The 71,684-nt window shown below is 45.3% G+C and overlaps 2 protein-coding genes across 5 annotated transcripts in view; both read right to left on the minus strand.

The window, feature by feature from the left end:
* Positions 1 to 6,112: 6,112 nt before the first annotated feature.
* Positions 6,113 to 37,809, minus strand: LHX9 (LIM homeobox 9). 4 transcript variants are annotated; one of them, XM_060232356.1, is made up of 5 exons: positions 37,586 to 37,809; positions 34,406 to 34,608; positions 30,440 to 30,807; positions 16,991 to 17,193; positions 6,113 to 7,652 (listed from the first exon to the last, which is right to left on the minus strand). In XM_060232356.1, the coding sequence occupies exons 1-5, from the start codon at positions 37,757 to 37,759 to the stop codon at positions 7,596 to 7,598; spliced, it is 1,005 nt and encodes a 334-aa protein (XP_060088339.1). In that variant the 5' UTR covers positions 37,760 to 37,809; the 3' UTR covers positions 6,113 to 7,595. The 4 variants fall into 4 exon arrangements, with proteins under 4 accessions (XP_060088339.1, XP_060088338.1, XP_060088337.1 ...); XM_060232355.1 differs by having other exon boundaries at positions 30,440 to 30,810; XM_060232354.1 differs by lacking the exon at positions 6,113 to 7,652 and adding an exon at positions 13,952 to 14,494.
* A 28,892-nt stretch (positions 37,810 to 66,701) lies between these two features.
* Positions 66,702 to 71,684, minus strand: part of C2H1orf53 (chromosome 2 C1orf53 homolog) — a 21,551-nt gene continuing 16,568 nt past the window's right edge. Inside the window, exon 3 of the mRNA XM_060233349.1 lies at positions 66,702 to 66,967. Coding sequence (XP_060089332.1) covers positions 66,896 to 66,967 — 72 coding nt within the window. The 3' untranslated portion in view covers positions 66,702 to 66,895. The remainder of the gene's footprint in view (positions 66,968 to 71,684) is intronic.

Here is a 71,684-nt window from a genome sequence, read left to right on the forward strand (position 1 = left end):
TCACATTAGGGCTAGTAGAACAAGGTTCGATTCCAGTGGCACCTTAAGACCCACAAAGTTTTATTCCAGGTATCAGTTTTTGTGTGCACACACACTTCTTCAGGTACAATGAAATGGAAGTTACCAATCCATACATATAGGTAGAGAGTGAGAAACAAATGGGCATGCATATAATAAAGATGTTTAAGAGATTCAAGGACCAAAAAGAATAACAAGCTTTAGTTTATATTGTTACAACTTGTTTGGGTTTAATTCACAGGGGAAGCATAGTGAGGAAATAAATAGATCAGATTTGATGATTGATGGGCAGATGTACCCTTATTAATTGTGAAATGCCAAGATTAATTAACTGAGATCCTGCCATTACACTCCATCTGTGTCCTCTCAAACATGGAGGTGACCTTAAAGCATAAAGTTAAAATTTAATAACATTGAAAACACTGAACTTTTCAATAGCATATCATTATCATTGTACACATTATTCCATATTAATTGTAGACAAACTTAATCAAATTTGAACAATAAATATGTACTTGACATATTTAAACAATTTGTTCAAACAATAAATATGTACTTTGTAAATGACTACACAGAAATTACCGTTTCCTGATCCTGTGGATTGTCCTATATATAAATCTTTATAATATACATTCTGAGTGACTTAAAACTTCATCTTAAAAAGTTGTTGATTCATTCTGAACAAGAAAACATTTTTAACTGTTTTCACGGTATGGTGCCCATGGAAAGACTTGATAGCTAAATGTTAACTGCAACATGTTAAACATTTTATTGCATTTTGCTAGTATGCTGCACTGTTACACAGAACACAGAGAGTCCCTTCTTTCAGGGTTTGTAATCTCCAAAATGGCACATTGGAAGCATCCAAAGTATGAGGGCAAGCACCACTGGTCTACCTTGCTTTCTCTACCACTTCCAGTACTCAGATAACCTCTCAGATTCTCTTGATCACCCATTCAGCATCATTGCCCTCCATACCAGGGGTGTCAAACATGTAGCTCATGGGCCAGATCAGACCCCGGAGGGCTCCTGTTAGGTCCACAAGCAAGTCTGCTTCCTTCTCTCTCTCTCTCTCTCTCTCTCTCTGGCTTCCTTCTGCATCACATCTTGCTTTGCCAGGATTTCTCAATCCACAGGAGTTACAGAGCAAAGCATCTATTTCTTCCATTGGCTGAGGCTTCTCTCTTGGGAAGGAGGGGGAAGGCAGAATGAAAGCTTGTTTTGATACTGACCACAATATTGCAAGAGTGCTAATACTTTAAGCATGTTTTATTTTAGGGTTTTAAAAAAATCTCTAATTGTGTTTGTCTGTGTGTCCAAGTTTATATCTCTGCTACCTGGCATTACATTTTATGACACACATGGCCCAGCCCAACCAGATTTCATTTATGTCGGATCTGGCCCTCATAGCATAGAAGTTCAACACCCTGCTCTAGTTTGGTGTAGTGGTTAAGTGCATGGACTGTTATCTGGGAGAACCAGGTTTGATTCCTCACTCCTCCACTTGCACCTGCTGAGATGGCCTTTGGTCAGCCATAGCTTTCATAGAAGCTGTCCTTGAAAGCGCAGCTGCTGTAAAAGCACTCTCAGCCCCACCTACCTCACAGGGTGTTTGTTGTGGGGGGGGAAGGTAGAGGAGATTGTGACTGCTCTGAGATTCTGAGATTCAGAATATAGGGCGGGATATAAATCCAAAATCTTCTTCATCTTCTCTATACCATGCACCTCTTATAATTACTACACAATTATTAGGGTTTGTAGAATCTTTCGGGATCAAGTGCCGTGTTCTACTGGAGAAAGTTTTCCTTCCAGACGTTTCGTTCTCAGCTGCAGAGAACATCCTCAGTGGCGTTGCAGCCGGAGCAGGCGCTCAGACCTTCTTGGCTGCCGTGCGCACGGCAGCCAAGAAGGTCTGAGCGCCTGCTCCGGCTGCAACGCCACTGAGGATGTTCTCCGCAGCTGAGAACGAAACGTCTGGAAGGAAAACTTTCTCCAGTAGAACACGGCACTTGATCCTGAAAGATTCTACAAACCCTAATGATGTTACCAGCCGTGAAAACCTGAAATCTTTGATACTACACAATTGTTATATGTGCTGAAGTATCTTGACGTCTTTTGTCAAAACCTCTTGTCTATTCCTGGGATGGTACATTTCTGAGTATCCACATTATAATATTTTTTTTTTGCGGGGGGGAATCCATCTACTTTTCACCCTCTCATGCTCTGCAAATCCATTGTGAGTGTTCTATAGCATCCTGTTGCCAAGGTCCCAAGTTAAATAGCAGTAATAATGGACACAACATTCCTCCTCATCCATCTATCACACATTAACATTTTTTGTGATCTTTTTAAAGTTTTGTCTTATTTTAATTCTTCAGACCAGTCTTTTTCAAAACTTTTATTCCATTTCACATTGACTTGTCTTCCAAGAGATTGTTAATTACTGATTTTTTTTAATCCTCAAAAAGTCCTCTGGTGGTGCAGTGGGCAAGGGTAGTGGTGGTCACTGGGGACTGAGGAAATGATGCCAGTGTGGCCAGGAGCAGCAAAATGCGCAGCTTCCAATTCACGTAGCATGCAGTGGTGGTTTTACTGGGTTCTTTTTTGAAAGATCACACTAAATGAACTGAATAACTTTGACCTGCAGATGGAGAATTGTATATACTCTATTTTAATTAAAAAATAATTCCAACCTTCTCTGTAAACTCAAAACTTGCACAGTAGGGAATAGCTAGAGTACAACCTTTCTTTCTGACATGCTAGGGTTGAGGATGTTTGTGTTTTTTTGTTTGCTTTTCCTTGTAGGGAGGTGTGTGTGGTAATTTCCCCATGAGATTACTTAGATTAGCAACCCCACACTCCAGTCTGACACAGACATATTTTACCCCTCTGTAGTATACTGCCTCATTCTGATGCATGTGTAGGCCAGGCTTGAAAATGTGCCTTTTAAGGTATCCAGCACTTGCCTGCAACTGCTGTTAAAGAGCGGCAAATGCAGGGCTTTTTTTGTAACAGGAACTCCTTTGCATATTAGGCTACACCCTCCTGATGTAGCCAATCCTCCTAGAGTTTACAGTAGGCCCTGTACTAACAGCCCTGTAAGCTCTTGAAGGTTTGACTGCATCAGATGGGTGTGGCCTAATATGCAAAGGAGTTCCTACTACAAATAAAACTCTGGGCAAATGCAAACACAATTGTTTTCAGGGAAGTTTGTTTGCTATGGATCTTGCATTTGCTAACCCCTAATAAGTTCCTGAGCAATTCCAGGATTCCTAGGAATGTTGTTTGAAAATAAAACCATGTAAGTATTCATGTATCCGTTTGAGAAGGAAAAAAATGAGGTGAACCAAAAACAAGGCTATCTACCTTCTTTGTAGCAATAGTCTTCTATTTTACTGCCTCTTGTAAATTTTAATTTAAATTTTTATTTAAAATAAGTTTTTATTTTATTTAAAATAATTTTTAAGCAGAAAGCGAAAGTTGGATCCCCCTTCAATTAGGCATGTATCTTTAGGAGTTTATTAATCAGGATCTGATAAACTAGTGTCCATTCATAAGTACTGAAAATGGTCCAAATCCAAGATATGTTTCTGGCATTTGGGAATGAATAGAAACCTTGGATTCTAGTGGTTCTTCTGGTTCTGCAATATCTGGTTTCTAGGCAACCGAAAATGCTGGGGCAACAAGATGGGATGACAGCAGGAGAGTTCCTGCTGAACAGGGCCATTCCAGTTTGTGTTTTGGTGATTACTGTTTCTCCTTCCTAATTCTTTAGACCCAGGGGTCTTGGTTATATTCCATTGTCTGGAGCTGTATGCATGTTAGTAGGGTTGCCAACTCCAGGTTGGGAAATTCCTGGATTTGGGGGGTTGGAGCCTGAGGAGGCTGGTGCTTGGGGAGGGGAGGAACGTCAATGGGGCATAATGCCATAGAGTCTGCCTTCCAAAGTGGCCATTTTCTCCAGGTGAACTGATCTCTGTTGCCTGGGGATCATTTGTGATTCCAGGAGTTCTCTGGGCCCTACCTGGAAATTAGCAACCTTACATTCTAAGCAGACAGGAGAGAGATTTTGCTGATATGCACAAGGGAGGACGTGGGGCAGATGAAAAAGATTGATGCACAGAAGCCTATAGCTAGCCCATATTCCTGACAGAGAGCAGATTAAATGCTCTGTTTGAACTGGTTGCAGTCTTCAGAGACAGACAAATGTTCCCCAGGGAATAGGCAGCACGCTTGCCCTTCCGACCAATAAGGAATGGGATAGTTTGTTTATTTGATATTAGTTATATACAATATTCTCCAAAAAGGTCTCAAGCCAATCAACATTTACACTAGGCCAAATGATCTCATTTCTACTGATCAGGAGGCCTCTGAATGTAAGAGAAACTGTTAATTCAGGATCTGAGAGTACTCAGTGTCTGTAATTTCATATAAACTAATACAAGTTCTGTTAGTCCTGGTAAGTGTAAAAGAGAGGCAATTATTCTAGTTTCTAGAAAGGAGTTGCATGGTGTTGAACAAAACCAGAATGCAGGGGTTAGGAGAGCTAAATCCTGTTCTGTTTCTAGTGCTTGAAGCAGTTTTCTCTGGGCTGGGAGAAAAATGCTGAAAGAAACAAAGCACAGTAAGGTAAGGAGCCTTAGCTGTGCTTAATATTTGTGCTTTTCAAAAGGATCTCCTCCATTTGCCCTTGCGGGCTCCAAAGAAGAAAGGAACAAATTATTCATATGCCAGCCCATGTCTCCTTGTGCCTGTTCTACTTGTTATAATTTTAGTTGCTTGCCTGTAGAATGCAACACCTTCTCCCATCTGAGTGAAATATGAGAAGGAAGCTATGCCTGAGAATTTTAACCCAAGGGTAGGAAGTGTCATCAATATCAAGAAATATGTTCTCCCTTAAAACTAATTGACAAAGTAAAAATTATTAGATTGATTTCTTAATACAATTAGCTTGATTTCCAATAGGAATCTGACTCAAGTTTCTAAACAACATATTAAAAAGGTAAAGGTAGTCCCCCTGTGCAAGCACCAGTCATTTCCAACTCTGGGGTGATGTCACATCACAGTATTTTCACAGCAGACTTTTAACAGGGTGGCCGGCCATTGCCTTCCCCAGTCATCTACACTTTACTCCCAAGCAAGCTGGGTGCTCATTTTGCCGACCTCAGAAGGATGGAAGGCTGAATCAACCTTGACCCGGCTAGCTGAATCCAGCTTCCACCGGGATCGAACTCAGGTCGTGAGCAGAGCTTGGACCACAATACTGCAGCTTACCACTCTGCGCCACAACATTTTACTGAATCACATATCCTACTTTAAGCACCTATCCATTATGCTGGCGGCTATGTATCCATTACATGTGGACTCAATAAATGAAAGTGCACTGCTGATGTGGGATTGTTGTTATTAGTTTAGGTTGGTATCTAAACTGAAGTGACTGCCTGCCCTGCTTGTGGTTTTCAGTTTTCCTTTCAAGTAGCAGCCCATTCCACATGCCTCTCAGAAAGCCTCCTCTCAAGGCTGGGGAGGCTTTGAAGTGGCACACACACAAGAAGTGGAAGGAAATGTTGACACCACCACTTCCTTCCCCCCCATTCATGAGTGACAGCATTTTCTTCTCACATGGGATGGTTCATATCCATCAATAGACATGTCACTTCTAAGATACAGAGAACAACATACAGAAAACGTGCAAAAATAAAGACCCATCTCAAGAACTTGCAATTCAATGGACCCATCTAGTACAAGTATAATATAAAGATAACATCAATTTTAAAAAAATCGGATTCAAAGAATTGAACAATATACTTACTTTGTAAATTCCTCCTATTTGCATTAAGCTCTCTATAGTAACTTTTTAACAGAAGATTTATAACACATTGTAAAATCATTCTTTAAACAATTTGGCCCATAATGAACACCAGTGAGTGAGAACTTTTATTGCAAACAGATACAACCTTGTCCCCAGGGTCCAAAACATTACTCAAGTAACTTCTGTGTTAATTTGGTGCTATGTTGTTAAGAAAGGAATGGTTTTCTTTTTCACCGCTCAGAAAACTGGGAGTTTAAGAAAACATTCAAAATGCTCAGTATATACACATAAGTGAAATATTTTAATGTTAGTCCGTATTCATAGAAGTTACATTGTTTACATAGGGTTCATTTGTATATGATAAAATTTCATTTTAAATGAAAAGGGATTTTTTTTTCTTTTTTGGCAAGCCTAAAACAAATTAACATATGCTTTGGATATACAGCTTAAAGAGGAACAGAATTCTTCAAAATCTTCCACAAATAAGATTTTTAACAATTACAAGGCTTCATGTCTGAAGTGGTAATCACATTTCTCCTTCATAGCTGAAATTCAGCTGTGGATTGGATGATGCACAGATCAGGTCTTCAAAGATTATTTTTTTAAAAAACTGTTAAATGATTTTGCTCATTGCATAGTGAGTATGTAAACGTATTAGGGATCATTAAGCTAAAACCATTAATAGTATTGTGCTGTACAGATTAAGCCTTTCAAAATCATGAATAAGGTGTTTTTGCAAGAATGCAAAACCAAAGTATCCAGCTGCACTGGCACCTAAAACATTGTGTTTGGTCACCAGCTCCAGGGCTACTACAATAGTCACAAAGCAGGTTGTGCTTGTTTGGTTTCTGGACATTTTTCTGGATCCTAAATTTGGATTTTTGCTGCCCAAATTTTAGCTTTAAAAAACTGGGCAGTTGATAATTTTGGTGCCCCATTGATTTCAGTGGAGGGAATTTAAGCTGAAGTTTGGTTGAATCATGCCTTTCATTTTTGATGGGCATTCATTATCTTTATCAAGTGTGCACAAGAAAAGAAATGAAGGAAAAGAGGAGGGAGAGTGCAGGAAAAAAATACCAAGGAATTCACTTTACATTGTGCAACAACCTCTTTCTTTTCATTTGCTATATAAAACATTGATGGGGGATGCATCATTTTGCCAACATAATTAAATTAAGTTGTGTGTGTGTTAACTAGGTTTGCATCAAGTAAAATGTTTATTAATGAAACTACTGTACAAGAAACATCAAAGCGAAATGCATCATACAGAAAAAGTACACTCTAGGTGACAGATGAAAAAGTGCATGCAGATTGCTTTTTTTTTAAGTCAGAAACAAATAATACTAATCTTGATCCCTATTATCTTGAATGAGTGAGAATTCTCTCCTCTGAATTTACAAAAATGTCATTGAACATATATGACTAATACACATTGGCAAGCAAGTGGAATGAATGCAGTTTTTGGATCTTATTTTACAGGTATTTTTGCTTGACAAATGTGAGTTCTTTTAAAAAATGGAAGAATCTTCTCAAATAGGACTGGGTAGTACTGCCAGGTTGCTCTGATGTCATACACAGCCTTCGGATTTTTAGTTAGACATCATCAAATAACATGTGTTAACATTCAGGAAATGACATTGAGTCTATTTTTTAAAATTATTTTTGGCTCAATAAATTTTTAAATGTATGGTTTATCATAACCTAATATTGTCTTTGTCTTCACTGCAGTGGATTTCCGATCAAACTTTCCCCTTCTTTTAATACTTTAGGGAATTTTCAAACGTCGGGATGTTTGGCTGTAATGCCCCAAGATTTGTTCTCCCTGAAAGAAATCATAGTGACAATTTATTAAACTACAGAGCAACCTGGCTTTTAGGGGTCTGTACTTTTAGTTTGTGTTCAGTATACCTAGCAACTAAATCTTGATGCATTTCATCATAATTATTTGTTATAATTTTCATGCAATTACTTGAGCTCCTAACTATCTGGGGGTTTGTTTTTGTTTTTGGAAGAAACATGGTATCCTGATCCAAAACACACATGGGCACAATCCAACAACAGTTAGTTTGGACTAAGTCCAAAAGAAAAGGATGAAATGGGACAGTGTTGAGAATAACTTAAAATCCATTGATTTCAATGGCATTTCACTGGGGCCAACATTCTGGATTGTGTCCCATATGACTTGGAAGTGGGTTCCAAAGATTTTTTTTTTAACTTCCCAAGTAATTGGCCCCAGTCCACCTACAATTAGTTGCACTTAGTCCCACTGAAATCAGTGAAGTTTAAATTAGTCACAGTTAACTTATTCATTTCAATGGAACGTAAGTGTAACTGTTATTCAGAGCCATTGCAGCTAGAATTGTAGCCTAAAACAGGTTATAGTATCAAATCACTAGGGCATTACTTTTCGTTTAAAAAAACACAAATCTAAATTGCATCATGTATATGGACTTTGAAAGGAAATCTAAAAAAATTCTATTTTAAAATACTGATAAAACTCCCTTGACTGTGTCCATCATCACTCATTCACACATACAGTAAAAGCAACACAACACACTGCCACAGATAGACTACTTTAAAAAAATAAAAAGGAAATGGATGGTAAATAAAACTCCTTCAATTCAAAATGGTTTATTCACACAAATTTAATAGGATATATCACAATTGTTTGGTCCATAAATATTTAGGGGAAATAGTTTCTATACAATGCATTTCTCAATAAAACAAAGAAACATGGACAAGTTTGCTAGACCACTTAACTGTACTATAAACACGAAGTTCAATATATAAGATTATTGAATTTATCAACTATATCTGAAAGAGTGCACAACTGCTTTCTATGACATGTTTGTCCCCTCTACCAGGATACACCATAAAAAGAGTTTCAGAAATAAGAGGTAAAACAGTACAAAACTAGTGAGGTGTCAAAAGGGCTTGAAACAGTTAATTTAACAAACAACACATATATATCCTGATTTTTTCCACAAGCTTACTCCCAAGTTATAGCATAAGGCACATTGCAGAACTGAGTTATAATTAGTCTACTTAATAAAGTAGATCTATAGTACCATATAGTTGTTCTGTCAAAGAACAAAATTTATAAGTAACAATTTTTTTGTACCTGTAAAAGTGTATTAATAAAGATCTGAGCCTTTCCAAGGTTGTTTGGTCTGGTTAGTGGTAAATGCCCATAAGGTAATAGAAACAGGAAAAGTTCAAGGTTGGCACCTCAATCCTAAATGTATCAACTTAGAAGTAAATTCCATTCATGTCAATTGAACTTACTTCCATTTAAATGTGCTTTAGGTCAGCAGCCTTAAGCATCCTAGAAGATGATGACCACACTTGCTAAATATATAATGACAAAGACACATTTTCCTCTGTTACAGTGTTAACATCTCTTCCTTTTTTTTAAATAAGCTACTTTTCTGTGCTAATTTTTTAAAACCCTGAGCAAAAGTTACAATAATGCACTTTAGTATGGGCAGTGAACTGTCAGTATCCATCCACACATTAGTAGAGCAAAAAAGAAAAAATCTTTCTTAATCACTTTGTGTACTAAAAATAAAAATATGAAAAGAAAGATATTTGATTGAGGGGGTATGAGGGGAGAGGCTAAAATGAAAAGTATTTGTGCAAAAGTTATTCTTAATGATCCATCCAAACAGAATCTTAACAAATTTCTGTTTGGTTTTAGAGTGTCTCTCACATCTAATTAGTGTTTTTCAGAATAAAGGATACAAATGAACATTCACCACTGCCCAGACCATTCAGACTTTTAGTTTAAATATTTTTTTAAAAAATAAACCAAAGTGTAAACTAGGAAAGGTATTTTAATCAGCAATGCATCCACGAGGCTTCTGAGTTTAGCGGTTTAAAAGTTTTTCAGTTTTAAATGCACAATTCATAAGATTTCCTTTTCTAATGTATTTTCTTTGTACTAAACAAAGAAAAATCTAGGGGACTGTAGTGAAATATGCTTATAATCTCTAATTTCAACGATGCATTCTTATTTCTGTGATATATTTTGGCCAGCATATGTGTATGTGTTTATTTTATTACAAATGTGTAAAAACATACACCCACACATTATGAACTAAAGAACATAATCCAGCAAATGTTTGTCATGAAGGTTGTCCCATTGAAAGCTGTGCATGTGCAGCCCTAAAGAGAGCAAATAAATCTTCTGGGATGATTTTGGATTGGGAAAATGGCACAGTGGGGAGGCAGAAACCCCTCTTCCCACTGCCAGTCACCCAATCCAAACTGGAAAAGGAGGTTTCCCACAGCAGTCGGCTGTAATCTGGTTGAGGAGAATGTAAATCAGGTCAGTAGAACTCTGATCTAACTCATGGCCAAACATCTTGCACAGTTGCCTCCAGTTTCAGTGGCGCTTCCAATCCAATCCTATGCATGTCTACATGGAAGTAAGCCATGATCAGTTTCATTGGATTTGTGCCCAGGTTGGTGCACATAGGATTGCTACCTTAATAATAACTAATTTTGCTGGATTATCCATTTTGAAGTTTATGCCTTAAAATGGTAGGTGCCATCTCATAGAAAATCTAATGCTTAAAAAAACAGCAATGGATAAGAAATACTAGAATTAGATTTTTAACTTCTTAAGAAATCATATTTTGCTTATTTCCATCTACCCTGAAAATAATGTAAAATATCAAGTTTTACCTTAGTGGTAGACATCAATATTAATATTTTAAAGACAGAATTGTGTTCATAATTTTTTAAAATAAACCCAGGGCTTTTTTGAGCAGGAAGGCACAGGAACAGTTCCAGCTGGCTTGGTCAGGAGGTATGGCCTAATATGCAAATGAGTTCCTGCTGGGCTTTTTCTACAGGAAAGCCCTGTGTGAAACAATGGTGATGTCAGGAGATATGGCCTAATACACTGTGCTAGAGGAGGAATGGTCAGCTTCTCTTTTTTCAGGGACTGCTCTGCCAGCCACACAAGGGACACAGACTGACATCTTGACAAGTAGACTAAGTATTTGATTAAACTGATGCCATCTAGCAGTTGGAGCTTCATGATTATTGAGTGCATGCATTGGGGCTGAGCTGGGATACTGCACACAAAGTCTAAAGAGAGATCCAGGTGGGTAGCCATGTTGGTCTGAAGCAACAGAATAAAGTTAGAGTCCAGTAGCACCTTTAAGACCAACAAAGTTTTATTCAAGGTATAAGATTTTGTGTGTACACACAAACTTCTTCAGATACAATGAAATGGGAGGAAAGCATTCAAACTTATATTCAAATTTATATCAAACAAAATGAAAAGCATTCAAAATTATATGCTAATTTGTTTTTTTCTCTACCCGGTATATAAGTTTGAATGCTTTTTTCCCATTTCATTGTATCTGAAGAAGCATGTGCGTACACACGAAAACTTTTACCTTAAATAAAACTGTTTTGGTCTTAAAGGTGCTACGGGACTCTAACTTTATTCTGAAGAGAGATGCAATTGAAACATCCCCTCCCCCCTGACACACACACATTTTTGTAACAAAATGTCTTTCCTTCTGGGGAAAATTTATTTGGTAGTGTCAGTGGGGCTTTGGGGCTCAGTCTTCAGACCACCAGTTAATTAACCCTGTGCAGTTGTTTGGCTACAGAAATATGTAGGATCAAAGACAGGGACTGGTTGGCTCATCTCTTGGATCTGAAGTTTACATACCCAGAGCTCTCATCAGTCTGTTCTCTTCATTCTATCATGCTAGGCTTTATAAAGGTAAATCTCAGTCCAAACAGAATGCAATTGTATATGAATAAAAATGTTGCCACTTTTTAATGTATCTATAGAAATTAAAAATACGGAACAACTCTAAATGCTCTAATAATAAAGTATGAGTAGGAATCTGAAGTAATTCTTGTAGTCTTTCAGTACATACTGGAGTGGATTGGACATGGTAAAGCCTGTTATCCTCAAAGAACTGAGTGTGGAGGATGGTGCATATAGTACATGTGAGTATAGTCACTGTGCATTGGGAGGGAAAAAGATCACCCACTAGCCACATCCCATCCACATGTACAGTCACCTTAAGCTTCTGCAAGAGCCTATGTGTGTAAACTGTACATGCATAGACACTGTATGTGTTTGGTAGTGGACAGTGCTGTCAAGTCACATCTGACTTATGGCAACCCCATAGGGTTTCTAAGCAGAAGACATTCAGAGGTGGTTTGCCATTGCCTGCCTCCACATCATAACCCTGGTATTCCTTGGAGGTCTCCCATCCAAATACTAGCAAGGGTTGACCCTGCTTAGCTTCCGAGATTTGACAAGATTGGGCTAGCCTGATCTATTCAGGTTAGGACTCTACAAAAAGTGCATGTGTTTAAAAAAGGTAAAGGTGGTCCCCTGTGCAAGCACCAGTCGTTTCCAACTCTGGTGTGACGTTGCTTTCACAATGTTTTCACGGCAGACTTTTTACAGGGTGGTTTGCCATTGCCTTCCCCAGTCATCTACACTTTCCCCCCAGCAAGCTGGGCTCTCATTTTACCGACCTCGGAAGGATGGAAGGCTGAGTCAACCTTGAGCCAGCTACCAGAACCAGCTTTCACTGGAATCGAACTCAGGTCATGAGCAGAGGGCTTCGACTGTAGTACTGCAGCTTTACCACTCTGCACCACGGGGCTCTTTTTAGGATCTACAAAAAACTGATTCTCTGTCTCCACCTACAGAACCTACATATATACAGCTTGTTCCCACATAGGCTCTGGCTAAATTATACTGAGTGTGCATAAAGTCAGGTCTGACGTAACATCACCCGTACTAATTGGCAGGATAATACAAAAAGCTTATTAAAGGTTGGATCCAAAGGTGCCATCCTGTTGGTATAACAGTATTTATTCATCTCCCATTGATGGAGGAGGGAGGCATGATTTTTGCTGATTGTCCCTTCTTTCTGCAGTCTCCCACTTTATCCCCCATGCTATTCCTGAGGGTCCCTGGACCCCCAAAGGCAGAATTTGAGGGGTGGGCAGCAGGAAAGAGAAGCTCAGAAAGTCCTGCTCTTCAAGCTTTTCTTCACTCATAGTGATTTAGAAGATCTAACCCTTATCCAAAGTGATTACAAGCACACAGTGGTAAGTTACTATTTAGAGTATCATCTGTCTATATCCATCTTTTTACGGTACACGGTGAAACAGGAGCCTGGCTGTGCAATCCTATGTAGAGTTACTGCAATCCAAATCCATTGGAATCAATGGTGATTTGGAATAACTCTGCAAAGGTGTGCATTGCAGACTACCTTTGAGTGAGAGCATGCACCCACATTGTACGGTTGTATCATGGCTCATAAGTAATTGTCTGCATTCACCCTGTTTTAGACCTTTGCTAAGTCATTTATACTGACCCTGATACACAAGGTATCTAGTTTTATGGTGGTTGCTTCTCTCCTTGGTATGGCTCCGTGTGAGTGGCTCATAGGTAACATTTCTCATTTATCCTAACAAGCAGGTACCAGTTTGGTATGTCAACCAAACCGCAACATGGTGTGGTGGTGATGTGCAAATCTCATTAATTTTGCTTGTTCCAATCAGTCACAAATCCACTTCCTAAAAACAGGAGGCCACTGTGGTGGTCAAAAGGATTGGTCAAAGGGATCGCCATGAATCCAGCAGCCACATTAATGACACTGACTTGCAAGTAGATAGAGAAAGGTGTTTCTGGCAGCACAGTTTTCATCACAGGAGTGACCTGCATGTACTTCTTTAAATGAAAAAGTAGCATTTAAAAGCAGCCTTTAAGGCTGCAAATTTACAAAGAAGTTCCATTGGGCTTAATGACAGAGCCAGCTCTATTATGGGATAGAAAGAGGAAGCTACCTCATATGGCAGATGTTGGAATGCCAAATTGTCAGGGATTCCCCCCCACCTCAACTGCTAGGGATTGGCATTGTTTGCACTTTCCGTTTCAGGCACCAAAATAACCTCCAGCCCCTGCTCAATGGGACTTGCTTACAAGTATATCATTTTTAAGATTAAGGTGCCAACAGTTTGAGGAAACCTGTGGCTTTGTTTGGAAACACAATTCTCTGACTTCCATAGTAACCAATCTTTTTTCAAGATTCTGGAAATAAGGAACATACAATTTTAAGAGGCACTTAATAGAATGATTCAAAACTCCCTTTAATTAGGCAATGAATTTTTCTTTTAAAAAAAAGTCTGAATACAGTTTATAGACAGAGCATGTAACTTTATAATAGAGTTAGGTTACTGCAAACTCATTTGCCAAGTGGCTGCAAATGCTACACACCAAGCTGGTTTTTCCCAAATAATTTGTGGGTTTGTTTAAAAAAAAGTCTTGCAAATAATATTAATAATAATAATATAATAATAATAATGAAGAAAGAAGAAGAAAAGAGTAAGAATTTGCTTTTTAAAAGTCAAATGTTAGAAAAGGTTTGTTAAGGTAGTTTGTGAGGGGCTTCCGGAATCGTGGCTGTCCAAGTTAGAGGTCACTGATGACACTACAGTGATAGTGGGATTGGTCAGGTCTGTTAAAGTGGTCGCAGTGCCGGGTGGAGTGAGAGCGCCGCTGTCTGCTGAGGGCGGTGCCGGAAGTGACGTGCCATCAGCTTTATCAACACCCCCATTCTCCTGTCGCAAAAGGTTCCTTCTGAATTTGGCTCTTGCGTTTTGGAACCAAACCTGCAAACCAATCCCAGTTGATTTCTTTACCAATGTTTGTCTTTGTTTTGACTGATTCTTTTTCTTGTTTTGCTTTAATGCATTTTTTAAATTGTGAGATTTGGTGGAGGGGTCAGGGACAAATCATTTACACCAGTGGTTTTCAGGCCCTCAGAGAACTCTTTCCTTACTAACTTGTCTGCCATAGAATGCTTGCTGCCATGTTTTTGGAAACCCAATACATTGAGATGATTCTGGGGCATGCTGCACTCATACAGAACACTGCCTGGCCTACTTTGTCTCATAGCTGTCCTACAAGAACTAAGAGTGCATTCCCGAGAACACTCTGCTATACCTTCCTGCAGCTGTGCATTATGGAGGGGGAGAACTATAGTGCTAGGCAAATGACCTCTTGGGGAATTTTCTTTACTACTACTAAAGTTCTGATTGAAAAATCTTGTTAAGGCCCCGAGGAACTCCAGGATTCTGTGAACGTAGTATGAAAACCACCATCATTAGAGTGATTTTCTTTTGCTTTTTACTTTCTTCTATTCATATGCTGCACCAGTCTATGGTGAAATAATGCTCGAGACAGATTTGAAAAATTCTGTTTTACCCACTCATTCTAGAAAAGAACTGTTTTGAAAGGATACCCTACTTTTAAAAAATGCCACAGCATTTTAGCAAAAGGTGGGTGGACTGAGTTTTGTTTTTAGGATTGTACATTTACCTCAGCATTTTAAACCATTAAGAGCAAGTGCAGGGGGAAGAACACCATCTCCCATTTTCTTATATACATAGCAGAAAAGGGATTTCAGCACCGTGCCGGTGATCTCTTTGATCCTGGTCACATCCCTTTGTACACAATCCAGGAAATTAATTTCACTTAACCCTCTAGTATTCATTTTTGTTGACTAATATGGATCTGGCATACAATATATTAAAAACTATGGGTAATGTTAAGATGTGGTTTGCTGTAGTATCTGAGGCCAGAATCTTGCATTCATTTGTAATGGGGGAAAGTCACCACAAAGTGACTTTCTATCTATCATCTTTACACAGTGACCAGTACTTTGGAATGTGTCACCCAGTGGTAAAGGATGAGATTTCTCACAGCCCGGAAAATAATCCAAATATGTTCAATGGTATGCACTCCAAAGATATGCTCATTATGTAAATATAGCTTGTTAAAGTGCTTTTTAAAACACATATTAACCTAGTACAGGAATTCAGTCGTAGATGCAGAACACATGACCAGGAATTCCATGTGATGTATCTATTGCTGGATTGCAGGCAGCAGGTGGGGAAATCATATGTTCAAATGCTCCCCATGTAAACAAACAAGTACTCTCCTTCTACAGTCAAAACTAGCACATCAGGGAGAAGCTGGACCCTTTTCCCTCTGCACTCTATAAAACCACTGTTTTTATGTATGTAGACAATTTTTTTCTATGGAGGAGGTTTCAGATATTCTCTCCCTGCCTGCAGCCTGAAACAGTCCAGTCCAGCAACAGATATATTACATGGAGTTACCAACCAAGAAAAGCACCTATATAAATTAAATTACTATAATTTAAAGTGAAGATCCTCAGTATTGCTTTTATCCAAATATGGGAAATTTCAGCAATTAAAAATTATGAAAACTAAAACATGATGTGCTTCACATAACAGGGGAAAGCAAAAGACTATTTACAGCATTCCAAGATTCCAGAACCATTCTCTGTCGTATTTCCATGGCCTGTTGAAGAAATCTAGCAACCGTTAAAGTTACCTCAGAACAAGCGTCATTTAAAAGTTTGTGGACTTTGCCTGAATCAGCACAGCCCAACATATCTGCTAAAATATCTTTCAGGTATATACAACTAATATCATCATAAAGGGGACAGTTCAATAATACATGGGAAATAGTTTCAATACACTTGGGATTACAAAGACAATGTCTATTAGAGTACTCAATCCATTCCAGAGAATGGTTCTGGAATAACCACATTTTATTTGTTTTAATTATTTAATTTGGCTAAACTTGACTCATATATATTTTACTTATTTTATGTATATTAGCTCCCTACGTACTCTATTATCTAGGATTTTATATTATTTATATTGCTGTTTTACTGCTAAATCTGTTTTATGCCAATTAAGGCTTGCTGTTGCAATGTTGCATTCCAAGATGCTCAGTGCTAACAGCTGATTTGCCCTAAATGGGCAATACAAACTTATTATTTAAATCAGGAGAGATACCACATGAAGTTTACAGATCTTCCACCCTGATCAGAGCAGAAGGTTGTTCCTGTCAGGGTGGGGTATTCCTTCAGTCTTTCTTTGCATACCCCATTACAGAATTTATTTGGTGCATTTGGATCATGCAGTCCAAATGCCTTAACTCTTTATATATTTGTTTAAGGACAAAATTTATTAGGCTAGCACTAGGGAGATGCAAAACCTTGAAATAACGGTTGTGCTACTTTTAGGTGGGGAAGAGGGTTTGGGAGAAAATTTGTAATGGAGACCTCTTACCTGCAGAACTCTCTTGGTTAGGCCTGTTTTCTGGGCAAGTTGTTTGAGGTCCTTGGCATCTGGGTTGTGATTAATGGCAAAATAGGACTTCATGGTACGGAGCTGGTGGTGTTTAAAAGAAGTGCGCATACGCTTGGTTTTCTGAGATGGGGGGTAAGGCTGCTGGTCTCTGTCCAGATGATCCGTCTCGTTTTCATTACAACCTGTTCCAAAAAGCCACACAAGACAACAAGGAGTTGGCTGGAGGTGTGATTTATCTGATATTTCCCTGTGCCATTTTTAAAATGATAGAAAAGGGTAGAAACTTTCCCCACATAGTTGGAAGTTTGCCAGGGCTGTGTAATAGCATGGCTGGCATCATGGGATACATATTACCCACTGTGAATATTTTCTAGAAAAGTTAGTAGTACTGAAGATCTAAACTACACATTAGGTGGCAGAATCCTAGATTTTTGATTCTGCAGGTGATTACCTTTCTAAATGTTCATCTTCTTATTCTTTTTGTTAAAGCTCTTTGTATATTAAAAACTAGTACATTGTGGGGGGGGGGGACATAATCCCTACTCAGTTTGCTTTTCACATGCAGGAAGGTGTTTTTCTTTAATATGGGGGAACATTCAGAAATATTGCAAACATATACGTACACGACACCTGTGCCCTGAAGTCGCGCAGTCCAGAATTCTACCACCTCTTTCAGCATTAGAGCTTTGTGGAAAATAAATAAACTGGGGATGGAGGAAGAGAAGTGTTTTTTAAACTGAAATGCAAAAGGGATCATAATGATCTCTTCCGGCTTTAAACATGTATTGTGTCCCATGGTTCCACATCTGTGAAGGGCGCCAGGGCTTTGAGAGTAAGCCTGCCAGGTTTCACTCCTTCAGCATTATTTTTAAGACAAGGCTCTTCCCTGAGGGAAAAGAAGAACTTTGCTGTGTGTTCCCAATAAATTGTTTAAAACCTTGCTCATCATATTTTTAAAACTTCACTAACTAAAAATCAGCCAACTGTGGATAGGCCTTCTGAAACCTGAAAGTCACTTCTCTGCAAAGTACCATTTGGAAGGAGTGGTTTTCAGCAGATCACAGAGAGGGTACTTAACCTTTTCTGCATCCATCACATTTCCCCTTCACTGCCTCACAGCTTGTTTTTATCACATGGATGGGGCAGGAATCCTTGTTTCTATGTTTCAGATCCTTGTTTGTACCTGGAGTGGCCATAAAAACCATAGTCCTAGCCTATAAATAAACAATAAAAGCTATACTTTCCTTTCAAATGTCTTCAGCCAATCCCTGAATTCTAAGATTGAGCTCCATGGCTAAGAGACCTTCACATATTACTAGCACAATACTGTATTAGTTCACATGTAATATGTGGTAGTCATATATGTGTGTGTGTGGGGGGGGTTATTTCATGAGATATTTCCTATTCACTTCCTGTTTGGGACTTCAAGACTAGGGTTGCCAATCCCCAGGTGGGGGCAGGGGATCCCCCAGTTTGGAGGCCCTCCCCCCACTTCAGGGTCATCAGAAAGCGGGGGGAGGGGAGGGAATGTCTGCTGGGCACTCCATGATTCCCTAGGGAGACTTATTCCCATAGGAAATAATGGAGAATTGATCCGCGGGGCTTGTGGGGGGGGGGGTGTTTTGAGGTAAAGGCACCAGATTTTTGGAATAGCATTCAGTGCCTCTCCCCACAATACCCCCCAATTTAAAAAAAAAATCAACCAGGGGGTCCAATTCTATAAGCTCCAAAAGAAGGTGCCCCTATGCGTCATTATTTCCAATGGAGGGCAGGCATTTAAAAGGTGTGCGGTCCCATTAAATGTGATGACCAGAACTCCCTTTGGAGTTCAATCATGCTTGTCACACCCTTGCTCCTGATTCCACCCCCAGTGTCTCCCAGCTCCACCCCCAAAGTCCCCAGATACTTCTTGAATTGGACTTCTTGAATACAGATGGGCTGCATTCAGCTTGAAGTTCTGCAGACCTGCCCTACACCTATCAGGCAAAATGAAAAATGTTTGCTTTGCATAGAAGATTCTAGAATGGAATTAAATTGGTAAACAATTTAGTATCAGCTCACATAGGACCTCAGCATTGATGTTCTAGAGACTATGTTGCAAGGTTGTAAGCCTTCCAGGTGTAAGGTATTGGGCCTGTAGTTCATTTTGCTCCCTCACAACTACCACTCATGAAACCATAATGTGTGATGTGGACAGCATACATATATGTGAAGGCTTCACCCACTGGTGGGTAAGACCAACAAGTACATACATGCCTGGGGGCCTCATGTCACACATTACATATGGGGTGAGGGCAGAAGCCAATCATGAAGTTGCTTCCATACCTCAGGGAGTCCTGCATATCACTTGCTACGTCATAAGCCCCCTTCCAGCGACTTTTTTTTTTTGCTACTAATATTCATGCTCAGGGAGCAAGAGTGCCACAGTTCCTTCGTCCCTTAGCAAGCAAGCTGAAAGGAACAGCAAGAGAACAAGTTGGGTGGTGGAGATTATTTATTTTTATCAAAAGCATGGCTCTTCTTCCTGCCACATGACTGATGTCATGTTACTTCCTGTCACATGCTTTCAATTCAGAGGTTAAAGGCAGCTCCTGGGTCTTGAGAGGGTGAAGACCATGGCTGTGTCCTGTGGAGGAGCTGAACCAGCCCTTAGAGGGATTGAATTGAAATCCACAGCAGCTTTCCATTCTGTGCAAACTTACTGTGTCACTGACATTTGAAAGAATCCATCACAGGACTGTGTCTTTGGGGGGAGAGGAATATATTGCAAACCATTTCCTCATGTGTTTTTTGTGCCACTGACACTGCAGCTGTACTTGCACAGCTGAAGTGAGCCAGGTACCAAGAGAAATAACAAGTCTTCTAACACCTTGATCCTATTATGTGGGAATAAGTGGATACGCTATGGGGATGCTGTGCAATGTGCTTAAGACTGCGGGTGTAAGTAGATTTGTTTTAACTATTAAGCCTGAAAAAATGTGATCACTTTTCAGGATCTGTTTAGCAAAGCCAGCTCAACCCTTTGGGAAACGGGAAGAGACTTCAATAACACTGCTTAGGTCACAAAGCAACTGATACAAATTAAAAGAAATGTAAATGAACAGTTTTAAAGGAATTTAATTAGCCTGCATTTAAAGCATGTGTGTGAGTGTGTAAGCATTATCTGATTTCCACACAGAGAGACACCTTGGACTACTTCCCAACAGTTGGCTAGATTTATTCAGGAAGCTTAGCCAATCCCCACCCCAGAGAAAATGATGGAAAAGCATACATTACACACTGAACATTACATCAGCCCATGGAGACTGAGATTTTACAGTTTATATATTAAAAAAAGAGGTAACGCATCTCACATCTGCATTTACCCTCCCACTCCCATAAAAAAAGAAAATGAAGATCTCTAAACAGTGTTCTTTCTACTGCTCTGTGAAAGGCAAATCAACAAATATAAGTTATCTGATTCTTATAGTCCCTCAAAGCACCAGCAAGTGGTTCATGAGACATTAATTAAAATAAATGAACAAAAAGATGAAGATCCTGAGCTTTCTGAGATGTTGAAGAGGCAAGCTACTTTTCTGTATAAATCGTTAACATTTAACCTATACAACTGCTGCAGAACACTGGCTGGGAAAGCTCATAAGTGAATGATAATAAATGAAAGGAACCCAAATATGCATGACGTTGTTGTTTTTTAAACCATGGGGAGTATCTGCTGAAGGGACTTTTCCTGCATCATCCCACATGATAGCCAGAGGGTGCCTCACCAGATGCAAGCAATTCTGAATTGTGGCCCTTTATAAAACAAATATTAAAGGCCACTGTGCTTGTTCACAGGTGCTCCTTTCAGTATATTAGAGGTTGAGATGAATATGCAGGGAAACACATTAACTCTCTGATGTCATCTATGAGAGGATCCGGTCCTGTCAAGTGAAATGTTACTTGCATTATTTGCAGTGAGGTCCCTTGATCAATTGGGATTACTAAGGTTGAAGTGGGTACTTCCATACTGGCTTTCTTCTCCATTATTGATACCATACACTCATGCATGTATTTCTGAGAGTCCAAAGTATGCCCCCCCTCAACTATTGAATTTCTCCTTGGATGACATCTCTTTTTTATTGCTTGGTTTTAGCTAATTTTGGACCTTCAGTCATAAGTGCAGCGATAATTCTTTTTGTTTTGCTTATTTTATTTGTTTTCAAATTAATGTTTGTCTCAAACACTGTGTATTACATTTATATTAAATATGTTCATTTTTATTGCTATAACCATTCTTTTTTCCACTTATTTCAGTGACAAACATTTATAGCTACAACATATTTCTAACTACAACATCTTTCATCCAATTTGGATCAAATTATCAGGGACAGCACCCCATCCAAAAGATCACTGTCAACTTCACATCTTTACTAAAACATGTACTGTGTGTAGCTCATGAACACTCACATGGACACCTTGCTTTTCAGAGCAATGTCAGCAATGGCATGGAAACTCCTATGGGGGAAAGATGGGGCAGATGGAGTCCCCTCAACAGCAGTAGTATTAGTTAAAGACACAGTGGCTTTTCCCCTCCTGTACAGCAGTGCCAGATTAGAGTGCTCTTTACAGGATGGTGAGTTGAAAAGGGGGTGGGGGGTTGGTGACGTTTCTCCAGTTTAGCTATGCCTTTTTATGGCAATTCATCACATATACAATTAAGACTGTATCAGGCTGGTGTTTTAGCAAAGAAAAAAAATCCCATCATCTAGAAGCAACCACAGTGACTTCCACAAAGGCCACTTAAGAGTGCTGTTTACAGGAACAAGCTTTGGGTTCCAGTTACCAGAGCCCATTTCTCAGATACTGCCACTGGACTGTATCACCCTCTGAAATTCACTTAGGTACCAAAAATGGTACTTCAGGAATGCTCATGTATAGCCTTCTCATCATTTTGGTCTAGTGAGTAAATATATTTGGATTTAGATGCAGAAAACGGATTCAAATCCAGACCCTTGAACAGGGGCTTGGAGAATGCATTTAAAGTTAAAGTTGCTTTCTTTCCTCCTCTCCCACATATTTTCCTTTCTTCCTCCCTCCCTCCCTCAAACATCTCACATTCATGTCTTACAGCTCTCAGACACTTGATGTTTATTCTATGTGGCTCTTATGTTAAGCAAGTTTGGCCACCCCTGCTCTGTTGTATTCAGTACAGATATGCATATTGTGGTAATCTGCTAGAAGCTCAGTAAAGGTCTTGTTTTTATTCTGCTTGGAAATTAGAAAAGGGAAGGGGTTAAGTTCCTAGCAGACCACAATATGTGACTGGTAACCCTTTGGCTTAACGGGCGATATGCTAGGCAGACTCCTTTTAGCTTGTGGATAGGCATAACCACTTTTCAGCCTCAATTCCCCCTTTGTAAAACGTCAGTAAATATTTATTTCTCCAAACTTAAAACATTTCATTTACTTGAAGATCTATATAATTAATAAATAACAGTCCATTGATAGTGAATAAAAATGTCACGGGGCTCTTCAAGGCTTAAGGAAAAGGAAATTACTTCAGCATTCTCTGAAGCTGATGAGAAGAAATATCATTTTGTAGCCTCAAAATGAAAAGAGATCTACAGCTGAAATGCTAACAATACATTGCAGTGTTTAGCTACCATGCCTTTTCTTAGGGTTCAGCTACAAAGTTATATCTAAGCAAATAGTATGCAGTTATTGTCTAGGAAAGGAAATTGCCTTGACTTTGGATCAACACTTGCAGGCATTTACCTCTGTGGTGTTTTCCTAGCCCTGAGCAATATTTTGCCACAAAGATTTTCAAGGTAAATACACATGTAAAATGCATAATAAAATAATATGCCAGAGGACATATTTATGTTTAGGATTTATTTTCCTCCTGCTGATTCTCACTGCATCACAGATGCTGCTAACATTAACTTCCCAAATGTCCAGTAAATCCAACCCAAGTGAAGCAGGCTTTAAGACCTGTATAAACAGACCCTCCCTCTGAACATTTGGGCTCTCTGCCCTTGCAAACACCGCCTTTTCCTTAGGATTGCCAACTTTGGTCTATTCTTTTGCCTTTAACAGTACTTTAATTCAGATGAAGCTTTTCATAGCATGGAGATAAATAATATCACCTATGCATTTATGGGAGCTGATTGAAAAGCTGGCAACCCCATCACCAATTATCTGCACTGAAACAGTCCGCATAAGGGAGGCAGGCGCCCAGGGAGCAATTTAAGATAGCCTCCATTCAGCATGTCTTTAATTCATCTCAGACCTTACTCTGAATCACAGAGTGACTATAAGCTGAAGGTGCTTTCCTAAGTAGGAATCTTGCATGGAACTTTATATAGGCGTTCCATGTTTCCACTTGATTGTTATGCTGTGTTTATTAAAATCAACATTGTATTCCATTTTTGAAAGAAAAAAAATATGGATAATTTCCATAGTTGTCAAAATAACAGTAGATTGAGCTTTTAGAGTGTACATTTCATAATGACCATCATCCTATTTCAGCAGAGTTTTATTGGGCCATTATCTGTATTCTGTCATCATGCATCTGGTTAAACTTGATGTCCTTTTTAACAAAAACTGATTCAGTTGGCCTAAAAAAATTGCTCAAAGGTCTAGGTGCCATTTAAAGAAAACAATGGATCATGAGTAAAAGCATCACACCCAAAGACTTGCCATTCTAGATTGTATCAAGGATTGAAATCGTTTGATGTTCTAACTATGGCCAACTGGATGCCAGTCAGAATTTTTTTCTTATAAGCTTATATACAGAAGAAATAATATAAAACTAAAACTGCAAATAGAGAAATGTCTAATTTAAAAATTACTTTGGAATCTGCAGCCTAACACACATGTTTTCTCAGGATATAGGATCTTCATCCCAAGCCCCCTCAAATAAGCAGAGAAATGGGCCAGGGTCTTGTTTAGTGCTCTATTTCTCAGAGACTATAGCTGGGACATAATATTTGGCTTTTGTCATGGTGTCATCAACTCCAAGAACTCCTTGTCCCACGATATGAATCATCCCATTTCCTTGCTTTCTGCCACTAGATAATAATATTCCTATATATAACAGCCTTTTCTGGTTATTAACAGGGGCTATTTAACACTGCGACTGCAACTTTATTTATCCCTTCTTGAAAATAAATTTCACTGACTTCTCCAATGAATGTGCATGGGATTGTAACCTTAGCAGGTTTTGTTGTTTGAAATAGAATCTAGATTTACATTTTATGTTGCAAAGTGCTTTAAGAATCTATTTTAGTGAGAAAACTAATAAGTGAATCAAACGAATTTGTGAGTCCTAGACTTCACCTGTAAAGCTTGCTGCTACATGTTTACTAGCAGAAAGCCCCTGTGATTCCAATAGAACTTATTCACAAACAGGGCTTTAAAAAAAAAAAAAAAGCAGGAACACAGTTCTGGTTGGCTTTGTGTCAGGGGGTGTGGCCTAATATGCAGATTAATTCCTGCTGGGCTTTTTCTACCAAAAAAGCCCTGTTCACACAAATGCTATTTAGTTTGTTTTTCATGCCCAACTCTTCATACATGAGAAAACTTGAACCTCTCTCATGTTAATTGCATATAGTATACATATACAAGTTGTGAGCTATGAATCAAAAGGAGAAAAAAATCATTTTGAAAAACTGAAGCTATATATTTTCTAATATATGTTTACATTAGGGGAGAGCAAAATGCAGAAATTTCTTTGAATGTGAAAATAAAGGGCCAGATAGAATTTACTGACAAATCAATCAAGAAAACGCAGAAACTTAGGATTCAAGAATATATGCCCTCCTCAAAGACATAAGGAACAGCCCTAACATAAATGGGCCCAGTGTCTTTTCAATTGCTCTGATAAGTGCCTCTGACCCAAACTTAATCTTCTCTTTAAAGAAAAAAAAATTAAGATCCCACATTCGAGCTGTCATTTAGTTGTCATCCTAAGAAATGGATCTACTGACACAGAAGAGCTGGCTTTGCTTATATGGTTTCCAGATACTTCAGAATCCAGATTTACTTCCAATCAAACCAAAGTCTTTGGACTTTGGAAAGGAAGGGTGGACTGGAGTTTATGTAAAGGAAAAGGAGCTGCCTGGGAATTTTTGCAATGGACTTGAGGGGGGCTTACAGTTGGGAGCAGGAGGCTTCAATAGGCAGGACTGCTCCCCACCATACTCAGTTTTATGCTGTGTTCCTATTAGGGGTGCTATGTTTGCAGCCTTTGAGAAGGCTGCATAGAAAGGAAAACTCCACTGTTTTCAGCTTCCCCCACCACTATGCTAACAGGAACATAACACATCAGGCGAATATTTTTTCTAAAATAATCTTTCTTCTAGGCAAGTGTTTGAATGGACAAGAGCCCACAGAGTTTTGACATAAACCCAAATTTTCTACAAGAAGTCAAACATAGTTATTTCTGTGTTTGTTTTGAATTACTAATGCTTCAGAAGGAGGCTTGGCAAATGGGTGGAAACTGGCTTCCTAAAAGCTGCCATCTTTTGTTGTTTCACATATTTAAGGCCAACACATCAGTAACAGCCAGCTCAAAATGTAAAAACTCGCTCCCCCAGTCTTCTCTGCCCTGTCTTCCTTTCTGTCTAAGAAGGATTTCTCCCTTCAGATGCCACCAGAGGTCACTGCTACATTCATTTGACAGTTCCAACATGTTGGGAGTTAGAATTTCAGAGGAAAGGATTTGGAGACACACTACTGGTGGAAAATGTTACAGCTCCTGTTTGAGCCCAGAATGAAATGTAGCTCCCACCCCAAAGAAGGATGGGTGGGGAGCGCAGAGGTCAATTGCCACAGACATTCCATGCAGTGAGGCTTTTTAAAAACCCAGGCTGCTGTGCCTCACAATATTTCAGCTATATTGGGTGCTTTGGATTGACTACCCCTACTGAATGTGACTCAGTCACCATGCAAAAAGCTCAGTGCATCTTCTCTTAAAATAAGCAGATTTGTGCTGTGTTGCCAAACAAAAGAGAAAATGCCACTGTATGCATTCCCCTCCCCACTGCAGGACTATGGGGAGGAAAACAGATCAGTCAAAATTATTTCTTCTACACAAGTCTTTAAAAGCACCAGAGACCATAGTCTTTTGACACAATTCCAAATCTTGTTAAAAAAGTCAAACCTAGTGCCTCAGATCTGAATAAATGAGTTTACACCTCTGATCCTGTGTAGGTTTACTTTGAAGTAAATGGAATTCAACATATTTCCAAGTAAGTGTCTCAGTATTTTTGCCTTAAGGGCATTGTTATATAGTCTCTTTAACAATTATGCTAAAAAAAGTAAATATATCAGAGTTTACTTGATTTTTGTTCTAAATGGATACCTTGGAGCAGTCTACATGCGTGATCCCATGCAAATATACTTTAACTCAGTTGTACTTGCTTCCTCTCTCTCTCTCTCTCTCTCTCTCTCTCTCTCTCTCTCTCTCTCTCTCTCTCTCTCTCTCTCTCTCTCGGCTTGACTTCGCGAACGAGAAGGGTGCACTAAAAGGGCTAGTTAGTAAAAATGCCTCTGTGTTCATAATATGTCTATTCTATGTGTTATTGTTGCATAAGTGGAACATACATTCCAGCCAATGTCAGGGTTTTACTCAAAAATTAGAGTAGAAAATGCAAATACCAATTCGCTTGTTTATTTAAAACATTTATATGCCCACCTTTCTCCCAAGCATCTCAAGATCTAAGGCGGGGAACAACAGTATGAAAACAATTTGCTAAAGCAAACAGTAGCATAGATGTAAAAATATTAAAGACTAATCTAAAAAATGCCTTATGCCCTCAACTGGCAGGGTATTTCCTCTTTGCTCAGGCTGCCCCCAGTTTAAGCCTCACTTGGTGAAACTGATCTGTGGTTACTATGCTCCTTTCTTAAATGTTCCCTTCTGCCTGACATATTCCTCATGCAAGAAGACTTTGACATGGGAAGGCCAAGCCCCCAGAGCATTCTGAAGAGATGCCATCAAGCAGAGAAGTGTACTGCATGTCCCCTGAATGATGCAATCAGCTCCTAGTTCCAAATGCCAGGTCAACCCAATGCGCATTTACTCAGAAATGCCCTACTTTGCTCTACACTATAAGACTTATTTCCAAATAAGCTTTATGGGATGGTTATCTATAGCTGCAATCTTACTAGGAAGGTTGCATTCCTGGGGCATAAATTCTGTTGAATCAGTAGGGACTTACTTCTGAGTAAATGCATATAGGCTTCCCCTGTTTCGGAATAGATCAAAACCCACCACACATTTAAAACAATTGATGGTTTACTGTCACACATGCCATTAATATGATTTGGGAACCTGTTTCACTGTTTGCGTGCATTTGATAATTTGGGTAATGAAGCAAACAGTGTAATGTGCATTTTAGCCAGCATATTTGTGTTAGTGCAGCTGTGGAAAAGTCAGCAGCTGTTTACAGTGGCATTGTGAAGATCACAAAATGATTTCTTGGTTTCTTTGGGTTGAATTTTTTCTAGGCAGCACCTTAACATCAGATGAAGTAGGTTGTTGCCTGGAAAATTCCTGTTACCTAGGCTGTGGTCCTGCTCTTATAGAAAATAACAGCAGAACTGAAAGCAGAATTACACAGTTGAGTTCTGTTATTTGGGGATTTTTGCTTCCCAGTAAACAATGATCAATAATAAATTCTCATCCAGAGAATTTTTAAATTACATGGCTGCCAGATACTAAATATCTTTCCAGACTGCCTAATTTACTTTAGTGTGGTTGGAATATCCACCCATTCTTATACCCTCAAAAATGCAGATACCTCATTTATTCTTGGCACAATTCAGCCTATGGTAAGCCTGTTTAAATTCCCATGGGGAAAGATGTACAGTTTCACAGTACAATCAAAGTATGTGGATTTAGGATTCTACTGCAATTCTGCCATTTAAAGAAAATGTAGTTATAGTTCTACATGCATTTAACTTGGCAATAAAACCAGTTTAAAACCAGTGTAATATTTTTAAAAGATGTCACCCTTTTAATAACAATGAAGCTGCATTGCATTGGAAATCATGGGTCTGCTCCAAAATTAATTGTTCAGTAATTGGATTAATTTGGGAGATTTTGGCTATTCCTGCAACATTAGATTTTGAAGGTTTAAACAGATTTAGTAAAATGAGCATAGGAAGTGCCTTCTTTCACCAGATAAGGCTGATAGGGTTTATAAAAAAATCTTTTAGGGAATTGTGGATACTGGAAAGGTCTCCTGTCCAAGCCCCACTGAACTATAAGGGAGCTAATTTTGCAAAAGAGACTGAAGAACTTTTCTAACCTAGAACAAGCCCTCAAGTTTGAACTTTTCTGCCCCTTTGCTTTCTCCTCTGTTTTCCAGAGCAGCTTGACTTTACAAAACTCACCCCAAGGTTTTTTTTCTTCTCAAAACCTAAGTCCCCTGCTGGGATTTTATAACTGTCTCCATAGTGGAGTGTTTTGTTCCTAAAAACGGAGCCACACTGAAGCAAAAAGGAAAAAAATGATTGTAAGAATTCTAAACCTTTAAATAAGGTGCCAAGAATAAATAAGATAGATCGACACATTTTTCCTCTCTTCTTCTTCTAGAAATAAAGGCCGGGAGGGGCAGCGAATCCCTGGCCCCGCCCATGACAGTGGGACCTTCGCCGCTCAGCCTTCCCCTCTCGGCCCTGCGATCCAGCGCAGCCCCCTTGCCGAGGAGAGGCGCCTCTGCGCTCTCCGCCCGCCCTTGGCTGCTGCTGGCCGGCCTTGGAAGCGGCTCAGCGGCCGGAGATGCCAATGTCATCTCCAATTAACAAGGAACAATTACTGCTGGGCTTGTTCCCTTGGCCCCCCTCCGGTCCCCTAGTCGCATCAGAGGGCAGCAACTTGCCTGGAGGTTTTGTGTGCCCCAGCTGACCAAAGCGCGAGCCGGAGGGAGCCTGGAAGCTGGAGCCGGGCTGCGTTGCCTTTTGGGGGCCGCCCAGCCCAGGCACAGTTTAACGCAATGCGGGGGGGGGGGGCACACCTCTGCTTGTCCTAGAGGAGGAAGGTTTTCCTGCTACTGGGCACTTCACGCCCTTGAAGCCCACATGAGCGCTCTGGGGGAAGGAAGCCCCAGAAGCCCCCGCACTTCCAGCCTGGGTGCAGCAGCGTGACTGCGCGTGGTGATGTGTCGGCTCATCACACCCCTTGGTTCGGGATTGATCCATCGGGGAAAACACCTTATAGCCCCCAAACTCCCATCAGACTTTCTGTAGGCCTTTGGGACATACAGCCCGAATACTTGGAGGGTGCCCTCCTGCTCAAATTCTAATGGGAACATGAAGGAACCGAAGGCGAAAGCGGGCCATTCCTATTCCCAGCCAATGGGTTAGATCCCGCCGGACCCACAAGTCACCCGCCGCAGTTGCCCTTCGCGGACATCAAAAGACACACACACACACACACCCTCTCCAAACTAATTGCGCGGCTAAGTTTGTCAAGCTAAGGAGAGAGGGGGGAAATCGGACCGGCTCTGTTATTGCAAACTGCAAATTTCATGCTCCGGGACCTCTTGTTAGAGGGCAATTTCACGGGTAAATGCAAGTCCGCAAGGGCGGCGGCTGAGGCCTCTGCATAGTCGCCTGGCAGCTCTGTTGGTGTCAGCCACATATTCGCTTCCCATTGAGGGGGGCCGGTTCCGGGGAGGGGGGGGGCGGAAAGCGAAGATAGGTCCGAAAGAGCCCGCGCCACTGGAGTGCCGCTCGGACTAGACAGGCAAGATCATTCTACCCGTGAAGAGGCTTCTGTGGTCTCTTTTCTCACCCTCCTTCTAGTAATAATATATTATTAATGCTTCTTTGGAAGAGAATCGTTATAATTAATTGGCCTCGGCCCAATTAACATCCTCCGCAGTCTTCTAGTGGGAGAAATGAGTAATTTCTCCTATTTGGCTCAGGCTGCGATCCTGCTAAAGCACAGCAATAAGCCTCAGCGAACTCTCTCGGATTGCCACTTCCGAGTAAATGTGGTTCGGATTCTGTTGATCCGAACGTCACAGGTTGGAATGAGGATTCTGCTAGGAGATCTCCAGGAGGCCTTGAGCCTCAACCCGACGGGCAGTCTGGGGAGAATCCCGCGGAGGGGGAGGAGGGGTTTGTAGACTTCTGCACAGGAGCTCGGTGCCTTCACTCTTATGACCGCAAGCACCTTTACCCTCTGCGAGGCGGATCACAAAACTTGCTCGCGTGGAAATCACAGGGAAAGGATGGTTCCACAATCCGCCTACCAGGAAGAGGTGTCTACGGGCCTCCAGTGAATTTCCTTCCCAAGGCCCACGGGCTATTCTGAAGGGACTTATGCGTGAGAGTGCTGGAAAGGTGTTGAAGCCCCCCCCCGCCCCCCCCCGCAGGACAGCCAGCTACTGAGGGCCCCGATGGGGCGCCCTGCCAGCCGGACCACCGCTCGCTCACCTGAGTTGTAAGTGACCAGGTCGACGCCGAGGGCGGGGCTTTTCCTCTTCCTGGGCCGGCCTTTCTGGACGGTGCCGGTGCCGTTGAAGTAAGGCAGCGCCAGGCCGCCGCCCTTGGCCGCCAGCTCGGTGTAGCTCAGCTGCGGGGGCGGGTAGGCGGCGGGATCGGTGCCCTGCAGGAGGCTCTCGAAGTGCGCCCGGCAATAGACCACGTTGTCCTTCATGCCGAAGTGGTCGCCCGTCGTCAGCGTCTTGTTGCACGTGGTGCAGGTGAAGCAGCTGAGATGGTAGACCGAGTCCCGGGCCCGCATCACCATCTCCGAGGCCGAGATGCCCAGGTGGCAGCGGGCACACCTCTGCACGGAGAACCTTCTGGAGGGAAAAGGACACCTCGTTACCGCCGCCGGGGGACCTCCGAAGGCGCAGAACCCTCCCACCACCACCCATCCCGTGACAGGCTGGTCACACTTAGGACTTCTACCACCCGCTAGGTACCGGTGTGTGGGGAAACGGTCGTCTGGATGGACTCTGCGTCAGTTAGGCATCAAGAAAGAAGACTGCAAAGTTATGGGGAAAGTGCACGTGAGGATTGCGGCACAAAGGAGTGGCTTGCATGGATGGTCTCCAAACGCACCTCACGCTAAAGCCATCTTAACTTCATAACGTGGGGGGGAGGGGGAGAGACCCTAGAGAAAACAGGACTGCAGGAGCCCTAGTTCAACTGAAGGAGGGAAAAGAAAGATGGGGTCATTTTCCTCACCTGGCCAAAATGGCCTGCGCTTAAATATCTTGCAAGCTGAATGCAGTGGGCACCATGCAAAGTGTCCCTTTGGGAAAGCACCTGCTCAACACTTCCTTTGAAATCACAGGTCCTGCGTGCCCCAAATAGCCAAAATAGACTGTCCCCTTCACTTCTGTTCCATGCCTCATGCTCATGCCCAATATACAGATGCCCTTTCAGATGTACCAGTCACCTCTCTCCCGATTGAGGAAACCTTAGTAATCTTATGCCCTTAAGTGGTTGAAATCTTCATAAAATTGGAAGTGTATAAACAAGAATTATAGGGAGGGGGGGAGAGCATTCGTCTTTTGTACATGCTGTCTCCTTGTATCACAATAGGCTCTTTTTAAAAAAGTGATCCGGTTAATCGAGGGGGCAACTTAAAAATACGTTAAAACTCGAGTAACTAGTTAATCAACAACGGCTGCAGCGCTGTCCAACCTATTGAACTCAGCAAAAGCTACTTCTGAGTAAATTTGCAGAAGACCGGAGGACAGAGGATACAGACCGGGTGCAGAACCAACCCGTTCTCTGGCTAGAGAGAAAGGGGTTCTCGCAGAATTCTCGCCTCTGGTGTGCTGAATGACTCAGAGAACAGGGAGAGGTTTCCCGGTTTAAGCTGCAAATAAATCCCTGCCTGTCCCCAGCGCCTAGAGCGACTTCGTACATGCTCAGAGGCGCTCTTCTTCGGCTGACCGACTAGGTAGAACTGAAAACCATCGGCAGACAAAGCCCTGAAAAGAGATGGTGGGAGCTCATGGCGAAGGTCTCTAGCCTTCATTGCCAAGCAATCGAATCCGGGATGAACTTTCACTGCCGGCCTAAACCTTCCATGCGACCCGTTTCTTCCTGCTGGACTTTGGGCAGGACTTGGAACCCCGGGCTTTTCGCTTTTCGACGGCAAACCTCGGAACTTCCCAGTCAGTGCACATAATGCAAGGGTGGAAGAAGCAAAGCACCAAGGAGCTTAGCACGTCACTGGCCTGTGAGCCTTTTACCTGGAAGTGACATCCGGTAGTCTTCCCGGCATTCGTGCTGGTCATGCTGCCTCTGGGAGGGGCGGGAGGAGTAGAAAAGAGCAAGAGTCCATCTGCACCTTAGACTAACCAGCTTCGTGGCCGGGGATGAGCTTTCGTGAGTCACTGTATCTGAAGAAGTGAGCAGCTCATGCCCGTCCACGAAGGTGCTGCTGAACTCTTGCTTTTAGTACTTCCAGGCAGACTAACCCTTCTGCATCTGTGGGGGGGGGGGGGAGGGGGAGAGAATGGGAGATAACTCTGTGCCCACAGGATCTAAAGCAATGAGACGCAACCCCACGATCTATGCTGTTCTTGTGAGAAACCTGAGAATCAACTTTGTTTCATTTTTGTTCATTGCGTGAACTCTCCCTCGCTGGCCAAAAGTAAATGTCCAGAAGTGATTAAAAAGAAAAGAGAGAGGGGGATGAAGGAAAGAAACAAAGGAGAAGGGTGGAAAACATTTTTTTTAAAAAAATAGCACAAAACAACCCCCCCTGCCCCCAAACAAGAGTTTTTGGACACCTTATAGGCACCTTAACGAGTGCAGTGGACTAGAGGGAACGCCGACGGCACAACGTCTTGGGATTGCGCCCCGTTGCGCTTGGTGGGGTTTACTTGTGAGTAAAAAAACCCCAACAGGATTGGTTGGGGTGGGGGTCTAAGACTGCGGCTCTGTCCCCTCTTGCTGGGAAGGCCCTTTCCCTGGCAATCAATGGGAAATTGTTCCAAGGAGGCGTGGGACGGTCCGGTTTTTTTTTTTCTTTCTTTTTTAATGGCTCTGAACTGTGTCTGAAAGGCTGGCGAAACCCGAATGCGTCTTTTTAATGAGAAAACAAAAACGAGGCTTGTCTGCTGGCGGCTCAGCGCTAACGAGGGAGCGCAGCGAGGCTGCCCAGCGGGAGGGCCCGATCTGGTTCAAGAGAAAGGCTCCGGCTGCTGGGGGAGGGGGGGGGGCTTTTGTACTACACCAGGCTGCTGCTGCTGCAGGCCTAAGAGAGTTCCTTCAGTCCGGAAGTGGCACCCGCCGTTTCCTCGGAGGAAACGAGTGGCTGGGGCTGCGATCCGAGACACACCGCCTCCTCGGCAGTAGGGAGCTCTCTAGTGAGCCCAGAGGAACGCACGGCCCAGAAAAGATGCAGAGTCCCGAGATCCTTGGAAGGATGTAAGAGCAGCGGCAGGTGATGGTTGCTCAGGAGATCCAGGGTTTTCTACCTGCGGTGGAGTGGCCAAGAGACGCTGGGAGTGACTACACGCCTTTTAGCCAACCCCCTCCCCCTCCCCCGCGGGCTACCGAACCTCAGCCGGCCCTGCGGGAGGCAAGTCATTCCCTTTGCCCCATATACTTTCCAGCCTCTCTAAAAGGAGGGCTTTCGAAGTGCCGCCACCGCCTTCTGCGGCCTGGTTCACAATTCCGAGGCCGATCTGCAGGTGGGAGCCCAGCCCTGCCAGCTGAAGCCTGACTGACAACCCCAACTTTCCTGTAAGCTGCCAAACTTTTCTCTGTGAGCCGTCTCCACCTTCGGCTGCCAGTCCGCACAGGTTCACATGGGCCTGTCTGGCTACAGGATCAAAGGACGAGCCCAGGGGCCTGCTAAAGCCCCAGACGGGGGGGTTCGGTGCTACCTCAACCACAACGAGCAGTTCACACGTGCACAAGGGACGTGCTTTCTCTACCCTTGCTTGATGTGCGCTGGACCGGCAGCTGAATGTAGATGCGTTTTCCATTGCCTTTGAGCCCATCTGCCATGATGCACCCTTGGCTGGTTCATACGTGCAAATCCTACTGGTTTTCCATTCACGGAAGGATTAGCCTGCAAACAGCCCCAGGTTGATGGTGTCTCACATTTACGCGATGCTGTTCTGCTGCGGATCTCAGGGCGGAGCACGAGGGCTTTGCAAGACCAGGCCGTGGCTAGAGCCCCGCTGGTCGCTGCATTTCTGGCCTCTCTACCCGATCCTGGCGGATCATCAGTGCGTAGAGTGATTACCTTGATGTAGGCGCCTGTATGACCTGGTCAAGAGGTCAAGTGATGACAAGCACGTATGAATCAGCCCCTACCCAGAAACTACCCAGGGGATGCTTTCCGCTTGGCAAAGAGGACTTCTTCCCGCCGCCCCCTCCCTCCAAGAGAACCAGGATCCCCTCCCCCCTCCAGGGGTGCTGTACCTGTAATAGTCCTCCTTGCAGTAAATGCTGCCGTCCTTGGCGAAGCACGTGAGTTCTGACTCCAAAGCCAGTTTACATTCACAGCACTTAAGACACCGGAGGTGCCACTGCTTGTCCACAGCCAGCAGGTAATATCTGTCGGAGATCTTGCCTCCACACCCAGCGCACAAGGCAGGCTTCTCCGGGCTCAGGGGGGGCATGTTCTGAAAACCAATGGGGAAGGGGAGATCAGGAAAGGGGGAAAACACACACACACACACACAGCCTCCCACAAATATCAAAACAAGCACATGTGCAAGGCAGACAATGCAGAGCAGGGGGGCTGGAAGGCGTCCAGGCATGGGAGGCTCTCAAAGACAGCCACCCTCTTAGGGGGTCGCAGGGAACTTTCTCCGCGCGGGTCTTTCCTGGCACCGACTCCTGAGCTTCTCCCCCCCCACCACCACCCCTCAAGCTTTGGAGACCTTATTGCAGCGGCCACCGATGGACGAAACGAAGTTGGTGAGAGAGTTTTGTTGTGAAAGACTCAATGAAAGCGACCCACACTTTAGCTTTTCTGTCGACTCTGAAATGTAGGGGAAGGGAAGTTTCCTCTCAAGGCTCGTCTCTTTTTTTTGGACTCATTCGCAAAGAGAGATTCCCAACACGTGTCAGTTTCCTGCTCTGGGCCGAAACATTCTCAAACTCGAGGCGAGCGAAGAGGCTTCTTTTCCAAACGCAAACGTCGGCGAGGGACCCAAAGGGATCGCAGGGCGTCTGCTGCGTGCAAGAGGCCCGTCCGGATCAGCTTCTAAACGTTCAACAGGAACCTCGCGGATTTCCCTCTACTTGGCGGCCAGGAAAAAGGGCTTTCCAGCAGGGAGCCGCCGGCGTCCCCGCAAGCCTGAGAGCATCTTCCTTCCTTCTGCAGAGCAATGGACTTCGGTGACCCAATCGGAGGACCTTTTCAGAACAACATCCTCAGCGGAAACAGGACCGGCCTATCCGGGCTGCAGCACACTGAACTGGGCAGGGAGCTCCTCGGGACTCGCGGAGATTTACTGCCGAGGAAACTCGAAGCACTGAACACAACGCAGCCGATCCGAGGACGCTGACGGTTCATTGTTACCGGAGGGCCCTGCGGCGTCCCTGATTTGGGCCAAACTGCGAATGTGCCCTGTCGGGTTCTTAAAAGGGAGGGAAGTGTTACTTTTGTGGAGTCTGGGTAACTTAAAACGTCCTTTCGCTGCCCTTTAAAAAAAATATCGCGGCCTTTAAAGCTCCCTGTCGCCTGGATTTTGCATCTGAAATTCCATTAACAAGGAAGGAGGGAAAGCTTCCCTCCCCCCTTCCAGGTCCACAACGGCCTCTTAAAAGTCGAACTGACTTTAAAAAAAAAAAAAAAGTTTGTCTTTTGAAAATCTAGAGAGGTGGAAGAGGAGAGAAAACTACCTGTGTTTGAAAGCGCCTGTAAACGCCTTGCTTTGTTTTTGGGGTTTTTTTTTAAAGATACGAAATCATAAACTTCCAGTAGCCAGACACAAACCAGGGGGCTGTTTTTCTTCTTTCTCTGGGGCTTCCGCTCCCGCTCCCGGCCGCCGCAAGTTTGCTGGTCCGGCGAATTCCCTCGCTAATGAATTTGGTCTCCGCTGGGCGGTGAAGGAAGGAGAGACGCCAGTTCAAAAAGGTGAAGCTGAACTTTCTCCAGGCCTTTTCTGGGGACTTGCGTTGGTTGGGGGCGCCCATCGGAAGTTCTGGGAATTAAAGGGAGGGGGGGACTTCTTTCTTTCTTTCGGAATTAACCCATCTGAAAGGGACCGCACGGTTCTCTGTGTCTCTGTACCGAAAGAATACTAAATATGATTCCACTTCAAATCCGGAGGTGTTGGAACCATTCTCCGAGCAGTGCAGAAAAAGATAAAATTGTTGCATTGCATGTTTATTTCCCCTACTCTTGAATTCTGTCCTTTACTGTTTTTCTCAAAAACGATTTTTCCGACCTCGCGTTGTGGTTAGCATTTGCAAATCTAGTGTATAAAGTTCTGGAGAGGGGAATATTTTAAAAGGACAGGGCTGGAATGAATTATCTGCATCCAAACCACCCCCTCCCCTCAATTAATGCTTTGTTCCTTTTTTTTTTTTTAAGGGAGCTTTTTCCTTAGTAGTAGATAGCAATTTGAACTTTTTTTTAAAAAAAAATCCCTCTTTAGGAAAGATGCTTATGCGGAAATAAGCCGGCTGAAGCTATTGCTACCTTTTCCTGGTTCTGGGATGCAGATGCGTTGTAATCAGTAAAGGACGACCAAACGGGTAAAAGAAGGCCAATGCATCTCCGGAGAGGATTCTTTCCCCTAAAGCCAGTCTTGCTCGATTCTTTCCAAGTTCCCGGCCATTCTATTAGATTTCCTTGGAAGTTTGTCAGGTTGACTTCCTAGGATTTATACCCTGGTAATTATTTGGGGATTGCCGCCCTACTGGAGAGTCAGCTAAGCAGACTCTCCTCTCCCTCCCGCCCCCCGCTCCAGTCAGAAATGTTATTCAAGCTAAGTGTCAATAAGCTTACATCCAAGTAGACATGTTTTATTAGAATCGGGCGAGTGTGTTTTGGAGGGAGAATTTTAAAACATCGCAGGGATAATCCGGTCACTCTTAACCAATTTATAGTCCCACTGACTTCAGCTATGTGCTAGGAAACGGGGGTGGGTGAATGGGTTGTAACTCGATATTAAGCATGTTTACTTGGGAGTAGGTTTCACTGAATTCAACGTGACCCTCTTCCAAACAAACAACAACGCTTAATTTAGAAGCGCTTCGAAGTGGCTGGATCCTGCTCTTTGTTTTGGTCAAATCTGAACGACGACAACAACAACAAATAATAATGACAAGCTCGGCTGCATCCTCTAGTCTACACACACTTCGCTGGGAGAAAATCCCGCTGAATTCAGCGAGGCATGTTTTCGAGTGAACGTTCTACCGATCTTGCTGGGAAAGTTTTGTTTTTCTTTTGGTTTGGTTGTTTGTTTTTAAAAGATGGGAATAGTCTTGGAGTGGGACAAGATGGATCCCCCCAAAAAAGGAAACGACTAAATGAAACTCGTGGGGAGTTGCGTGCAGTTTCCCCTTCCCTCCCCCCGCCTCCGCTCGCGGCCAGTCACACCCCCCCCACACACACACACACACTCCAGCCCGGCCCGGGCTTACCGCTTCGCGTCCGTTCATCTGCCCGGCTTTGGCTAGCCGCGACTCGGTCTTGGAGCGCCTCTCCATCTCCTCCATGATCCCTTGGATGTGGCCGCCGGAGATGCCGTGGAAAAGCATGGCTGGGGGACGGAAGGGACACGCGTTTCCTTCGGCTCGGCACCCCACTATTTCCATATACAGGCCCCAGAGTCTTCTTGAGTCACAGCATCCGAAGCGCCCGGCGGACTGGGGGCGGGGGGCGGGTGGGGGCTCCCCCCCGCCTGGAGCTCAGGGATCCGGCGCCTGGCCGAAGAAGGGGAAGCGAGGGCGGGGGCCCCGGAGCAGACCCGGACGGGCCCGGGGGGGGGGGGAGCGCCGCTGCAGCTCAAGGGTCCGCCCGGGCTGGGCTCTGCGGCTTCCTGAACGAGGGGGGAGAGGGAGAGGGGAAAGAGGCAAAGAGGGGGAGAGAGAGAGAAGAAGAGGGAAAGAGCCGCCAAACGGAACGGCAGACTCCGGTCGGGCCAAAGGCAACCCAGTCCTCCGTCGACTTCTTCTTCTTCTTCTTCTTCGGGAGGGATACAAAGAAAAGCCAAGCGGTATTGCAAGAGGGGGGGGGCGGTGAGGAAGGGGCTTTAAAAAAAAACAGCCACCACCACGCCAATAATAGCAATCGCAGCGATCCCCGGTTGCTTGAAAAGTTCCCAGTTGCCTCTAGGTTGGATTTGGGAGTGAAGCTTGTCGGAGCTCCGTCCAATTTGTTGGAAACGAAAGCCAACCCATTTGGGGTAATTCAGGGGGAGGAGTCCGCGCGCCCAGGAGCTGCCACCGGTGCCCCCCCCCTTCCCTTCCCTTCCTTCCCTTCCACAGACAACAAAGAGCTGTCAAACTCCTCTCAGCCCCCACGGCGATGGGCAAGCAGTGACAAATATCCCTGGGAGGGGGGAGAGTTCGAGACACCCCCCTCCACCCACCAGGGAAAGGGAGAGAGCCTCGCCGCTGCCTTGAGGCGACCGGCCTGCGGGCCCAGCCTGGAGTCCTACCCTACCAGCCCCCCCCCCAGCACACACCCCCTCCCTCCTCCCCTTCCGAAAGCCCTGCCCGGCGCTCACTCCTCAAGTTCATCGCTTTTAACAATGGGAAGAGGAGGGAAGAAATCCAAAGGAATTTGTTTGAATGAAATTGGCCGGCGAGGGAAGCTGATGATCAGACCGGGAAGATATTTGTCCCAGTTCGGGGCACCATCCAGTCAGCTGAGGAGGCTGAAATCCCCGCAGGTCCGTGGCCGCAGTGGCGTTTGCGGTCCCTAAACACGGGTGACTTGCAGGGGCTGGACGGAACCCGGCAGAAGGGGCTGTTTGATATCGACCCGCTCTCCAGGGTCACTTTGCCGGATCTTAGGCCACATGTGGCAAGACGGCTCCCCTCGGAAGTTAGCCACGCGTTCTCAGTGTTACTTGCTTTAAGTAAAAAGCACAACGTTCATGGTCAGGGAATGGAAAGTTATGATGGAGACAATGTCAAGTTATCTCGGAAAACGCTGCGCGGTGAGTGTGTTGTGGTTAGTTTACTCAGACAAACCCCCCAAGTACTTGCATTCTTTTGGACAGCGAGGAGCTCTTCATTTCCCCTCACGCAGCGTTTGCCTCGGCTAAGAAAGTCTCGAAAGAATCTTTCTTTCCTGGGCCTTACAGTTCAAGGACTCCGGTGTGGAATTACTGTAGTTCACTTCCAGAGTTTCTAAGATTAATAGGGCAGAAAATATCCTATTGTTACTAGTGAAAGAGAGAGAGAGAAAGAAAGAAAGAAAGAAAGAAAGAAAGAAAGAAAGAAAGAAAGAAAGAAAGAAAGAAAGAAAGAAAGAAAGAAAGAAAGAAAGAAAGAAAGAAAGAAAGAAAGAAAGAAAGAAAGAAAGTTTAATTTCAGCTGTCGAACTTGTTTTGGAGCTTGAGGTTTGGCCAGAGATGGAATTCATCGTGGACCTCATTATTTCTCTCTTTACAAAGCAGGCCTCACGTGATTCAGAGGATCTCTTTCATTGGGCAAAAGCGGCTGAGTAGTGAGCTTTCGAGTTGCACAGCGCTTTTGTGTCCAGGCAAGGACAGAGATTTCCGTGCCATTCGAAAACCTGCGACTCCCACCAGCCGGTTCGCCTCGTTCAGTGACAAATACTGATTCTTTCATTCTTTTGAATTCTATTGGGCTTTATGTCCTCACAATTGAACAGCCCCTCTTTAATGTATTTTTCTTCTCCCTGTTTACCTTTCACATTACAGACCTCCCCGTCCCCACTTCTGTTTCCTGACCCTCGCTAAAAGGCCGGTACTGACACTTCTTTTGTTCCCTTTAGAAATCCCTCCCTACCCCAGAGCTCAGTGGGATTCGTGAAACCGCTCCCTTAACCCTCACTCTACCACCTCCCACCCACCCCCCACCCCCCACCGCTCCACACACACTTTCATGCTAAAGAACTGGCTGGAAGAGGAAAGTCACATTTTGCATAATTAAAAAAAAGCCACTGGGGGCAGGGGAAGGGTTCCAAGTAAGTCCCAGCCAGAACAAGAAATTTAACCCCCCCCCCCCAGCACATAGTTTCACACGGAAGCCAATTAAGTGAAATAAACTTTACAAAACAAAACAAAAACAACCTCTTCTCTTTCTGCTGGCATCCTAGAGCCAAGCACAGCAGGGCTGTCTATTTACTCCAAGTCACCTCGTTACAAGAGCAATCGCGAGTAGAACCGGGAACCCAAACCCGCCACCGGATGGAACCGTGTGGGGGGGGGGGGGTGGACCCAATACCTTTCCTTGACCAAGCAGCTTCGGCAGGGCAGGGCAGGCTAGCTAGTCTCTTCTGCCGGGACTCTGAGCCAGCCAAGGCCCCGCGCGGGAGGCGGCAACAGACCCAGCTTGCGAAGAAGAGGCAGCGGGGATCTCTCTCCTCTTGGTGGGGAACAGAAGGGGTGATGGTCGGCTGCCTGCCTACCGAAGGCGGCCCGTTTGCTTGGGACGGAGGCGGGAGTAGATGGGACTGCAAGTCTCCTGGCCTCTTAACTGGCCGGGTGGAGAAACCGGAGAGAAGTGTGGGAGTTTGGTGCTTTGCAGAAGGGTTCTATTTGTCGGAGATGGGCGGTGAGTTGTTTGGATTTTGCTCGGAAAGAAAGAGGAAAGGTGCCGGTGATGTTGCCACGGGGCAGAAGCAGGAACCATTGGGTCGGGCTCTTGGGCATTTTATTGTTGGCAGACGAAGAGTATTATGTTTTTATACTTTTTACATGTTTTATGTTCTCTGCCTTCAGGAGTCTCAAAGCGGCTTCAGTGGCCTTTCCCTTTCTCTCCCCACGACACCCTAGGAGGTCTGTGGGGCTGAGAGAGTTCTGAGAGAACTGTGACTGGCCCACGGTCACCCAGCTGGCTTCATGTGGAGGAGAAGGGAATCAAACCCGATTCTCCAGTCCACCGCTCTTAACCACTGCGCCACAAAGGTTTGGTGTAGTGGTTAAGTGCATGGTCTGTTACTTGGGAGAACCGGGTTTGATTCCTCACTCCTCCACTTGCACCTGCTGGAATGGCCTTGGGTCAGCCATGACTGTGGCAGAGGTTGTCCTTGAAAGGGCAGCTGCTGTGAGAGCCCTCTCAGCCCCACTCACCTCACAGGGTGTCTGTTATGGGGGGAGAAGATACAGGAGATTGTAGTCCACTCTGAATCTCTGATTCGGAGAGAAGGAGGGGTATAAATCTGCAGTTTTCTTCTTCTTCTAAGTAGCTTTGTGGACTTCATTAGAGCGAAAGGCAGCCGTGTGCGTCCCCCCCCCCCAAAAAATCCTTTGAATGGATTGTAATGGGAGTGGGAAACGCAGGTGATGGGAGAAGGTTGTCTGTCCCCGGGAAAGCCGCGCTCTCCAGAGGCAGGACAGCTTTGCATACATTTGATTAAGAACAAAAAGAAAAGAAATGGCTTCGAGGGAAGCCAGACCGCTTTCAGGTCCTGCTGGCCAGGTTCTAGGGGCATCTGGCTAGGCCTGTGGAAAAGACCAGCAAGGCTAAGCTCCGCCTCGAGGCCCCGCCTATCTCCTTCTCTCTACATATCCAGAGCCAGTCCTCCCTTGCGCTTGAAAGCCAATTCATATGTTCCCTTGCCTTCCCCGCTTTGGCAAAACTTGGCATCAATGGAACTGGATCGAGAAAGCTGGCCAGTTTCTTGAGTTGGAGGGAGAAGAGAGGCCAGGATTCTGTGGGTGAGCCCACTGCAATCCGCTGGTGTGAGCAGGAGAGGGTTTCACTGGGTGGGGAAGAGGGGATGAAGAGAGTGATTAACACATGGAATTCACTGCCACAGGAGATACGTAGATGGCTTCAAGAGGGAATTGGATAAACATATGGAGCAGAGGTCCATCAGTGGCTATTAGCCACAGCATATTGTTGGAACTCTGTCTGGGGCAGTGATGCTCTGTATTCTTGGTGCTTTGGGGGGGGGGCACAGTGGGAGGGCTTCTAGTGACCTGGCCCCACTGTTGGACCTCCTGATGGCACCTGGGGGGGGGGGTTAGCCACTGTGTGACAGAGTGTTGGACTGGATGGGCCATTGGCTTGATCCGACATGGCTTCTCATATGTTCTTATGTTCTTACCAGAGGGAACTAATTTAACAGAACAGGAATCGAAGCCACGTTGCGCAACAGCAGTGTAGTTTATTACTTGAGCCGGTTTCCCTTCCTCTTCCAAACCGACCAAAGTGACACAAGTCGTTTTTTTCCTTCCCTACAGCTCCTCTTCCCGCTGATGCTGAAGTGAGCATTCTGGGAAGGATCTGGGCTTCTCCTTCCCCAAGACAGACAGAGAGAGAGAGAGCTTCCTCTTCTCACCCGGAAATCGGCCAGAACCTAAAGCAGAAGATCCCCGTCCCGCTGGCCTGGCCTGAAGGCCACTCTTTCTTTCCCTTTTTGGCCCGCCAGTCAGGCAGAAACGGAGGGCAGCCTGCTCTTTGGGAGAGACTTTCCCGCAGGAGCTTTCGGGAGGGCAGGCCAGGAGGAGACGAGGTGCTCGGAGGTCCCGGCGGCACGTGCTGTTCAGGCTGGCCTGCTGCAGTCGAGGGAGTTTCGGAACGTTCTGGACTTGACCAGGTCTTTCGATAAAGGGAGAGAAGGGGGAAGAGAAATCATTAGCCTGGCACCCTGGGCCTGCTCTTGAGGGGTACACTGGTCATGAATGAAGTGCTCCCAAGAGTCCAGGGGCTCCTTCAGGTCTAAAAAAGGACTTCTTTTGGACAGGGAGGATGGGACAATCAGAAGTCGGGCAGGCCACATACCCCCCCTGAGCTCTTGCGATGGGTATGATAAGGAATAAGGAACAGCAATGGGCGCACCTTCGCTTTGTATCCTCCATCCATTTCTACTCATCTGACCAACCAGACCTTGCTTGGGCCTTCTTGCCTAAGCGGCTTCTCTCCCACTGGAAACCACCTTTCCTAAGAAGCCCTCCTAGATTTCATTCGAAAAGTTCATAAGCAAGCCCAGGCAAATTCTAGGCCAGTTGACTGAGAAGTAAATGAAACAGAGTCGGAAGTAGAACGGTCAACGCATCATTTGCCCCGTCTTCTCCTACACTGGAAATGGACATTCTGATGTTTTCTGACGAGTTTATTGAGAACATGAAGGTTGATCTTCAGCCTTTCTACCAAACTTCTCCGTTTCTCCTTTGGGCAGCTAGAAGGACTACCCGTGTCTGAAGGCCTAGAGGGGCAGAGGAGCCGGCTCAGAGGAAGGCTTGGTAAAGTACCCCCGGGGTCTGTGAGCGGTGGGTCTGGGCGGAGAAACTGATGCGCTGCGAAAATGCGGCAAGAAATACCAGACGGCTTAATTTTCGTTTCCCTTTCCCGACTGAATGTCTGCGCTTGGGATGGAAAGCCACTCCCCTCCTCCTCCATAATGTGGACCTGAATCAGAAAAAGGGTTTACGGCTACCAAAGATGGTCCAGATACTGGAGGTGATGCTCTCGGGACGCAGCTCCTCAGGCCCAGTTGTCCTAGCGGGGAGAAGCCCGGGAGGGCACTAATATCCGAAGCCAACCAGCTGTTCAGCACCAGCTCCAGGGTGGTGAGCGCCGTCCCCCCGCCTGCATGCTGCTGGCCGCGGAGGGCGAGGGGGGAGGCAGAGGAAGACAGGCCAGGTCCCAAGCGGGCGAGGGAAGGGCGGGCTGCGGCTAATCCCAAGCCGGCTAAACGGCTTCCCGGCGGCTCCGGCGACCCAGCGGGCGAACAACACAAGTGGGCGGCCAGCCGGCCAAGGAGCCGCGCCGCGCCGCGCCTTGGCAGAAGCGCAAGCCCTCGCTGCCGAGACAGATTTCAGGCCGCCGGTTGTCTGGAGGGGCGGAGGGGGGGACCCCCGAGTCCCCTTTCAGCCACAGGCGACGATCTAAAGCCTATTACAGCGTGAAGGGGGCTCGTCTTTGGCTCCAGGACAGAGGATCCACGTGCGGATTAAGAGCTGACAAAAAATAATGAGGGAGAGGAAGGAGGAGGGGAGGGGGGGGGGGTCCGCGGAAGGAAAGCAGAAAGCCGAGCAGGCTAATCGTTTTGCTTTTCTCGCCGGCTCTTCATTGAAAGTGGCCCGGCTCCGCTTTAATAGCCCAGTGGGGACGGGGGGGAAAGGGATGTACCTGGGCCAGTCCGGCATAGATCGTTTGAGGGAGCTTGCAGATGTTTTTTAACGAAGGCACTGGTAGCTCCGTTCCTTCCGGGATATTTTTCTTTCCTTAGAAAGGGAAATAACCGTGGCCCTCCATCCCCTCCTTTCAAGTCTCCAGCTTCCCGATCTTATACCTATGCATTGCGATCGTCCGACAAGGGAACTTACAGTGCTGTACCTGTCTACACGGAAGTAAGCCCCAGTGTCTTCAATGGACTTTGTTTTGCAAGTCAGATGCACGGGACCGCAGCTTCTCTGCCCGTCCCTCTGCGCCCGCACACACCCAGGGTGAAGTCTGAAATGCACAATTCCTTGGGCGGCCCACTCATCAGCTCTCTTGAAACACCTTACATACATACTGAACATTATTCAGCTTTAAAGCTTCATCGAGGTAAATGGGGTGGGGGGCGGGGGGATTAAGCACCAGAATTTGCAGTTTTTTAAAAAGTGCTCTGCTGGATCGAGCCTGTGGTGTCGAGGCGCAAGGGCACGTATGTTTGAAGCAACACATTCAGTTCCAAGGAATAACATTGTTGTGGTAATGTTCTTCTTTGGGTTCATTGTCTCCCTCTCTTGACAATACAGGGGGTGTGTATGGGGGGTGGGGGGGGAGAGAAAGGGGAATAACAGCTACACGCCTGGCAGCAGCAAAAGTCGCCGGGTCAATTTCAGCTCGTCTCAGGCTCTTCGCATCTCCTGCCTTTCTTTCCGCAGCCTCTCTTGTGGCTCTTTTAAAACCCATGAAAAGGGGGCTGGGAGCGACCTCCGAAGCTATCCGGGGTTTATTCGGGATCCACTGGCAGGAGAGAGAGAGAGAGAGAGAGAAAGAAAAATCAACAAACAATCCAGCGGTACCAATCGAAAAGAAAAAAGGGGCGCCAGAACCTCAAAACCCAACGATTTCGCTTAAGAAGCGCCTATTTCGACCGCACCTAAAAGCTGCCCCGCGATCTCAGGCGCAAGTTCGGTTGTCACATAGACAGGGGGAGTGGGGAAGGGGGGGGGGGGAGAGAGAGAAGTCTTTTTAAAAAGAAAGAAAAAGCCAAAAAATAATAATTCTGCGTTGCTAGAAAGGCAGCGGCTCAAGAAAGGCAGCGGCTCAGCCCCGGCTCTCTGTTAACGAGCTAATAGAATCTTCCATTGTGCTGACAGTCCAGGCAAGGAACCCGGCGCTTACCGGCGAGGTGACCCTATTCCGGAAAGAAGAGAGGGGAAGGTGTGTGTGTGTGTGGGGGGGGGGGGACGCACAAGCAGGCACCAGCCCTCGAAGCCGAGAATGAAAAGAGCCCCGATGCTGCCCTGCAGCAGGTGAAAGGCGCACCCAGCCCACCCTTCGCCTTCCTTCTCCTCGCCGCGGCGACTCAGCCTCGTCCAGATAAAAGCGCACCGAAGGAGAACGCACCTGGGGAAGTGGGGGGGAGGCAAGAGGACGCTTCCTCGGGATGGCTGCTGTTAATTGTTCTTTCTGCGACAACCCCGAGATCTACACAACTAGAGCAGAGGTGGAAGAAGGCAGCATCTTACCTTAAGAACTTAGCAAGGGATATGTGTGTGCGCGCGCGTTTGCCCTCCCCACCCCCCAGACGGGTTCCTCCTTAATGAGTAATAAAAGGGGATGGGTTGGGGGGGGGGAGGGGAGGCGGTGATGTAACCGAGAGATGGAGGCTGGTCCTTGTTGTTTCTAGCGAAGGATTCCTTGTGCTAATTAAAATAAACAAGCTGCTGCTGGGGGACCGGTGTGGGTGTGTGTTGCGGGGGGGGGGGGGAGGATTTTCTCTTTCCCCTCCTTTCTCGCCCAGTCTACGCTGCACCTTCCTATAGAACCGACGAGATTCGCTAACCTCTGACCTCTTGGCAGAAACAGCCCTACTCTTTTTATTTATTTCCTGTTTACCTTTCCTATTAGAATACGCCAAGCATCTTTCTTTCTTTCTTTCTTTCTTTCTTTCTTTCTTTCTTTCTTTCTTTCTTTCTTTCTTTCTTTCTTTCTTTCTTTCTTTCTTTCTTTCTTTCTTTCTAGCGCCCTTACACAGAAAGCCCGTCGCCTCCCTGCTAGCCTTAGCAGTCCCCGTGTTTCTTCTTGTTAGAAGGCAGGTGGGAAAGGAAAACGGTGGCGCCAAGAGCAAGATTGGGAGCCAGGGTTTGCCTTCAGCCGTGCCCCCCACCCCGCCCCGCCCCGGCGCCTGATCCCTTTGGTTCGAGACCCACATCGGGGTGGATTTATTTACCGGCGTGCCCCAGTGCCAGTCCCGCTTGCTCCTTCGCTCCTCTAAAAGTGGGCGCTTTTTCAAAAAAATAAAATAAAATAAAAATAAATAAATTTTGCTCGTAGAGAAGGGGGGTTATTCTTGCCTTCCCACTCAGGCGGAATCATTCTCCACCTCCGCCACAGCCTTATACGCACAGCATTGTCAACTTGATCTGATCTGATCGGGGATGCGTGGAGGAGACCGGCCTGGCCACGTACCAGGCAACTTGGAACTGTCAGAGGATCATTCCTCTCAAATGAAAACCAAACATTTTTTAAAAGAGAGCGAGAGAGAAGAAACGCCCACTCAAACCTGATATGATTCCGAAAGCGAATCGCGTAATTCCAGATGAGAAAATAGAGAGCCTCTTATAATTCCGCTGAAATGTGTCCCCGTTGAAACAGAATCAGGAGCTCATACTAACTGGCTCCGTGGCTTCTGCAGGATGAATGGTAACGCCCCCCCCCCCTCCGCCCCGATCGAGTCACTGAAGCAAAACGGGAAAGAACGGCGGCTGAAAGTCACCTTTAAAACAGGCACGGGGACTACAGAGATACCAAACCTCACCAAGGTTATACAAATGGAAACCCAAGAGGCCTTGGCGGGCGATTAACAGGGAAGATCTCCCGCGGGACCCTTCATTTAAACGAATGGGAAAGTGTTCTTGCCTCATTTACAAGGGCCTCCTTCCGCAGGCGAATTTCCCGGTGCGCCTGGTCGGGTTCTCTCCCACCCCAACTGGTCATTTGCATTCTGACCGTACGAACTTCGATTCCCTTGGGTCGCGTCGGCCTAAGGCTGAAGCCGGCGAAACTACGCATGACATTGCGGATCCCTTCTGGGAGCATTCATTTATTTATTTTAAATCCAAACGGAGGAGGTTGGGATCAGGTCCTTCTCCGGAGGCTTCTGAACAAAGGCTGGGGGGGGGGGGGGCAGCAGAACCGTGATCGATATCCCAGATGGAAGGGCGAGGAGAGGGGTCCCCCTCCCCCCCCCCAGCACTTTTGTCCCTCGCAAAACATCCCCGTCCCAGCTACTGCTGTATGATCAGCTCTTATCATATATAGACTGGGGATGTCAGGATCAATTGGTTTCTATTTCTACAAAAAGGTTGTTTTTAAAAAGGAAACCAGAGAGACCAATCTATTGAATAAGGGAAGCGTGGGGACTTGTCTCGAGTGGAAGAGAAATGGAGGAGGCATATTTTTTTCGGGGGGTCTCCTTATATAAATTATACTTATTATATGGGGACAGCGACCGGTGTGTTTTGTCTTTTTGTTAAGCGGCTAATATACTATAGGAAATATACAATTCACTAGTGCTACTATTTTTTTCATTGTTAAAATACTGCTGGTTTAAGGCCCTTCATTTCGGTCGGTGTGTGTGAGAGAGAGAGAGACCTGAGGAGCTGGTCCGGATGGGGTCCCGTACTTATGTTCTGTGGAGTCTTAAGAGGGAGATGAGAGGGGTCGGTTCTCACTGGTGGGTCTCCTGTGGTTCCAACCCAAGAGAAAGAAAGAGTTAACTAGTTAGGAGTTTATGGGAGAGGGAATAAACGCATTTATTTTTGGTAATATTCTCTTCCCCTCCTCCCCCAGGCAACAGCGCCTGAAAATTAGAAAAGATGCTTCAAAATTGCTGTTTTTAGGTGCGGTGCTGATCTCGGTTTTTTAGCCCGAGAGAAATAACAAACCTCAAATCTCATCAAATTAGCCCTGAAGTCTTTCGGGCACCCCGAATACCCTCCGTTAGCTTGGCTAAAATGGAATGTTTTGTTTTTGTTTCTCCTCCCCAAGATCTCTTCACGCCTGATAAATTCGGAGGTGATGGACTGAAGTGGCAAATGTTCAGACTCTACCACTTTCCTCTGGCGGGGATTGCATTCCTGAAGGCTCCAGCGCCTTAAACGAAAAACCTGCCCTCGTGCAAAAACGTAGCTTCCTCCTTCCCCCGACGCGCTCACTTACTGCGGCTTTTATTCCGGGCACAGCATTCAAATATCACACCCACCCACACCCCCTTCGTTCTCCCACCCTGGTCTGTCTATGGCCCCTTCTGCTTAAGCACCGAGCGCCTCACATGATCTTTTAAGTAAACCCTCGGAGCAACCTGGGCGGAGCCTGCCGGAGGTGAAGCGCGCCCTACCTGCCGGCCCTCCATCACCGAGACTGGGGGGGGGGGGCACCCGCCACCGCTGCCCTGGTCTTCGGGCCAGCACCTCCAGGCTTTCCTTAAAGCTTTTTGAAAAGCTGACATTTTTTTTAAAAAGGTATCGCGGGAAAACTAGAAGTGTGACGTCGCCTTCCTATGTGCATCGGTCAAAGAGAGAGAGAGAGCGCGCGCTCTGGAGCAGGCAGGAAATATCCCCAAAGGGCAGCCCTGCTCGGCTGGGTTCCACTCCAGACCCTTGTGAATTTCACCAGTCAGCCAGTTAGCGCTAAGCGAGCAGAAGCTCAAGTGACGGAGGCTGAACCTCGACGGCACCAAGCAGGCGGAAAGGGGCAGCAAGCGCCCAGCCCCAGGGGCCACTCGGTTTGCGTGAAGGCGGCTTGTCTCACGAAGTTCTGCGCGGTTCACCCGAGAGCGCGTTTCCTCTGGGCAGCAGCGGGACTTCGATCAGGCCTTCTAGCCTGATGCGCGCTTGCTTGGGAGAAAGTCCCGTCGAGCTCATTGGTTTTCATCCAGGTAAACGTGCTCAGGAGGGCGCTGTAAAGCTCCACACTGGACGCACATACCAGCGAGTGAGCTCCACTGGGTAACCTTGCCTACGGCCTCTGTCTAAACAATTGCGTGGCACGGATCCACAGCCCTTCTTATAAATGAAAAGGTTCGGGTCTGTTTCCTTTTGTTGCCTTCAGAGGGACTACAGAGAAGGCTTCTATTCGCCTGTAAGCACGATCCAGCCGATCGTAAAATATCACAGTCTTTCAACAGGAGAGTAAAAACCCAGACTGTTGTCAGTGTGCTTGACTTGGTCCGGATTCTGACGCGTGTCCCTAATTTGAGTCGTCCTAATCCACAGAATAATGCCGGGCATTTCCACCACCACCCCGCTACCCCCGTGAACAAGTCATCGGAAGCCGCTTTTTAGTGGCCCAGACGACCCGTGTGTCAAGTGGATGGACCGGTCACTACTTGGTGAGCCGGCAAAGGGCACACGATGCACTCCAGACACGCCAGCCGTCGGATGTCTGCACCGCCAAGCGATGAATGTCAAGAGCGCAACCTCCAAAAGAACTTTCCTGCTTCTCCACAGCTTCGCTCTTGACAGTCATCCTTTGGTGGTGCAGATATCCAATGGACTGGCGTGGCACCAGGTGATGACGGGGGACCTGTCTGTCTGAATCAGACCCCTACATCCACGTTCCTGAAGACAAGGGACATTTGATTCCTTACCACATGCAATAAAATATGTATCGCCAGTTGAATTCACCTAAAGGCTACCGATGGGTCAGCTGCTTTCTGTTACTGCTTGAAACAGCGAGGGCCAAGGGCCACTGAAGACTCCGCCACTGGCTCCCACGTATTCCTGACCCCGAGGTAGTGGGTGGAAGAATCCCCCGGCATTTCCATCAAACTTGTGCCATGGACTTGCCAGACAGCCTTGAGCAACTCGCTTGTCCCCGGGCCTCAGTTATATAAGGGGCCTTATAATGGCCTCATGATGGCGGGGCATTGTGGGGGAGAGAAGTAAGGCGGACAACCGTACATGTTAAGGGGTTGCTCGGCACCGTCTTGGTAAAGCGAAACCGCCACTGGAGACAGAAGGTTTGAGCTCACAGGTCGCTTTCCCTTTTAGATCAATGGGATTTTAAAAGCGTGTCTCTTTGACTTACTATCACTAATGCCAGAATAAAGATTATCTATCCCTCCACCCACCCACCCACCCACCCACCCAAGCCCTTTCGGCTTTGCTTAATTGCCCGGAGGGAGACGGAGAGGAACTCCGGCCTGCCTCCAAATAAGCCACCTGCTGCGATCGTCCTCAAGAACGGCAGGGCTACTGAGGTCCTTATTCCTGGAAGATGCGGAAGATGACATAAGTGGACCAGGAGCTCCACCAGCCAGCTATCATGGGCGGCCAGGAGGCGAAATCCTCCCGGGCTGGAAAGAGAGGAAGGGCCTTGGTAGGAACTGCTGGGATCTGTACCCTTGAATCGATTATATGCAACGTACTTGAGGCAGTTATGTTCACGCACGTCCCCAAAGCCGAGCAGCATCTTTACGCAGAAGTAAGTTCAGCCTGGCTCCTTCGAAATGTGCAAAGCCTGTGTTTACTCGCTCAGGCTGGCGCTTCGACCTCGTCAAAAAAAAGGAAATCCCTGTGCAGTTTCAGGGCCAAGTCAAACGACACCAAGGCCTGTGCATCGGCCACCTTTCCGCTCCCCCGGTGCTAGAGAGAGCTCTGTCCGACCAAGGCGAGCCCTCGAGGTTGGGGCTTCTTCCCAGGCCCCTGCGCGCTTTAAGAGGCTGGGCTGCTCCGCTGAGCCCTCGGCTTGGTGGGCAGAGGCGAGCTCCGCAAGCGCCAAGTCCCCTCCGCGTCATGGGCGCCTTTCGTCTGGGGGGCCCCGGCTGCGGGACTCAGCTGCCGTTCTGGGCGCGACGCATCCCAACTAAGCTCAGAGCGCTTTCCCAAACTGTCCTCTAACCTGGTTCCGAGCCCGCCCCAAATCCCTTCGCATCCCGGGGAAGGTAACCAGGCGGCAGCGCTGCGTGGCCCTTCGCAGAGCCTCTGACCCGCCCGGAGCGCGAAAGAAAGCCCGGACCGACTCCCCTGCGCCCGCCTTTTCCCTGGATACCTGAAGCGGGAGAAACCTGTCCCAATGAGTCCAAGAGCCGAAGCCCCGGCAACACGTTCACTTGGGATTCAGTCCCCTGCTGGGCTTGGGAAGTCGGAGAAGCTGTCTTCCTGTAAACCGGAATGTTCCACAATAATGCCTAGCTTTAGCATCGCAAAGGAACTCTCGTGCCCCCACTGAAATGAGGGGGACTCATTTCTGAATAAATGGAAATGGGATCTGGGCATTAGAAAGGTGTGAACAGCAGTGGAGTAAGGTGCGGGGGGGGGGGCAACGAAGATAATTATACCTCCCCTCTTTGAACAGATTTTAGCCCCTCTTTATCCAATTAAGAACTGACCTTGCTATCTTTTCTGTGGGATCGAAAGCATGTTCATGCAGAGTAAAGGCCCAATGAGCTCGTTTCAGTGGGATTTTCACTACTATTTGCATATCTGGCTGAGTCCTTTGAAAATGGAGACAGCACCATCCCTTGCTGAGTTCTGTCCTCAGTGCGACTAACAATCCCCATTCTGAATGTTGTCCAGTTGAAGTTAATTCCTTATCACCTCAACGGCATTTTAGCAAGGCAGGCATTGCCAGTGAGCAAGAAAGGCTGCAATTCCTATCCTGACTTAAGAAGAGCCCTGCTGGATCAGGCCAGTGGTCCTGTCACACATGGTGGCCAGTCAGTTATCCTGGAAGATAAACAGAGCAGAGGCTGAGGCCTTCCCATTAGATTGTGATGGGAAATACATGTTAAATTCAGAGGCTTGGAGTAGCAATAATTGGAGTTGAGGCTTAAGCTTATCAAAAGAAACAAAGTTCACTAGAAAACATCAGGATAGGGTACTTGGGATAAAACAGAAAAACAATTTAGCAAAGCAGCTAGTCTAACTATGTCTGTCCTACATGGCTACAACCCCTTTGTCTTACAGTTCTTCTTCCCAAAGAGCATTTCGCCAGGAAGAAGAGCAATTCAGCTTGCATACAAGATCAAAGCATTTCACACCTAACATCCTTTCTGACCAATGTTGTGTTCAAATCTTTCGCGGGTAAAGAAAGATTCTGCTTACAATTGGGTTTAGGTTACAATACACCATTTTCTCTTTCAGGTAAACAAACAGTTAACTCTATAATGGCTGGAATGTGCATAGCTTGTATTCCAACAAACCCCTTCTCAAGTTATGCAACATTTCAGTCATTAGCAATTTCAATCAAGTTCATACTTTCACGTAGTCGTTCAAACTTCAGTCTGTCGAGCGGCTTCGTCATGATGTCAGCAATCATTTCTTCAGTAGAGCAGTATTGTAATTCAATCAGTCCTTCTTTAATCATCTCTTGCACAAGTAAACACTTGATGACAATATGTTTGTTGTCTAGTTTTATGTTCTCAGCTTTGCATATGCTTATGCATGCTTGGTTATCTTCATACATGAGTACTGGTTTAGGTTCCTCTATTCCAAATTCTTTAAGAAGAAAAATAATCCATTCCAGTTCATTGCATGCCCTTTGAGTAGACACACATTCAGCTTCAGCAGTAGATTGAGCTACAATCTTTTGTTTCTTAGTGTTCCAGATAACCAGGTGGCCTTCCAGTAACCAGAGCTATCAGAAGACGAGGGGGGCAGAGGACGCTTCAGGGGTGGCTTAGGAGCCTTAGGGGCAGGCTGCTTCCCCTTTGGTTTCCCACTCCCTTTACGCCCTGACATGCTCGCTAAAGGGCACAGCACAAGTTGAAATTAAAGGGAGAATGGACTGCTGTAAAGCAGCTAACCACTCTGAGCCCCAAAACACCTCAGCCTCACTTAAAATGGCCACCAAGGCCACTAAAGAGAGGCTCCACAATTTCCTCACAAAAAAGGGGGGCGGCAGCAGGCGTTGGATCAATATTGCCTACTTAAACTACAGCCGCTCTCTAGGATCTCAGGTTGAGGTTTTTCATACCTATTTGCCTGGATCCTTATTAGCTCTGACAATAATGCCCTTATGAGGAACCAGCAACCTCCAAACACCCCCCTTAAGAACCACCGCAATTCCCCCCTCTGAAAGTTCCCAAGATGGGCTGCAGCTCAAGGCCACCACCCCATATACTTAGGCCAGCAATTAATGGGGAAAAGCCTTAATGTCCAATCCAACTACGCTAAAAGGAATCACGACGACAACGACCGTTCCAGGCCTAATCAGCCCTGGCGTCAAGCAGGAGCATGAAAGCACGCTCCCAGTCCACCGAGCACCAAGAGCGGACTGACGCGATGAGGAGTGGAGGCTTCGAGGCAAGCTCTGAAACCCCGCCCCCACCAGACGCGCCTGAAAGCGCGCCGAAGCATCCGCTCTCCCTCCGGGGGGGGCAAAATCTCTCCTGCAGCCACGCCGCGATGCGGCGGGCCGCAGGAGGCTCCGTTCCAGTCAATCACACTATCTCCATAGAAAAATACATTTCCACTTGTTGATTTTCCATCTCCTTCATTTCTCCCATAATTGGCGTCCATGTAGACTACTAGTCTTGGGTTGTCACATGGTGAAATTAATAATTTGTAGTCAGCAGTTTTAGATAGGTATCTTGCCAATCTCTTTATGGCATTCCAATCATGGTAATACGGTGAACTTGTCTTTCTACTCAAGATTCCAACAACGGTAGAAATATCTGGTCTCGAGATTCTGCTTAAGTACAGTAGTTTTCCAATTACTTCTCTATATTCACGATTGTTTTCAAGCAATTTTCCTTCTTTCAAAGTTAAGTATGCTGGATCAAGTGGTGTACTAATGTTTCCATGTTTCTTTATTCCCATGGATTCAATAAAGTCCATAATTTTGTGTTTTTGGTTCAGCACAAAACTTCCATCTTCAGCTCTTTCAATTTGTATCCCAAGGTAATGTTTTATGTCTCCCAGTTGTTTGACTTCCACATCTTTATTTAGCTCATCAGCAATTTCTTTGATGTCCTCCTTGTTGTAGCAACATAAAATCAGATCGTCAATATAAGTCAATATATACTGGTATTGTCCATTTTTGAGTCTTGTAAACAAACAGGGTTCTGATTTCCCTTGTTGAAATCCTTGCTTCTTTAGTAGTTCTGTCAGTTTATCTGACCAACCTCTTGCAGCTTGTTTTAATCCATAAATTCCTTTTTGAAGTTTACACACAAGTTTTTCCTTTCCAACTTCTTCAAATCCTTCAGGTTGTTCCATGTAGATTTCCTCTGTTAAGTCTCCATTGAGGAAAGCTGTTTTAATGTACACGTGTTCAACATGCATGCCTTTGGAGGCTGCAATTGTCAGAAGTATTCTGAACACAACATGACTTATTACAGGTGCAAAAGTCTCTGTTTAGTCAATTCCTTGTTCTTGCTTGTATCCTTTTGCTACTAAACGTGCTTTGTATCGATCCACACTTTCATCAGGATTGTATTTTACTTTGAGTATCCATTTACAACCAATAGCTGTTCTTTCAGGAGGTAAGTTTGCAAGTGTCCAAGCTTGCTTGTCATTTCATCCATCCATTTCTTTCTTTCCGGATCGGGTAGTTGATTTATTTCTTTCCAAGTTGAGGGTTCTTTGACAGGTTGTACTGTTGCACAAATTCCAAGTCTTGGCAGTGGTATGCCTTTGTTGCTCCTTGCTGACTTTCTCACAGTAACTGTGGATCTTCTTCGTGGTCTCTGTGCAGTCCCACACATGGGTTTTCCCGTCAGGACGAACCCTACCTCGGAGATTTTAAAAGCTAGCCTAGGCGTTATTTTTGGTGCGCACTCCCTTTCGCTCTGGGGAGCAGGCATCCACTGCGCATGCCTGGAGCGAGAGGGAGGCGCCCCACCCACTCAGTTTCTTTCCAACCGCCGCCCGGGATAGTCTTACCTCGCTGCGCTCCTCGTTTACCTCAAACATCTAGCCTCCGTTTTTCTTCACTTTTCCTCTTTATTCTATTTCCCTAGCTATTTTTTCTTATATTCTTATACTCTCTAAAAAAAAAAAAAAACATAAATATCTTCCCCGCTTTTACCTCAGACCTCCCTTCCCCCCCCCCCCCCGGGCGTATGGAAGGAAGAGACAGTAAAATAACCTTTAAAAGGTGTTCGCGTTGTAGGGCGAAAATCCCTACCTCAGACGGACATTCGCTTTGCCTATTCTGCTTGGGAGAAACCCATAAAGTGGACGCCTGTGCGCATTGCCTTCAATTCGGCAAACAGGCGCGCAAAAACAGAGCCGCTAGACTAAGAAGCCATCTTATGGAGTCTGTGCTTCACCCTGAAATGTCTCAATCTTCTTCTGTGAGTAAGTCGCCTCCCCTCCTGACTCCCCAAGGAGACGGCGCACGGTCGGCAGCTTCAGTGGCCATTGTTCCCAGCAAGCATAAGCCCGGCGATGCCGCAAAAGCCGGCGACGGCGCGAGAACGTCAGAACTAACGGCCGCGTCTACTAAAACGAAAAGTGGGAAGCACACTAAGAAACACAAGCACTCCGATCCGAAGGGCCAGAAGGATTCGAGGAAACCTACCGATCCGAAGGACCCGAAGAAATCTACCGACCCGAAGGACTCGAGAAAACCTACCGACTCGAACAACTCTTCGGAACAACAAAAAGCCCACGAGCCTGACAGACAATGTGAGCCCTCCACACCTGGAACCGATACCCAGGAAGTGACCACTCCGATTACGGAATCACCGCATCAGCAGACGGAAGAGGTTATTCCGATTCCGTCCCGATCCCCTTCTCTACAAGGATCCATACCAGACCCTTCGCTGGAGAAGATCCGAGACCCGCTGCAGTGGACTCAACAGCACATCAACCCTAGATCGTTCCGCGATATGTCGAATCCCATCCAATACAGACATGACGCTTATAGGTACTTTGATACCCATCGGTTCCCAGCCAGGTCTCCCAGCATCGAGAGACATCGGTACCATCGTACGCGTTTCCCGGAGAGGTCCCCTAGTAGGGGGAGGGACCGCTATCGCTACAACCCGAGGTCTCGGTCTCCATCTATGTCCCCGAGACGACGCCACTACGCTTCGAGGTCTCCATCAATGGATTCCCATGCATGTTGCGGCTACCACCATTCTCGGTACCGTACCGATTACCACAGGAACCAATCCAAGGAAGCGACTCCTGTCCAACGGAGTAAGCAACTAACAAAACAGCCATCTCCGACTCCTTCCACTTCGACTTCTAAGCTTAAAGGCACGAGTCCAACCAGACCTAAAAGCACGACTCCAACCAGACCGGACCCACCGGCACCCGAACCTGACTCGGATGCCGAATCCGACGCACAATCATCGGACTCGATACAGTCGATGTCCCTTGGATCCCCTGCCTCGGATATCGCCAAGCCCGCGGATTTGTCACCTTCCGAAGGGGCAAAGACATACTTGGACTTGATTGCCAACATGGCCTCTGCACTTAACGTTACCCTCACCTCAGATGCACCCAAGGTAACAGACGTGGTACACGACTTGGTGCACTCAGATTTACCTGCTGGTTCCTTTCTGCCGATGTTACCGGTACACCTAGAGGCCATCAAAGAAGCTTGGGACAACCCAGCATCTATTCCCCCGACTTCAAAACGAATTGAATCTCTTTACAGGATCCAAGCAATGGAGTCGAAATTTCTATTTAGCCATCCAGCCCCGAACTCTCTGATAGTTCATTCTTCTTCTAAATCGAAACAGACTCGGCACCCTGTACCTCCTGAGAAGGAAGGCAGGAAATTAGACACCCTGGGAAGGAAAATGTATTCAATTTCTACGGCAAATGCCAAAATCAACAATTATTTAGCATACTTCGCCGCGTATACCCACAATATCTCCTCCCAACTAAATACGCTCGTCTCTGCCCTACCTGAACCTTCCCAGAAACAAGCCTACAAGCTGCTACAGGAGCTCAACAGGGTTTCAAAGCAACAGATAAATACTATCCGCCACTCTGTGGGGTGCACTTCAAAGGCGATGGCTGCCTCAATTGCCCTAAGACGACACGCTTGGCTTCGGTCCTCTTCGTTGCAACCTGATCTTAAGTTTAAAATCGAAGACCTTCCCTTCGACGGCCAAGGTCTCTTTAATGCAACGACAGACGATATATTGACCACCGTGGACGACAGCCGCAAACGAGCAAAAAGGCTCGGAGTAGCGCAACAACAACAACAGCAGAGCTATAAGCCCAGACCATGGAAACCAACGCCGTTTAAACGTTCCAGATCTCCTCGACAATCTGAATACTGGAAACGTAAGGCTCCTCCTCCGAAGCAATCTTTTAACCAAAGACAGCAGAGACCACAACCACCTAAAAAGGCTGCGTCTTCATCAAAGCAGTCTCTTTGACTTCCTACCTTTACCAATTCAACACATTTCCAGACTTCTTCCATTTCACGAGAATTGGCAACAAATAACCACGGACAAATGGGTTTTAAACATCATTTTGAGAGGCTACTCGATAGAGTTTCAAACACCACCAACAAAACATCATTTTGTCTCAACTCCACCATCCCCTTCCCTTCAGGAAGAAATAGACACCTTAACTGCCAAAGCGGCTATAGAGCCTGTCCCAGACCAGTACCATCGGACCGGATTTTATTCCCGGTACTTTCTAGTTCCCAAAAGGGATGGGGGACAGCGTCCGATTCTGGATCTAAGAGCCCTAAACAAATTCATCCGTCACAGAAAATTCAGAATGATCACCTTACAATCGATTCTGCCCTTAATCCCCCGAAACTCTTGGATGGCACTGGTAGATTTACAGGACGCATACTTCCACCTGACAATACACCAATGCCACAGAAAGTTCCTGCGTTTCGCCGTGGGCAGCAACCACTACCAGTTCCGAGCCCTACCCTTCGGACTCTCCACAGCACCACGGACATTCACGAAATGTATGGCGGTAATTGCGGCATACCTCAGACAACGCGGAATTGCAACCTACCCATACATAGACGATTGGCTCCTCGTGGGAGCTTCAAAGGCACAGTTGATGAAGGACATTTCAATGACACTTGCGCTCTTAGCAGAACTGGGCCTCCAGGTCAATCATCAAAAGTCACACCTGACCCCAACTCAAGACATCCATTTTATAGGGGCTCGCTTGTGCACCACGGACCACAAGGCATACCTTCCTGTAGACAGGATTTCTTCCATTCAGACACTGGCCACACAAATAATACAACAACCCAAACAAACGGCCTTCAACATTCAGCGCATGTTAGGACTTATGGCAGCGACGACTGCAGTTTTAACACACGCAAGACTACGCATGCGAACCCTGCAAATCTGGTTCGTCCGTGCGTTTCGGCCCCAACGCCAGTCTCAAAGAACCATCCTCACTGTTCCAAACCACATCCTCCCCTCACTCGAATGGTGGACAGTACGAGCTCACCTGCTTGCAGGAATGCCATTTTTAAGGCCAAGCCCATCAGCAGTAGTTACAACAGATGCCTCGAGGTGGGGCTGGGGAGCCCATCTCGACATACTCACTGTCCAGGGGCAATGGACACCGTACGAACAGTCGCTCCACATCAATTGTTTAGAGCTTCTAGCTGTTCACAGAGCTTTAAAATCGTTTCTCCCATCTCTTCGAGGCCGACATGTACAAATTGCCTCAGACAATGTGGCGACGGTTTTTTATATAAACCGGCAAGGAGGGACTGCTTCCACCCGTCTTTGCAAAAGAGCAATGCACCTTTGGCACTGGAGTATTGCTCACCAGATCCATCTCACTGCGGTACATCTTCCTGGCGTCCAAAATGCTCAAGCGGACAGGCTGAGCAGATATCTCATCAACGACCACGAGTGGTCCCTCCACAGGTCATATCTTCTGCCAGTATTCCGGAAATTCGGAACCCCCTCAATAGATGCGTTTGCTGCACCAGACAATGCACAGTGTGCTATCTTTTTTATGAGAGGTCCGCCCTCACAACAGTCTGCAGGGGATGCCTTCATACAGACATGGACCGGTCCACTACACTTCCTCTTCCCACCCTTCCCACTGATAACACGATGCATACAGAAAATTCAACTAGACAACACAGATTGCATTTTAGTGACGCCATGGTGGCCACGCCAGCCATGGTTCACAACCCTCCTCTTTCTGTCGAAAAATACTTACCATCACTTTCCTCCAGCACAGAACCTCCTGTCTCAGCAGAACGGCAGGGTTCTCCATCACGACCCGAACAGGCTTCGCCTAACGGCTTGGAGGATATGTTCTCAGACTTTCCTGAAGGAGTAAGACATGTTCTCTTAAATGCGAGGAAACCATCAACGAGAAAGTCATACTCCATGAAATGGAAAAGATTTTCCATCTATGCTAACAAGCATAACTTCAGACCTTTCTCGGCTTCCATACCTCAAATCTTGGCATATACACTGCATTTGTCAGAAAAGGGCCTCACGTACTCATCTTTAAAGGTGCACCTTGCAGCAATCTCAGCTTTTCACCCGCATGTTCAGGGTCGGACTGTCTTTTCACACCCTGCTGCGAAATCCTTCTTAAAAGGAATCTTACATTTGCACCCACCATTGCGGCAAATGTATCCTAGCTGGAGTTTATCGCTAGTGCTAAGCCAACTAGTAAAACCGCCTTTCGAACCTATGGCTACGATACCGCTTCACCTTCTCTCATGGAAAACGGCACTATTAGTCGCACTCACCTCTGCTAAGAGAGCAAGTGATATTTGTGCGTTCAGAGCAGACTCACCTTACACCATTTTTCACCACGATAGGGTGGTGTTGCGGCCAGACCCTGCCTTCTTACCCAAGGTAGTTTCCGCATTTCATTTACACAGAATCACAACCTTACCTGCCTTTTTCCAACGTCCTACGGACAAGGGGCAAGAAGCTCTACACTGTCTAGATGTTAGAAGAGCACTCGCTTACTATATAGATAGAACAGCATCGTTCCGTACGGACTCCAGACTTTTTGTGGCCTACGGCCGCCTTAATAAGGGCAAAAAGATATCTACACAGAGACTGTCAAAATGGTTGGTTGCTGCTATAGAGCTGTGCTACAAACTCGCAAAGCAACCAGTCCCATCTGCCATACGAGCTCATTCCACAAGAGCTTTGTCAACGTCATCTGCCCTTGCCAGGGGTGTATCCATGGAGGACATTTGCGCCACTGCCGCCTGGTCCTCCCCTTCGACCTTCGCCACGCACTACGCTTTGGACGTTCGTGCTAGGCGAGATGCATCCTTCGGACAGGCAGTGCTCCGCTCCATCTTTGACTAAGGAGGCGGTCTCGGCTTGGTGAGTAATTGCTTGCCTTGTAGCCTGTTATGTGCTGACTGTGTTGCACTAACCTTTGCATTATTCTTTCTCCAACTCTAGTGCCAGCACCCACCACCTTGCAGGTCAGCTTATCAGTCACCCATGTGTGGGACTGCACAGAGACCACGAAGAAGATAAACAGGTTACTCACCTGTAATTGATGATCTTCGAGTGGTCATCTGTGCAGTCACACACGCCCGCCCAGCCGTCCCCGCTGCTGGCTACTGGTCCTATACTACCGCTCATCTACTATGTCAGCGGCGGGGAAAGAAACTGAGTGGGTGGGGCGCCTCCCTCTCGCTCCAGGCATGCGCAGTGGATGCCTGCTCCCCAGAGCGAAAGGGAGTGCGCGCCAAAAATAACGCCTAGGCTAGCTTTTAAAATCTCCGAGGTAGGGTTCGTCCTGACGGGAAAACCCATGTGTGTGACTGCACAGATGACCACTCGAAGATCATCAATTACAGGTGAGTAACCTGTTTTTGTCTCTGCTTCTCTTGGACTTCCTACTTCCCCTTCTGATTCATTTCTTTCTTGTGAAGGTGGACCTGCCTGCTCACAGGTGGTCTCTGCAGGTTGCCAAATAGCAAATTCACTGAAGATAACATCCTCTATAGGATTCTGTACTGTGGATTCAGCTTGCATAGGAGCTTGCAAAACACTGTTGCCATCTATATATACCACATTGCATTCTTTGACAGTACGTGCATTAGGGGCTAGATTCTGTATCCTCTTCCACCATTAGCATAGCCCACAAGTATACCAAGTTCTGCTCTGGGGTCTAGTTTTCCCCTTTTCTCCTTAGGTACAAACGCGTATGCTTTGCAACCAAAAGGTCTTAAATGTTTCAAACCGGGTCGTTTGCCATACCAAATCTCAAACGGCGATTTATTAGTCACTTTGGATGGAATTCTGTTATGCAAATAAACTGCAGTATTTATGGCTTCACCCCACATATAATCTGGCAGTCTATATTGCATTAGCATTGATCTGGCCATTTCCATAATTGTATGGTTCAGTCTCTCAGCTGCACCATTCTGCTGTGGTGAATAGCGTGTAGTAGTTTTATGTTGAATGCCTTGTTGTTCCATAAGCCTTTGGAACTCACTGCTACTGTATTCAGTTCCATTGTCTGTGAACAATACTTCTGGAACTTTGCCAAATTTATTTCTCACAGCAGCAACATAGGATTTAAATTTGTCAAATACTTGATCTTTGTTTTTAACTAAGTAGACATAGACATATCTTGACTTAGCTTCTATAAATGTTAAAAAGTACCTTCTTGCACCAGCTGATTCTTTGATTGGCCCTGCAATATCTGAGAATACCATCTCTAGAAATTGTTCATTGTGTACAGTATTTTTGCCCGTGTATCTTGGGGCGGTACCTTTTGCCTTTAAACATATATCACAACCAGATTGCATTTGATCACAATCAATAACATCAACATTACATTCTTTCAACAGTTTCTGCACACTTTGCACACTACAGTGCCCCATAGTTATATGCCATTTAAGATGACATGATTTATGCTTACCTACAGATTGCATTGTATTATACACTGGCCCAACAACATTTGTTACATCAGAAATATTTTCAGCATCACTTTGCATATCATCATCATTATCATCATCAAGTTTTAGATAATGAAGACCATCAACTACATCAAGCATAAGTTCAGTTCCAGATTCAGGATCAACAATATTTCCATTTTCCTTTCTGAGTACAATCTCATGATTTCTTCTGATAATTCTCTTTATTGAAACTAGGCTGCTGACTGCCTCAGGGGCATATGCAAACTCTGTTAGTGTAACCTTTTTAATTTCTTGACTTTCATCCATACCATTTAAGATTACAGTCCCACTTCCTTCAACTTTCAGTATTTGTCCATTGGCTTGCTCTAATTTAGGACAGTTGTTTTCATCCAATTCCACAAAAGATTTCTTATCTTTACAGGCATGAAAATAAGTTCCAGAATCTATCATCCAATGATTCTCAAGATTTGCATTTGATTCAGTAATTGCATATGTAGGATTCCTATCACACATTCTTAGCCCTGGTTGCTGGCTTTGAAGATTTAAATCCACGTTTTTGTTGGTTGCTATTCTCCACTTGCCCATTGGGTGTCGCTGCTCCAGTAGAAGCATTTGCATTTTGATTTTGTTTTAATTTCTTTCTACAAGAATATTGATAGTGTCCTCTCAAGCCACAAAAATGACATATAATTTCATTTTCCCCAGGATGCACTCTGAGTACAGTCATCTTATTCTCAGTTTCAAAAAGTTCCCTCCTTCTGGCCTCATCTTTCAAGTATTCCAGAATGTAGTCAAGTTCCTGTTTCTCTCTCATTCTCAACAAGGATGCAGTACTTTTATAGCTTTTAGAAAGAGATTTAAATAAAGCAGCTATTACTTCTTCATTTTCCACTGTGGCTCCAATTTTCTTATGCTCTGAAACCACTTCCATTATCTGATTCAGATGGGTAGCCATTGAATCTGTATCATTCATCTTAAAACTGTACAGTTTTTCTCTGAGAAATATTTTCTGAGTCATAGAAGGCTTAAATGATTGCTTTTCTAAGAATTTCCACATTTCTGCACTTGTGCCACAATCCAGGACTAGAATAGATTCCTGTTCTGATATGGCATTCAGAATTATTAATTTTGCACGATTATCTTTAATATCAATTAAAGATAATCGTGCAAAATAATAATTTCATCCTTATTTTCATTGAAAACTGCTTCATAGCAATTTTTTTCATGAAGGAACAGTTGCATTTTCATTGACCAGAATCTAAAATTGCTTGCATTTAAGCATGGAATTTTAACATTGATTACATCATTACTTACGACACGCTGCGTTTGCTTGGGCGTCGTTCCTTACAACAGCTGATGTTGAAGGATTTTCCTCTTGTATGTCAGACATCCTTGAATTCAGGCTTCAGCAGGTCAGCAGGAGAAAGCGGCTCTTGAGGAATGCAGTGCTTCCAGCTTCTAATTTAAATGCAGATTCTCATTCAGCGGTATCAATCAAGGGGATTAGGCTCCTGGCGGGTCCTTTGTTCCTCTCAATCTTTCCAATAGCGAAAAATACAGTCTTTTCAAACAGCTTATGGTAACTTTAAAATACTTTTCACTGTCTGCCTGTTCTGACTTTAAAAAATCACTTTCCAATATAAACCATCCTCTGCTACCAATTTGATGGGAAATACATGTTAAATTCAGAGGCTTGGTGTGGCAATAATTGGAGTCAAGGCTTAAGCTTATCAAAAGAAATAAAGTTTACTAGAAAACATCAGGATAGGGTACTTGGGATAAAACAGAAAAATAATTTAGCATACCAGCTAGTCTAACTATGTCTGTCCTACATGGCTACAACCCCTTTGTTTTACAGTTCTTCTTCCCAAAGAGCATTTCGCCAGGAAGAAGAGCAATTCAGCTTGCATATAAGATCAAAGCATTTCACACCTAACATCCTTTCTGACCTATGTTGTATTCACATCTTTCGTGGGTAAAGAAAGATTCTGCTTACAATTGAGTTTAGGTTACAATATGAATGTACATAGCTTGTATTCCAACAGATTGCCACCCCAGTCCAGTAGGATTTGCTTTCCAAAATAAAAGTTCAGCAGCACCTTTACAATATTTATTTCAATGTTAGCCTTTGAGCTACACCAGCATTTTGCAGTAGGCAAGAGTGATTCCAATCTGGGGAACCAGGTTTACACTCCTCCACCTGAAGGTTGCTGGATGACCTTGGGCCAGCCATTGTTCTCTCCGAACTCCCTCAACCCCACCTACCTCACAAAATGACTGTTGTGGGGAGAGAAAGAGAAGGCAATTGTAGGCCATTTTGAGATTTCTTAGGGTAGAAAATAAGTGGAATATAAAAACCTATTATTCTTCCTCCTTTTAAGGTACCTTGTATTATTTTGGTAGGGCAAGGTAATACAGCTACCCTTTTGTGATGACATAACAATCAGTTTATACTCAAGCACTTCCTTTTATTTGGTTTGTAGTTGCAAGCACCCAGCACCCTGGCACTGATCAAGCATAACAGCTTGTAAAGAGGAAACCACTCTTGCTTGATCAACAAAATTATACCCAGTCCTATTGGATACAGTTTGAACAAGGACATTTTGAAGCACAGGAAAAACGGAACTTGTTTGCTCCCAAGCTCTTGAAATACCTCCTGGGTGCTCATTAATATTCCCAGCATGTGTTTTGTGTGTGCTTACAGAATTTGCTAGTTAGCCCCCAACTAACAGCTTATAAATTTGCAGTGCCACCCAAAGAACACTTTCCTGGGAGTAAGCCCAACTGTATAGACCAGTAGGATTCTGAGTAGACTTGCTTAGGGAAGACCCAATCCCAACTGAGGCTCTGTCTGCCTCAAGTATGAAATCACAGATGGCAAGGAGGTACAACATATTGTGGGTTACATTGTCAAATGCTCTTTGACATGAAATAGCCTCTGCAAGACATTCACAGTATATCAGGAAGCAGGCTGAAGGAGAGCTTTTATTTATCATCTGGGGTTTTTTGTTGCTGCTTGTGCACTGCAATCCTAAGCAGAGTTCCATCTTCCAACGTCCATTGAGCTCAATTTTAACAGAGAAGTCCTAAAAACTGGCACCCCCAACTGTCACTTGATGAAATACAGCCTTCCCCCTTCTGATAGCCTAAGTGGCCAGCCTGATTCTAGGAAGGGTTAGGGTAGTAAGTCCCATTCTGTTCAATGGGTCTTGCTCCTCAGTAAGTATAAAGGGAATTTAAGCTTCTGTTTGGAGGAAGATGATATTGGATTTATATACCGCCCTCCACTCCGAAGAGTCTCAGAGCGGCTCCCAATCTCCTTTATCTTCCTCCCCGACAACAGACACCCTGTGAGGTGGGTGGGGCTGGAGAGGGCTCTCACAGCAGCTGCCTTTTCAAGGACAACCCCTGCCAGAGCTATGGCTGACCCAAGGCCATGCCAGCAGGTGCAAGTGGAGGAGTGGGGAATCAAACCTGGTTCTCCCAGATAAGAGTCCGCACACTTAACCACTACACCAAACTGGCTCTCCCATGACATGCTAAACTGCAGATTCTGATCAGCATTGATGTAACAGGTCTTTGTTCGGTGCCACTTTTTTTTAGCTTATTGGCTTGCTTTGGAAACTGCACATATATCCATGGCCTCTTGCATTTTATTATCCAAGGCCTCTACACTCATGACTGGGCCTATTCCATGATTTAGCAAAGCCAGTTTATACCTTAATCACAAGAATGGTTAATTGCAATTACACCCCATTGATTTCAAAGGGATGCCCATCTTCCACAAGTGTGCTAAATGTTTCTTACCTGCCAGACAGTCAATTTACTTAAGATAGCTCAAAACAAGTAATGTGCTTGGCTTCAATTCAAAAATGCACGTTTAACAGAGGGCCAGTTCACACAGGCAGCTTATCACTTGATCACTGAATCCTCATATAGTGACTATCACAAATCCAGCATGACAGTCGGAACTTCCATATAGCCTGATACAACAAAATGGAAGAGTCAGCTCTCACATTCAGCTGTCAGTCATCAGTGTCTATCACACACGTATGTTCCTCTCTTGATAGCTGCCACATCCAGAAAAGGATGTGCATGTGTGAATAGACAACCACAGCTAGATAAAACTTTCCTATCTCCTCAGTTATGTTTTTCAATACAGTCACATCTAGCTGCTGCTTATAAAATACAGCAGTAACGTGAAGAATATAGGTATGAACCCATCCTAAGTTTGCAAACCTCATTCATGGTTGCTTGAGAGTAAGTATGATTTTAGTGGTACTAGCTTCCAATTAAATATGCACAGGAACAAGCTGCAAATATATTTAAGATCTAGGATCCAGTTTAGGGTCAAAGTGTTAAACCCAGCCACTGACAGCGGATCAGACTGGAACATTTCTTGCAAACTTGTGCTAAAAGAGAATCCATTTCTGCAAATCTCCTGTTGCTTACAGCACTCAGTGAAATAAGCCCTTGATGGGTTTTTCAAATTGTACCATTGCACAGTTAAGCAAAACGAAGCTATCCCTAGAATTGCTGGTTCCCTTCCCCTTTCCTCTAATGACTTAGGAAAGCAAAGCAACCATCTCCTTATAGCTTGTAACGGAGAGAAAGGGAAAGCCTTGTCAATGGCTCAGCATCACTGGCACACACATGGAGTTTTTTTAATTACAATTGAAAAATATTCAGGATACAGAACAGCAGAGGTCAAAGGAACGCCAATATGCAAAATGGGTGAGCAATAGGAGGCAGAAATCAGTGGGGGGGGGGGAAGAGTGAGAGTGATGGCTGATCGTTTCTTTCTTCATGGTATGATGCAAAAGCCTTCGATCATCAAGCATAGAAGAAGGAATTGAACCGCTTCTTTTTGGATGGATCTTTAACATTTGTTTGACCATATGGACACTGGAGAGAGAGAGAGAGAGAGAGAGATGAAATAAGTCATTCTTGACTAGACCTCTACCTTGCCCAGAATTAAAGGAGGACTAGTTAATGATGTCCTATAAATCATTGGTGCCCTCAGGACTTTAAAGAGAAAGGAGGGGAATTAAACCCTGCACCCCCCTTGTCCCTTCTCTGAGCAAATGGTCCTAATTACTGTCCAGGAGACCATGTGCAAAGTATGACTTGGTTGCCAATTTCTCCCCTGTCCCCATTATATGAAATCCACAATGTAGCAACAGAAAAGGAATTTGAGTCAAAGGAGTTTATTTCTATGTCAATCTGCTTAAGGTGGGAAGGGAAATCTATTCTATCATGCTGAAGCAAAGTAAAATTGTTCTGCAGCCAGCCACCACACGTGCTTACTCAGAAACAAGCCCCACTGTGCTCAGTGTGGCTTACTCCTGGTTAAGTGTGCACAGGATCACAATGTCAAGATTACAGCTCCAAGTAGTTTGGAAAAAAACTGTGTGAAGGGATGATCTGAATCCCTATTCTCTGTATAGGCAGAACTTTTAAACTCTCTTCAAAGATTAAACAGAACATGACGAACAGCTGCCTGGGAAGAGTCAGTGATGTCCAAGAGGAGTTACACACCTGCCCAAGAGAAGTTACACACCTGAAAAATGCACTCAGAAGTTCTTTTTGTTAAGAACCTATATGTATGATTGGGACTGAAACAAAGCCAGCAGGTTTTTATAATGCAAAACTGCAATGAATGAACATCATCTATAGCATTAGGATTTTTACTAGGATTTGTGAAATATTTATCAATAAATGTTGGGTTATAATGAAACCTAATAAATGCTTGTTTTGCCTGTTGGTTTGCTGTTAGATAGGAGGTTATGCATTCCCCCCGCCCCTTTTTGAAGCCCTGTATATACACTGGCACTATATTAAGATTGTAACAATCAGTTATTACTGATTTATTTTATTCATTAAAGAGATGCCTCCTCAATTAACCAGGCAGCAGATTTTATTAAACAAAAACTGTTTAGGTGTCAATATTTACAGAAGCCACAAGTAGCAAACATAATCTTAGGAAGGGCATCCCTCTTTAGTTCCCAAACACAAGAGAATGTCTCTTTCAAGATGGCTGCTACAACTTATGTGCGCATAATCTAAAAACAAAGAGAGCTAGTTTGGTGTAGTGGTTAAGTGCACAGACTCTTATCTGGGAGAACCACGTTTGACTCCCCACTCCTCCATTTGCAGCTGCTGGAATGGATTTGGGTCAGCCATAGCTCTCGTAGGAGTTATACTTGAAAGGGCAGTTGCTGTGAGAGCTCTCTCAGCCCCACCTACCTCACAGGATGTTTGTTGTGGGGGGGGGGGGGAAGGTAAAGGAGATTGTGACCACTCTGAGATTCAGAGTATAGGGCGGGATATAAATCCAATAACCTCTTCATCTTCTTCAGATACATTGCTTAATTAATAAACAATCATTTACAATTATAATTATTAAATAGCCAAGATTTTTTAATCATATGACATTTATTTACTTAAATAATTTGCCAACCCCCCCCCCCCCCCCAAAGTGGGGACCCAATGCAGCATACATCCCTGCTTTGTAGAGATTTTATTTAAAAAATGGGGTAATAAATACAAAGAAACTGGGGTGTAGGCCAAGGAATATCACTGACCTGATATTCCCACAGGGTACTTTCAGGCTGCCGCTTTCATTACTTGCACAATATTTCTGGGTTGAGCCTGAAATCCCATTAAATTCAGTTCCATTCTGAATGTATGTTTTTATCTAGAATGTATTCTATCTGATTGGTCTTTGATCATATTAAAATATTAAAATAGAAAGCATTAAATTCAAACTGAAGTTTAAAAAAAATCAAAGCAATTTATTTTTAACAAATTGTTAAAAAAATAAAACTCTGAGATGGAAAATTCTTTTTGTTCCAATGGTTTTAAACACCTCAAACATTAATCTATTATTTGGAGATTAGTTCAACTGATTGGCATATGATTCACATTCAAGTCATATTATTAAGGCCAATCTAAATGTGCACCCAAATATTCTTGTCTCTTTCAATCACAGAATCATAGAGTTGGAAGGGACCTCCAGGTAATCTAGTCCAACCCCTTGCACAATGCAGGAAATTCACAAGTACCTCCCCCTGCCCACCTTCTCATGATCTGCCTAAATTCACAGAATCAGCATTGCTGTCAGATGGCCATCTAGCCTCTCCTTAAAAACCTCAAAAGAAGAGCTTGCCACCTCCGAAGGAAGCCTGTTCCACTGAGGAACTGCTCTGTCAGGAAGTTCTTCCTAATGTTTAGTAGAACATTCTTCTGGTTTAATTTCAACCCATTGGTTCTGGTCTGACTTTGTGGGGCAACATAAACAATTCCACACCATCCTCTATCTCAGGGGTCCCCAGCCCTTGGGCCGTGGACTAATGCCAGTCTGTGGCCTGTTAGCAACCAGGCCACAGAGTGAGGCAGAGGTGCTGCACCCCCCCTTTCGCCCACCCGGGATCCAGGCAGATGAAAAAGGCAGCACGGCCTTGCAGGGAAGGCAGCCTCGGAGTGAGGCAGAGTAGTCCTGCCGGCCCTTCAGCCTACCCGGGATCCAGGCAGATGAAAGAGGCAGAATGGTCTCACTCCAAAGCACCACCTTTTTCATCTGCCTGGATGCAGCACAGCAACAACCTTCACCTTCCTCTCATTTAAAGACTCCTGTAGGGGGAAGGGAGTGCTGCAGAGGGAGGGCAGCAGCAGTGGGGGGGGGGGGGCGGTGCCAAGCAGAGCGCCTGCCTTTGGCCCTACATGCCCTAGGGCCACGATGTCTACCAGATAGGTATATATTTATTTGTACGCAATCTGCTTAGAAGTTTCTGTAAATCTGGTTCTTTAAAATATGTTAGTGTGCTTTTACTCCTCCTCTTGGATTTTATGCCTGTTACTGTGTGTACCTGACCTGGATAGCCTAGGCTAGCCTGATTTTGTCAGATTTTGGAAGCTAAGCAGGACTGGCCCTGGCTAGTATTCAGATGGAAGACCTCTCAGGAATACCAAGGTTGTGATGTGGAAGTAGGAAATGGGAAACTATATCTGTACGTCTCTTGCCTTGAAAACCCTCTGGGGTCTCTATAAGTCAGCTGTGACCTGATGGCACTTTCCACCATGACTGTTTTAAATTGTTCTGCTGTTGTCTTAGAGCTGCTTTCACATGTTTCAAATTTGGATTGTTTATTTATGTTACTGTTTTATGTTACTACTAAGAATAAGGCCTATTGTGGAGAAAAATACAATGGGCTCTAGAAAGAGGCTCTGGGTGAGTGCCCCTTCCCCTTGCTGTCTTCCCAGCCACCCAAGTGAAGACATTCATCCCTCCCCCACCTCAAGGGGAGCTGATCTCTGCAATCTGGAGAGCAGCTGGAATTCTAAGTGCTTTCCAGCCCTCACCTGGAAATTGGCAACAGTGGTTCCCCAGGAGGAAATGGCATTGTACCTGAGGTCCTACCCCTTCTCAAACTCCACCCTCTCTAGGCCCCTTAGATCTCCAGGAATTTTCTAACCTGGAGTTGGCAATCCTATCTCTTTCCCTTTAAAAGAGCCAGTTTGGTGTAGTACAGGGGTGCCCAACGGTAGCTCTCCAGATGTTTTTGCCTACAACTCCCATCAGCCCCAGCCAGCATGGCCAATGGCTGGGGCTGATGGGAGTTGTAGGCAAAAAACATCTGGAGAGCTACCGTTGGCCACCCCTGGTGTAGTGGTTAAGTGTGCGGACTCTTATCTGGGAGAACTGGGTTTGATTCCCCACTCCTCCACTTGTACCTGCTGGAATGGCCATGGGTCAGCCATAGCTCTGACAGAGGTTGTCCTTGAAAGGGCAGCTGCTGTGAAAGTCCTCTCAGCCCCACCCACCTCACAGGGTGTTTGTTGTGGAGGAGGAAGGTAAAGGAGATTGTAAGCCACTCTGAGATTTGGAGTGGAGGGCAGGATATAAATCCAATATCATCATCTTCTTTTTCATCTGTCCCTCTGATTTCAGCTTCCCATTGTCTTCCCCCTCCCTGCAGCTATTACACAGGAAAACAAGAAAGACAAAAATCTTTCTCCTCAGTGGGCGGGTGGCGGGTGGTGGTAAAGCAGTTTACATCATTCTCCTCTCCCTCCTTTCTTCTGAACAACAACCATGTGAGGCAGATTAGGCTGGAAGTCTGTGACTGGTTCAAAATTGTGGGAACCTGGGTCTGGCAGACCTCGCTCTGAAGCCCTAACTCCTATGCCCTCCACCACCACAGAATCTTTAGGAATTCCTCACCAATCTGGAACTGACAGCCATACTCAGGAGTGGTCCCAGGGCTTTTTTTGAGTACAAATGCACAGGAATGCAGTTTCGGCTGGCTTGGCATCAGGGGGTGTGGCCTAATATGCAAATAAGTTCCTGCTGGGCCTTTTCTACAAAAAAGCTGTGTGAAACAATAGTGACATCAGGGGGTATGGCCTAATATGCAAATATGTTCTTGCTGGGCTTTTTCTACAAAAAAGCCCTGAGTGGCCCCAATTAGTTCTTCCTCAGAGGCCATTAGTGATACCCCTCAGACCAACATTCTGTCTCTGATAACGCTGTTGGTCTTACGCACAGGACTTCAATCTCTCTCAGTGTCTCACTTTCCCTCTGTGGGTGGTTTCACAAAAGAGATTTGGCCTGACCTAGGAA

Source organism: Heteronotia binoei, chromosome 2, assembly GCF_032191835.1.
Source record: "Heteronotia binoei isolate CCM8104 ecotype False Entrance Well chromosome 2, APGP_CSIRO_Hbin_v1, whole genome shotgun sequence".
In the NCBI taxonomy this organism is placed as follows: Eukaryota; Metazoa; Chordata; class Lepidosauria; order Squamata; family Gekkonidae; genus Heteronotia; species Heteronotia binoei.

Coding starts and splice junctions, on each gene's coding strand:
- LHX9 (XM_060232353.1), bottom strand. CDS start 37,759: ATGGAAATAGTGGGGTGCCGAGCCGAAGGAAACGCGTGTCCCTTCCGT. Junction 34,609..37,585: donor AGATGAACGGACGCGAAGCG/GTAAGCCCGGGC, acceptor ATTGGTTTTCAG/AACATGCCCCCCCTGAGCCC. Junction 14,495..16,990: donor TAACCAAGAGAGTTCTGCAG/GTAAGAGGTCTC, acceptor ATTGGTTTGCAG/GTTTGGTTCCAAAACGCAAG.